Below are 71,667 nucleotides of genomic sequence, written 5' to 3'. Positions count from 1 at the left end.
GCTGCATTTTGAGGAGTCAAGAATTGTTGGATAATGGTGTTAGTTTTTTTCACAGAGTTTACATAGCTAGTTTGCTGTGTTAGGCCATTTGTGGTTGTTGAAATAATGGAGAGTACTAAAAGAGGGACCAAAAGATAGTAAGGCCTCATTTTGGAAATTTTTTGGCTATGTTCTAAAAATTTGTGGCATATGATATTTATATGAAAGAAAGGGAGTTGTTGGATTAAAGTGTCAACTTATTTGGTGGCACCCATGTTCGATAATGATTACCACACTTTATTTTGTAGATTTGAAAAGAAAAAGAATTTAGCTTAAACAAATCTAATCCTCTTTGACTATTAGAATATATTTTGTTTTTGTGTGATAATAATAATAATAAAAATAATAAAAATAAAAATGTATAGAATTGTTGGAATGGTTCATTATGTAAGAGTTTTTGTGCCATTCTTGTAATGTATAATTTATTTAACTTTGTTGGAGTTAATAAAATCATTTGCGGAATATATAGCGTAGAATTTGTTTGTTGGTAGATTATACTTAGTGGCTTTTAATTGTTTCAAGGAATACTTTCTATAACATGGTGTTCACTATCTGAAATTCAAAAAGTAAAGAAGAAATGCGAGATTAGAAAATATATTTCACGTAAATTGCACACTAAGCTTTTGGTATAAGTAGAGGCGGACCTATGTTGTAGAGATAGGATTATCGGCACACGAAAAGTTCGGCAAAAATTATATGTATACATATAAATATGTGTCGTTAAAAATAATGATATAGACATATAGTAGTAAATGCACCCTATTTATAGAGTAGATTTAATTTTGGCTGAATGCAAAAATACATCCGTAACTTATAACCTTCAAATCCTAGTTTGATCTCTGAGTATAAATATCATGGAGCTAATAATCTAAGAAGGAAGTAGGGAGATTCGGGTTGTTTCCCAACTTGTCTAGACCAAATTTTTCCTGTTAAAAGTATACATACAAAAGATAGCATATTCGATAAATTATTGAGTTTAGTCAAATTTTAAACATTTATAATCTGCAGTTTCAATTTGATGAAATCAAACCTGTTTATACATAAAAGAAAAACACAATTATGTACATGTGCAAATAAATATTTGATAGTAGGATGAAGTATCAATGACAAAAGAAAATAACCCATAATTAGTTTTTCTATGATCATTAATATTTTTGAATTTGACCTTGATTGGTTAAAAAGAAAACTTCTTGACATTTTACCCACTATGATATAGTGGAGATGATGAGTAAGTTTTCTCATTATAGTAGGTAAAGTTTAGTATTTTTGCGTAAATAATGGTAAACTCATAATTTTTAGTCGTGAATACTCAACTATTTTAACTAGACTTTCTACTTTCTAAGATTGGATGCTCACTCGGTACATTTGTAACAGCCCGCTCCACTAGTGATATTGTTCGCTTTGGGCATAGGCTCGCAAAAACTTTAAAACGCGTCACTAAGGTCTAAGACATGTCTATTTATATACCGAACATCTCTCCCGTGTTTTGTCGATGTGGGATTCGTCTAGGGCGTCACAATATTATTACTAATTTCCAGCATAAAAGTATAATAAAAGGGTATTCTGGTGCACAAAGCATCCTTCACGCAAGGTCCGGAGAAGGACCGCACTCGTAGGATTATGATGTAGACAACATATCCTTATGCAAACATTAGTGACTGCTTTCATAGCTCGAACCCTCCTTATGCAAACATTAGTGACTGCTTTCACAGCTCGAACCCGTGACCTATAGGTCACACAAAGACAATTTTACCATTGCTCTAAGGCTCATCTTCCGACATAAAAGTATAATATTTGCGTAAAATATAATAGGTATAATATTTTTGGCCGAGGAGCCAAATGTATAACTTTCCATAACTCAAATCCTTCAATCAACCTCAGCAAAAGATATTGCCAAAATTAACGCAGGTGATTGCTACCTGAATTAACGGAAACCGATTTCAGCTGAGACTTTTGTATGCTTTTCTCTCTATCCATTTTTGACTTCTTTGGGGATAAACTTCAACCCATACTCAAAAATACTTAAAAAGTAAGATAACTAATCATTAGTTTCAATTTATGTGGTTATGTTTGACAAAACATAGAGTCTAAGAAAGAAAGAAATTTTTTTTAAAAATATTGAGTTTTCGCATAATAAATTATTGAGCATTTCAAAATTAAAACATTTATAATCTGCAGAATTTTACACCCAAAGACATAGCATAGTAATAAATGAACTAAGTTGAAATTATAAGATTTCCGGTTCAAATCTCCGTCGGGAGCAAACCTAGTTGGTTCAGTATAGGCTGAAATTACCTTCATATAGATTCAATATTCAAAACCAAGGCTCAAGGATATAAATAATATTGTTTCCTAGACTTCTTCCAATATTCGAGAGAGAAACAAATTAGTTACTCCTAACTGTCAATATCGGGCGCCCCTACTTTTTTTTTTTTTTAAAAAAAATATACAATTATCCGATATTTAAAATTTACTGGCCTGACAAAATCAAATTTAAGATCTATTCAAGAAAAATCGCTCTCCGTCGAGTTTCTCCATTCAAAGGAGTCCATTAGCATCTCTACTCGCATTGCTTATCTAATAAGTTTATAACTACTTTCCATTTTCTCCCGTTATAGTGGGGGATGTGCATTGAATTGGGGTTATTAGATACATAAATTATAGTAATAACTGTTTGAAAAAAAAGTTTGACTTTCGGTTAAACCATTATATTTATGTAATAATGGGTTAAATCTAGTTAAACATAATAACTCTAGATGCAAATCTTAAAAACGTGCGTGTGATGAGACAAATCTAGTGAAACGTTAACAATGATAAGCACAAAACGTTCATAAAGAATGAGCAATAATGGAGGTGTAACTAGCAATAAATGAACTATGATTCAGACTTAATATTCAGACCTCGTGTCCGGGCTCCAAAAAATTTTCAAACAAAGAATTCTAATTTCTAAATCGAAAGATTCTTTTCTTTCAACCCCTATTTAGATTTTGACCAAAAGCAAAACCTTTTTTTGAATTTTTAGTTATTCTATTTACGGTGTGAGGGGGCATAAGCACCGCCAAAGAGGTAGGATCAGTTGCCATACCAGAAACAGAGGACACGTTAGTCATGTTGGTTGAGGAAAAATGTTCGAACAAGGAAATGATAAAAGCAGTAAGAATCACTAAAATTAGTAAGAAATTTCAAACAATGGAAGAAGAGGAGGATGTAGAATTTTCGGATATAAAAGGTTTCGTAAAGATTGGAACATTGCCCACACACCGCTATTTATAAAAATTCAGGCATCAAACCCTAGGAATTAATCCATCATCACATGGCGCTATAATCGAAGTGGCAAACCCAATCAGAAGGCACGCGCGAAACGAAGCAACGTATCGGGAAATCACGTCATAATGACGCATGTCGCCGCGGCGTCATCCTGATTCGTGTGACATACAGCTAGAATATGTGTCTCACAATGGGACACGCTGCCAACTCGCCCCAATCATCATGACTCGTTCATTTTGTCTAAATACTTCGATCACGTTACACAATATCCGCTCATCGAGCCCGCCTGAGACCGGTCTCAATAAGCGGATGGACTAACTGTATAGGCCAAAATCTGCCCTAAAATATTTAGGGTAATGCATCATTAAGGAAAGATTTAGTCGAGGTCGTCCAGGGGATAACGAGGTTCGTGGTAAAGAAGGCAGTAATGATCGAGGTCGAGCATCGTTGACGAGACAACAACGACTAGTTTTTGAAATAGAATATCAAAGAGAATATTCTAGTGAATATTCTCTGTACTTATACTATTAGTGTTTGTTAGAGATATGTGTCAAATAAATAGGAAAAAGAAGGGAGGAAAAAGGGCATGTAATGTTCATTTGATAAGAATACTTTTTAGAAGAAGATTCTCTCTCTTGTAAAGATACAAAGATTGCATTTTTATCAAAATTCTTGCCCATATTATTCCATACATTTTCGCCAGGTCCGAGGATTGTTCAAACAAATCTTGAATTTATCTTTCATTCATCATTGTCACGAGGAACATTCGTCCAATCCATCCTTTATTGGGTGAATCATTCCTCTTATTTATATAAATAACATTTATTGTTAGATAGGATCTTTGTCGTTGTTGAGGAAGGTCCGATTTCTCGAAGGCGCCCGAAGTTGAGCCCGAAATCTCGGAGTCAGCGATGGGAGAGGTCGATCTGGCTGAACTTAGGGCAAAATTCAATATCCCTTCCCATATCGATTTGATCCCGGCAAGGTGCGACGTGGTGCAAATCCACTGCCCTGGATATTGCGCGCTTTACGCGTATCCTTTCCAGGTTAGCTATACTCCCCCCTTCTCCCATTGGCAGAGGAATTTTGCCGCTATTACGATGTCTTCCCGTCCCAACTCTCTCCATACATTTACAAGCTTTTCAGGATGCTCTCAAAATTTTTCGAGTTGGCCGGAGTCGAGGTCACACTCTGCCACATGTTGTATCTCTTCGCCCCTAGCTTTTATAGGGGGACGATGTTGCATCTTCGCCATCGTGAGGGTAAATGCTAGGTGGTGAAGATGGACGATAAAGCGAGCCGTCAGTTCTGGCTCAACTAGTTCTTCGTCAGAACCGAGGACGTGGTAGCCAACACGGACGGCTTTCCAGAGACCTGGAATCGCGCTCGTAAGTACCCGTATTTTGCGAAAGGTATTTGATTTGTCTATTTCTAGTCGTAAATTCTAAACATATTTTCTTCCTTGTATAACCAAGTCGCGCGTCCTCCTTTGGTCGGGAATATTTCTGACCGGATTGGCCAGATCTACCCCACACGGTGGGGATTCGTGAGTGGCCGACTTTCTCAAGAGGTTCGGGCTTGCTTCTTCCTTGGCCGGTGAGTTCTTCTATTATTTTTATTTCTCCTTGGACCACATGGTTGCTCGCCTGCTATAGTTCATTATTGGTGATGATAAAACTTAATTTCTTTTTCAGTTCGAGGGTCCTCGAGGAGACCGAAGGCTCTTCCTCCTACGTTTCGCAAGAGGAAGGTCGCTTCTTCTTTGGAGTCTATTCCTGTTGTGACCATGGCTAGACCTGCTTGGTCATCTGCCTCTGTTTTTTCTTCTGCCGCGGCCAAGCCTACTCATTCACCAACTACACCTACTGCTGCTTCCATACCGTCTTCTTCTGCGCCCGCGGACATATCATCAGCGGGGTTTCCAACTTCTCATTTGCTTCATCTGGTGTACGAGGACGATGAAGAGGAATCATCACCGAGTGGTGGTAATTTTCTTCCTGGCAAGAGGAAATCGGTGGACGTTGGCGAAGGAGTTGTTCGGGCTGTGAATTCGGTGATAGGCGATTTCGTCATCCGAGAAACGACGACCATAGAACTTAAAGATAACGCCGAATTACCGCCCATGATTCCGCCATCGACCGAAGTCGCAGAGGGTACGTCTCTCTTTTAGACCATGATGGAAGTTGAAACGACCATCGACGAGAGTCCCTGACGACTTGCGGCCGGATGAGCCATCGGCCTCGCGACCGGTCGAGGGTCCTTCTTCGATGGCCGACATAAAAGGAAGGTGCGTATCCGAGGAAGGTTACAAGACGTGCTCTGATGTGGATGCCGAGGAGGTGAGGATGATGGGGGAGGGATTTACCCGACACGAGGTAAGGTTGGAGGGGACCACAAGGACTATTGCAATCCCCATGGATCGAGATTTGCTGGTTAACACGGAGGACGTGGTCCATACTCTTGGTCCCCTCCGTTCTGATGTGGAGGGTAAAACCCTTAAAAAGTTGAAGGATGCCACTTTATCCAGGAGCATAGCCGGTCTCGCTCCTAGGGTAAGTTTTTCAATCCCTCTTCGTTTTTGTATGTCAAGTTCAAGGTTTCATTCTTACTCTTCGTTTTATTTTTCTCTTTCTTTCACACTGTGATTTTGGAGATTGAAAGAGCTCGTAGAGAGGAGAGGCGTAAGGCTAATTTTTTAAAGATGGAGAGAAAATACCATGAGTACCGCGGTAAGTATCGCGAGATCTGTAGGTGGTTTGTCAAAGGTGGCAACTTACGAGCTCTCCGAGATGAGATGAAGGAAAAGATGGCGAGCTGGTGAAGGTTATCGAAAAATACAATGTTCTCGAGAGGGCGTTAAGGGACAAAGAGAAGGCATTGGAGGTTAGTAGAGGGGTTGAATCCCAGTGCGGTGATCTTCAAGCCCAGGTGATCTCGTTGCGCGCCGAGCTCGAGGAGTGGGAGTTCAAAGCGGAAGCTTTAAATGGTGAGGTCACCGAGAAAGCAGCGGATCTCGAGAAGGCGGAGTCAGCCTGGTCAGGGGCTATGAGGAAGGCGGAGGCCTTGGAGATCATAATGTGTGTTCTCCATTCCGAGTGAGAGAATGCCTTGGAGACGACCAGACTCAAAGAAGAGCGGTTTGATGAACGGAATGGAGAACTAGAGAAAGAGGTTTCTGGCCTTTGTGATCGAGTTGCTGCTCTGGAGGCCGAGAAGGCACAATTGTTGACTCGACCATCCTCTTCCATGTTTCTAACTTCCTTGATGTCCCTTGAGATTTGTACTAGGAGTGGATTCATGTCGAGGCCCAGCTGGATATATTCAGAGATTTGATGAATGCGGGAACTATTTCGGAAGCCGTCCTCGAGGATGCTTGCGTTAAGGCACGTGGAGCTCGAGTCACGTGTGGCTACGATCCTGCTACACCAGAGACAGGCGACGACGAGGATGATGCGGGCGTGGACCGGATTGAAGAAGATGCCTGGTGAAGGGGGGATGACAATGGTCTAGGCAACCAGGTCGATGGTGCGGCTGCGCCAGGCGACGATTAGTAGCTTTTCTTTTCCTTCTTTTGTGTTGCCACAGACTTGTGCACTTTTTGGTGAGCTTCTTCTCGAGCCTTTGTAAAATATATTCTAAGTATGAAATACCAGCTTCGTTATTTGTACCTGATCCATTTTCTTTTGTTTGGGTTGTATGCTTTTTGATTTTGTTACTTGGTTGCCTTTATTTTCTTGGTCGTAATAATTTAGAGCGAGCGAGGTCGAACGAGGTTGAAACAAGCTTAGGTTTGATCGTGGTCGGGGGCCAGTAGATGTTAGATCGAACGAGGTCGAACATATCGTATGTTTATTTATGGCCGATGGGCGATTAGGTATTGAATTGAACGAGGTCAAATGTAACCTATACTTTGTTATGGCCGAGGGCTGATTAGGTATTAATTCGGACGAGGTTGAATGTGACCTATGTTTGGTTATGGCCGAGGGCCGATTAGGTTTTACATTCAAACGAGGTCGAATGTAACATATGCTTAGTTATGACCGAGGGCCGATTAGGTGTTAATTCGAACCAGGTCGAATGTAACCTATGCTTAGTCATGACCGAGGGTCGATTAGATTTTGAATCGAACGAGGTCGAATATAACCTATGCTTAGTCATGGTTGAGGGCCGATTAGGTGTTAATTTGAACGAGGTCGAATGTAACCTATGCTTAGAGAAAATAGAAATAAACTTCATGTGTTTGTGCTTTGTTCGTACACTTGGAGAGATTTACATATTTTTCGGGCGTTGGCTGGCATTTCAGTCCCAGTCCCAGTGTATCTAGTCCCTTCATTGTTCGACCTGGAAAAGTATTGAGATGTCGAACAATGAACTAGCCGTCCAGTGCCTTCATCCGTGCGCACTTCAATCCTGAAGTATCCCTGTCATCGCCTCGTTATAAACCTCCTTGAGAAAACCCAATTAGGACAAAACTCGAGTGAGGGAAAAAGAGTACGACTTTGGGGACACCATCTTTTAAAAGTTGAAGTACTTGAGGTGTGTAATATTCTAGTTGTTTGGTAGTCTCTTTCCTTCCATTGTTTGTAGTTGGAATGACCCTTTGTTTGTTGTTGCCGTGATTTTGTAGGGGCCGTCCTAGTTTGTTCCTAGTTTGCCTTCTCATGGGTCTTTGCTTGCTTGTGTTCTAGCTTTAAGCACGTAGTCCCCGACTTTGAGTGGCCCGATTTTTACCCTTTTGTTATAATAGCATTTTGCTTGTTGCTTTTGGGTGACCATTTTAACGTAGGCCATATCTCTTCATTCATCGACTTCGTCGAGTTCCTGTATTCTGCTGTCATCGTTCTACGGTCCACTTTCGCGGGAGTATCTTAGGCTGGTCTCCCCGACCTCGACCGGTATTACTGCATCAGTCCCATAGACTAACGAGTATGGCATTTCTCCTGTGCTCGTCTTTGGCATTGTTCGGTAGGCCCAAAGTACTTCTGATAATATTTCCGGCCACAGTCCCTTGGAGTCTTCGAGTTTCTTCGTCATGATGTTCAGTATTGACTTGTTGGAGGATTTTGCTTGCGCGTTGCCCACGAGGTGGTAAGGCGTTGAGAGTATTATTTTGATGCGCCATTTTCTAAAAAAGTCGGCGACCTTATTTTTCCTTCAAACTGGGGTCTGTTGTCGTAGCTAATCTCTTTGGGGAGACCGGAACGAGATATGATATTTTTCCATATGAAGGCGATCACTTCTTGTTCGCGTATTTGGGCAAATGCTCATACTTCTACCCATTTAGAGAACTAGTCAGTTAAAAGCCAAGAGAAATCGTACGTTACCCCGTCCTGCCGGGAGGGGGACCATGATGTCCATTCCACATTTGATGAACGACCAAGGGTAAGTTACTGAGTGTAGGTGTTCGCCTGCTTGGTGGATCATTGGGGCATACTTCTGGCATTGCTCGTATTTTTTCACGAAATCCGCGGCCTCTTTTTTCATGGTGGGTCAGTAATACCCTGCCCGTATGAGGCATCTGACCAAAGCTCGATTGCCGGAGTGAGCTCCACAGTGGTCTTCGTGTACTTCTTCAAGGACGCGCCATGTCTGATTTGGTCCTAAGCATTTCGCCAGAGGGCCGCCGTATGTTCTCTTGTACAAGTCATTGTGAATGATGTTGTATCTGGCTGCTTGCATTCGCTGTTTCTTGGCCTCTTTTTTATCGTTGGGGAGTAGGCCATCCTGAAAAGATGTAACAATGCGGTTGCGCTAGTCCCACGTCAGATTTATGGCTCTTACCTCGATTTGATCTATTGATGAGTTGAGGAGGTGAACCACATTTATTTCTCCGGTTGTAATGTTTTTGGTGGCTGCGACTAATTTGGCGAGGCCATCTGTCTCGGTGTTCTGTGCTCGGGGGATCTGGTCGAGTTGACATTGTCGAACTCGGGTAGTAGCTTGCAAATTTCGGTCTGGTATTTTTGTAACCTTTGCTCCTTGATTTGGAAAGTCCCTGTGACTTGGTTGACTACGAGTTGAGAATCGTAGCATAGTTTTAACCGTTTTTCCTCGTATTTGAGTGCTAGTCTTAGTCCTTCAATTACGGTCTCATACTTGATCTCGTTGTTAATCATGTCTGGACATCTTATGGCCTGGCAAATCACTTCGCACGTTGGGACTTCGAGTACGAGTCCTAGCCCAGATCCTGACACGTTATACAAGCCATCAGTGTACAGAACCCAGAGATCTTGTGTTTGGGGAGAAGCGCAGACGACTTCTTTTTCGACTTCGGGCATTATTTTTGCACTGAAGTCGGTGTCGAAGTCTGCGAGGACCTGTGACTTTATCGCCATTGCGGCCGACATGTAATATCGTGCTCGCTCAGTTCGATGGCCCATTTGGTCAGCCTGCCCGATAGCTCGGGTTTATGCTAAATGCTTCTTAAGGGGAAAGTCGTGACGACTGAGATGGGATGACATTGGAAATATGGTCTAAGATTTCGTGAAGCTACGACTAAGGCCATAGCTAGGTTTTCCAGATGGGGTATCTTTTCTCGACGTCGACTAGTGTTTTGCTAATGTAATAGATGGGGGATTGCGTACCTTTATTTTCTTGGACCAGGACCGCGCTCACAACTACTTCGGACACGGCGAGATAGATGAGGAGGGGCTGTCCCGGTTCTAGTTTTGAAAGCAACAGTGGCGATGACAAGTACACCTTTAACTCCTTCAGGTCTTGGACTCAATTAGGGGTCCATTGGAGGTCGTTCTCCCTTTTTAGTACGCCGAAGAACTTATGACACCTGTCGGAGGATCGTGAAATGAACCTCGAAAGGGCGGAGATACGGCCAGTCAACCTCTGGACCTATTCTTTGGTGGTCAAGTGCTGTGGTATCCCTTTGATGGCCTTGATTTGGTCGAGATTGAGCTCGATACCTGACTGCGACACTAGAAAACCCAAGAATTTTCTTGAGGCCATGCCGAATGCTCATTTTTCGGGGTTCAGTTTCATTCCGTATTGCCTGACTATGACCAAGGCTTCTCTCAAGTGGTCGATGTGATCTTCTTTCCTTTTGGATTTGACCAGCATGTCATCGATGTAGACTTCCATCATTTTACCGAGTTGGTCTTTGAACATCTTCGTCACCAATCTTTGGTAAGTTGCCCCCGTATTTTTCAGTTTGAAGGGCATGACCCTGTAAGAGTACGCCCCATGGTGGGTGATGAAGATGGTATTTTCCTGGTCCTCTTCCTCCATGAGTATTTGATTATAGCCTGAGTAGGCATCCAAGAAACTTAGTAGCTCGTGCCCGGCTGTTGCGTCAATGAGTTGGTCGATATGGGGTAATGGAAATGAATCCTTAGGGCAAGCTTTGTTCAGGTCAGTGAAATCTACGCACATCCACAACTTGTCATTCTTGTTTTTCACCATGACTACGTTGGCGACCCATTGGGGGTACTTTGACTCCGTGACGGAGCAATTTTCCAACAATATTTTCACTTCTTTGCATATTGCGTCATTAATTGCAGAGTTGAACTTACACCTAACGTGCCTCACTGGGGGTAGAGTAGATCGACATTCAATTTGTGCGTGGCGATCTCCTTTGGGATACCTGGCATATCTGCATGGCTAAAAGCAAACAAGTCCGCGTTAGCAGTTAAAAATTCACGAAACTTACTTGGTTTCTGAAGTTTATAGCCGATGTAAGCTTTCTTGCTGTGGTCATTGCTGTCTAATTGAACGGGGTCGAGGTCCTATATGGTCGATCTTGCGGCCTCAACCATATCGGGGTCTCTGATAATATCCTTACTGCCATCACATTCCGACCTCGACCATGTTGATTGATATGCCTATTTTTCTTTTTCCTTTATTTGTTGGGTGGCCGTATAGTTTAGGGCTATGCGGTAGCATTCCTAGGACGTGCGTTGCTCCCCTCGTATGCTGAATATTCCCTGTAGAGTTGGGAATTTGATGACTTGGTACAAGCTGGAGGGGATAACTCTCATGGTGTATCCATAATCACCCTATTATGGCGTTGTATGCCATGTCATGGTCCATGATGTGGAATGCGGTCTCCAGAGTGAAGCTACCCTCTAGGGCAGGGAGTGTGATCTCGCCGGATGTTCGCTCAACTGCATTGTTAAATCCTGTTAGTGTGATGCATCGTGGCACTATCTTGTCCTCGAGTTTCATTTGTGCGAGTACTCGAGGATGGATAATACGCGTCGTTCCCATCGTCTAGCATAATCCATTTTATATCGGTATCTAAAATTTGTAAAGTGATAACGAGAGCATCATAGTGAAGGAAAGCCAAACCGTTGGTATCTGACTTATTGAAGATGATACTTTCTTCGAGTTCATCATACCGTTCATGGGTGATCGACCGTTTGAGCTTTTGGGTTGTAGTGAACTTTACACTATTGATGGAAGTATCGTACCCACCACCGATGATCATGTGGATGGTGTGGGCTGTCGAGGGCTGTTTCGATGGCCCCTGATGTTGTTCACGGCCCCTAGCAAAGTTGGTCTTTCCCCCGACCGCTCAGTAATTCTTTGAGGTCTCCTTGTCGCAATATGTTTACGACCTCCTGTCTCAATGCGATGCAATCTTCGGTTTAGTGTCCTCGCTCTTGATGGAACTCGCAGAGGGCATATGATTTTCTGGTATTCGGGTCTGACCTCATCTTATGTAGCCACTTCACCTTTGGTCTGAGTTTCTCCAAGGCATAGACTATCTCTGTAGGTGACACGCAAAACTTGTGAGTGGATAGTAAAGCGGGCATACCTCTCTCATTCCGGTGAGTCCCATTCTTGATCGTAGTGGGCCTTCCTCGTGGCAGGATGAAGACGCATCGGTGGTTCTGACAAGATGTCGTTCCCAGTTTGGTCGTGAGGTCGCGATATCTCTTCTGATATATCTCTTCGATTTTTTCTGGATTCTGCTTGCACCGAGGTCAGTCGATGGGTCGGCCCATTGAGGTCGTCTTCGTCTGCTCGGACTTCGGCACAATATGCATTATGTATTTCATGTCGTTGGGGATACTTCATAAGACGACTTAATAATTTTCTTGTCGCTCTTGAACCATTTCTGTTCAACCCGTTTTGAAAAGATGCTGCGGCCATTCCTTCCGATACATTTGGCAAGGTCATTCTAACTCGGTTGAAACGGGCGAGGAAGTCCTTCAACCCTTCTCCCGGAGACGGTTTAATAGCAAAGATGTCGTTTACTCTTGCCTCGGCTTTCTTGGTCCCGACATGGGCCGTTACGAACTTATCGGTCATTTCCTTGAAGGTTTCAATGGAACGTGCAGGCAATTGTGAATGCCAGGTTAACGCGCCTCCCATGAGGGTTTCGCCGAATTTCTTTAGCATAATATAAGATACTTGTTCCTTGGCGAGGTCATTTCCTTTCACGGCGGTGACGTAGTGGGTTACACGATCTTTGGGGTCAGTTGTACCATCGTATATTTCAGATATGGCGGCATTTCAAAGATCTTTGGTATGGCATGTGGGGCAGCACTATCAGTGTACGACTGCTCGATGAACCGACCGACATCTCTCTTCGGCAATAGCTTAGGAGCGCCCGGTATTTTATCGACCCTTTCTTGGTGTTATCTTATTTGGTCCCGAAGTGCCTTGTTCTCATTTTCAATTTCTTCCATCCTTTTCAGAATGGTCGTGAAAGCGTTGTCACCTGCATTGTTAACAACATTGTGAGTAATACATGTCGTCGTGGGAGGAGGAGGAAGTTGATTATGTTGCTCGTCTACTGGTGGCATAATACAGGTTCTCACGTTTTATGTGGCCGCAACCCGAACGGGCTTTTGGAGAACACTGATCAGTGTATCAGTTAGCCATGCATCAAGGAACTTCTTTATCGTCGGTGGTGCCTCCTCTCCCACGGATGTGGAGGCTATCTTACCAAGAGATTTTGTGATGCTGCAGTGGGGAGAGGGTGATCCACCTTGCCTAGGAGAGGCATTGGGCGTCGTGTACTCGTCCACTATTTTAGAGCTTTCGTGGATAATGTTTATGAGGTTGGTTAGGAGGTCACTCATTATTCTTGTTCTTTCTTCTCTGTTACCTGCCATATTAGATCTATGCATGCAGAGAGAAAAAGGATCTTGTTTTTGTATATTTATTGTTTTTACGTTAGTAACCAGTGTCGATTGTAGATCTAGAAGAAACTAAAAGACTTAACTAGAAAATCCCCACATACGGCGCCAAATTGTTTGACCAAAAAGTTTGACTTTTCGGTTAAACCATTATATTTATGTAATAATGAGTTAAATTTAGTTAAAGATAATAACTCTAGATGCAAATCTTAAAAACGTGCGTGTGATGGGACTGATCTGGTGAAACATTGACAATGATAAGCACAAAACTTTCATAAAGAATGAACAACAATAGTGGTGTAACTAGCAGTAAATAATAATAAATGACATTTATGTAAATAATAGGAATGATTCACCCAATAAATTATGGATTGGACGAATGTTCCTCTTGACAATGATGAATGACAAATAAATCCAAGGTTTGCTTGAATAATCCTCGAATCTGGTGGAAAGATGTGGAATAATATGGGCAAGAATCTTGATAAAAAGGTAATCTTTGTATCTTTACAAGAGAGAGAGAATATTCTTCTAAAAAGTGTTCTCATCAAATGAACATTACATGCCCTTTTTCCTCCATTTCTTTTCCTATTTATTTGAGACATATCTCTAACAAACTCTAATAGTACAAGTATAGAGAATATTCACTAGAATATTCTCTTTGATATCCTATTTCAAAAACTAGCCGTTGTTGTCCCGTCAAGGATGCTCGACCTCGGCCATTACTGCCTTCTTTACCATGAACCTCGCTATCCCCTAGCCGACCTCGACTGATTCTATCCTTAATGATGTATTACCCTAAATATTTTAGGGCGGAATTTGGCCTATACAATAACCAAGTGCAATATTTCATCAAGTTTTTCGCATTTATTTTCACCTTGTCAATTATAGGAGTACTACATTTCTAATATTTTGTTTTGTCCTTTCATTTGCAACATTGATGCTAACTTCCCTTGTTTATGATGCAAAGAAAATGGTATTTTTGCGAGTGAAAAAGGGATCGGGCCGGGTATAGCTAGCTCAACTCCTAAGAGGTGGCCCACCTATCGGATAAAATTAGAGGTGACAGTTTGAGTCCAAACTTATTTGATCCGTCCAAGCTTATTTGTAGTGAAATGCATTCCATTTTCTCTGGTTATAGTAGGGGATGTGCATTGAATTGGGGTTATTCGACGCAAGTCCAATATTCCATCAAGTTTTTCGCATTCTTTTTTACCTTGTCAATTATAGAGTATTTTGTTAGTTTGTCCTTTCATTTGCGGTGCTAACTTCCCTTGTGTATGATGCGAAGAAAATGGTATTTTTGTGAGTGAAAAAAGGGTCAGGTCGGTACAGCTCAGTTCCCATGGGTGGTCACCTAGCGGATAAAATTCACAAATAGCCATTTTGAATTTCAAATTTTCTATAATTGAAAAATAGCTATAGTCATGAAGTTTCAAATTTTGCAGTTAAAACTCTAGAATATTGTCATGAAATTTCACTTGTGAAATTTAGACTTGGAACTCCACTTATAGTTGTTATTTTTCAATTAGACTAAAATATGGCTAGCTCGCGCTATTAGTACACCTAGTCTGCCTCCTTCAGGCGGGCGGGTTATGGGTTGGTCTTTTATGAAAAAAATTGAACCTAACTAGCCTAACCCCTTGCCTCTTGAGGAGGATGAAGTATACAAACAATTCTCAAAGTGGGCGATCTTGAATTTTGTTCTCGCTTGCTCCATGGGCAGAACTTTAAGTTTAAAAAGTGTTGGCCCTTGCTTGGCCCATGGACAACACGTTTAACTTTTAACCTTGAAATTCTGACCATCAAGCAAACGGGGATCAAATGTTAAAGACGCCCCAAAAAGTATCATATTACTGCAATTTTTTGTTGAGGATGTGGGTTGGGGACTGGTCAAAGTGGGCTTGAAAGGGAGTGAAAAGAACAAAAGCTAATAAAGAGACTGAACATAGGCCAGCCCAAATAATACCCATTAACCCGTCAACAAATATAACCCAACCATAGCTGCCCGATCCAATCTGATTAACTCGGCTCGATTTCACGCGGGGTATTATCACTTTTAGTCCGCATCAAAAATTATTTATATTCGATAGCCGAAAAAGTGTTTAAAATTTATATAATTTTTGTATAACATACATAATGTAAATATATATTTTTTCCAACTATTATTTTGAGAGCGGCTATACAATGTCATTTTCGTATTTCACTCCTGCATCAAAGTGAACAACGAAAATAGGAAGGGGGAATAGTTACCTATGATATATGCAAACTTAGTAGATGAGGTAATTGTTTTTTGGTTAAGCTAAATAATGTTCCCCTTTCATTTTATATGAATCAATTTAATTGCACACGGAGTTTAACTAAAAAAAAAGACACTTATAACTTGTTGTCTTAAATATGCCATGACATTTGTGTTGCTACAAAATCATGTCATTAAGTATAAAATAAAAAGTTTAAAAATATATTTTTAAATAAAAAACATGTCATTCTTTTTTATACACACTAAAAGAAGGTTGTTACATAAATTAGGTGTTTGTTCATCATCCGGGAAAAAATAATAATATCCTTTTATTAATTAGCTCACAACAGTCCGTTTTCGATAACAAAAATTATCTTTCATTAATTAGCTCATAAATTAACTTAGATAAATCCATAAACCCCATTAGATTATTCCTTTGTCACCGATGAATATGAATAGAAGATTCTTCATCTGTCTAAACTTGAAAGGGTAAGAATAATGTGATTAAAAAATCGGCAAACGGCTAAATATACTTCTCTACTTTCGAAAATGGTCTAATAATACCCCTCGTTATACTATTGGGTTATCTATACGCCTGCAGTCATACTTTGGGTTCAAATATACTCCTCATTTAAACGGAGGGACACGTGTCACCGTCTTGTTGGTCAATTATAAATATCTCATAATTAATTAAAAAGACCCATTACCCATACCCGAAAAATATATATATTTTTTTGTAAAAACTGAAAAAAACTAAAAAAACTTTTTACTAAAAACTGAAAAAACGAAAATATTATTTTTTCCAGTTTTTTGTGTAAAAACTAAAAAGCAATTTTCTAAAGCAATTAAAAACTGAAATATTTTTAACTAAAAACTGTAAAAAAAGAAAATATTTGTTTTTTCAGTTTTTACAAAAACATTGCTTTAGAAAATTACTTTTTAGTTTTTTTTTCAGTTTTTACAAAAATATTATTTTAGAAAATATTTTTCAGTTTTTTTTCAAGAAGTTTTTTTTGTAAAGACTGGAAAAAAAAATATTTTAGTTTTTTTCAGTTTTTAGTAAAAAATATTTCAGTTTTTTCCAGTTTTTACAAAAAATATTACTTTAGAAAATTGATTTTCAGCTTTTGTTTTTCCAGTTTTTTCAAAAACATTGTTTTAGAGAATAGTTTTCAGTTTTTTCTAAGGCAGTTTTTTTGTAAAAACTGAAAATTTTTTATTTTTTATTTTTTTCAATTTTTAGTAAAAATAATTTCAGTTTTTTTCAGTTTTTACAAAAAAAAAAATTATGTTTCGTGTATGGGTAATGAATCTTTTTAATTAATTAGAAGATATTTATAATTGACCAACAAGACGATGACACATGTCCCTCCGTTTAAATGAGAGGTATATTTGAACCCAAATTATGACGGCAGGGGTGTAGATAACCCAATAGTATAACGAATGGTATTCTTAGACCATTTTCGAAAGTAGAGGGGTATATTTGGCCCTTTACCGTTAAAAAATAGCTTAAGATTTTTTTTTATTAAAAATAAGTTCTCAAATCGAGCAATTGAAATCATCAATTAGTTAATATCGGATTGTGACGAACTTGAAAGGCAAAATCATATTTTTGAAGTTTGAATTTCTAGGCTATCAAGATTGTCTAAAATTGCTCGACAAATTAGATTTTGTATACCACTGGTCAAATTTATAGCCTGTTTGGCCAAGTTTTCTTTTTGGCCAAAATTACTTTTTTTGTTATTGCCGACAATTTTTTTTATTTTATTTTTAAAAGTTAATGTGTTTGACCAAGTTTTTAGAAGAAAAAAAAAGTGTTTTTGAGTAGAGGCAAAAATATTTTTTTAAAAGCAGAAAAAATAGTTTATTCCTAAAAGTATTTTTTTTAAAAGCATTTTTGATAAAAATATATTTAAACTCACTTTTAAATGTTTGACCAAATACTAATTACTGCTCTAAAATACTTTTCAAATTAAGTTTGTGTTTGACTAATTAAATTAAAAAGTATTTTTAAGTATCAATTAGTGTTTGGCCTTAAAAAGTGTTTTCAAAAAAGTACTTTTGTAAAGAAGCTATTTTTTTCTCCTTAAAAACTGTTTCTGCTTCTACTCAAAAGCACTTTTTTCCTTCTAAAAACTTGGTCAAATATCATATAATTAGTCAAGCACAAACTGCTTTTCAATAAATGTACTTTTCTAAAAAGTACTTTTCAAAATAAGCTGATTTTAAAAGTTTGGTCAAACATGGTAGTAGTTTAATGGGAAAATGTTCATGTATATATGTTGTCCTATTTTTCTGTGTAGTAGTAAATATTTGGTAGGTGTTTGTGAAAAATTATGGTAGTTGGCTGACAAAGATGCATATTGAATGCTGTTATCTTTATTTTATGTTTTGGTTTGTTTTGGGGTATCCTGTGACAAAGAGTTAACTAAAAGTTGGAAGTTATGGGCGTGAAATTCTAAATTTTCTAAATTATTGAATTTTAAATAAATAATTTATAAATATTAAATAATTTTAAAAAATAAATAAATATAGAATTTGAACAATGTCTTTATTGCCTTAAGAGAAAGAAGCTTGGTGTAGTTGTACCCATATTTTTAATCCATAATGATGAGTTATGGCTCATCTCTCGTTACCATCTAATCCATTAGCTGTTCTATTTAATTTTGTTTGATTGTATATTTTAGTTTATGGAGCTCAGAATTAAGTTAAGTGGTGTGGGGTTGCAGAATTTGTTACGAAAAAGATGATTTACTCAGCCATGATGATTAGTGGAGATGATATACCACATGTAAAAATATTTTTTTCTTAAATATACATAATTTATATATGTCTTTTATATTTTTAGAATATATATAATGTACAAATAAATATATAAGTGGTATAATTTATCCTACATATATACATAAATATACTTGAAGCAGAAAATAAGTCAATATATAGAGTATTACAAATAACATACCTAATTTATTCTAAAATTATACGTTATTGTTAATTATACATATGATATCCCTAAGATTTTTTATTATACCATAAGTGGTTTATGGTAGATTTTACCATATATAAGTGAATAAGCATGCATGATTTATAATGTCCATATACCACATATATAACCTTACATTTCCTGTGTGTATATACATGATGTATAAGGGAAACAAATAAATAAATAGTTTGTATAATATAGACAAAGTTGTAGATTTTATACCGAAAAGTATTATTTTTGCTAGGTTTTAAATTGGAATAAATCATTTGGGCCAAAAGAGGAGAATAATTTTTATTAGCTATAAAATAGGAAAGGATTGGTACAAGCGTGATTCATGGTCTATAATTCCGTTATGGATTGGAATGTAAATCTTTTGCTGCTACTTTTGTTAATTCATTAATGCTATTAAGATTTTGTAATATTTTATTAAATACTGGACAGTTATGAAACTTCCTCATTCTTTTTCTCTCTTAACAAGATAGTTAAGAGAGAAAAAGACTCAGAGAGAGTTCTGAAATATTTTTCCTATATCGTTGTTATTATACGACGTGCCATTTGTTTCCATTTTCATATTATCTTTTTGTTACTATTATTTTCTTATTGTTTCTTTTTCACTTTTTTTGAACCGAGGGTTTATCAGAAATAATTTCTCTATCTTTATAAGATAGAAGTAAGATCTGCGTACATATTATCCTCTTAAGACCTCACTTGTGAGCTTTTACTAAGTTTGTTGTTGTTATTCTTTTTAACGTGTTGAACTCGTGAAAAATAGGGGAGAGAAAGATAGAAAAGGAGAAACTTTTTTCAATAGAATGAAAATATAAATCTAAATATTACTATAGTAAGACAAAATTGCAACCACTAAAATAAACGATAAAGGCTCCGGTTTGAAAGCATCTTTTATATCATCAATTATAGAAGTCACTAGGCTATGATTATTCCACATGTTACCTATATAACTAAACAAACTTCTTTTACAACAAAAATGAACTTACATTCAAATCTTCACTCAATCCATATTTTCATTCTTTCTCCAAAAAAATGTCCAATTATCATGTTGCTGTTCTAGCATTCCCTTTTGCAACACATGCTGGCCTTTTACTTGGACTTGTCCAAAGGCTAGCAAATGCATTACCTAATGTGACATTCACATTTTTCAACACATCTAAATCAAATTCTTCAATTTTCTCCGACCAAACCAATCCACATTGTACCAACCTTAAGCCCTTTGATATTTCCGATGGCGTACCCGAGGGGTACACGATCGGAGGAGGGGGAATTGAGGAGCTTATAGGGCTGTTTTTTAAATCCGCGAAAAATAATTTTCAGAATGCTATAACAGCTGCTGAGGATGAAACGGGGAAAAAAATTACGTGCGTTATCGCGGATGCGTTTATATGGTTTTCCGGTGAGGTTGCGGAGGAATTAGGCGTTGATTGGATTCCTGTTTGGACTTCTGCGGCAGGATCACTGTCCGTTCATATTTACACTGATTTTATTAGAGAAAATGTTGGGGTTCAAGGTATATTTTCTTTTGTTGTTGTTGTTGTTGTTGTAGTAAATATACGAATATATAAATAAAAAGTAATTAATAATCAATAATGGAGAAAATATAGAAACATGAAGTTATCTTCTTGTGATTTATGGGTTCGAGCCATGGCATCAATTACTGATGTAGGTTGCTTACATCATATCCTTGGAATGCGGCCCTTTCTCGAATCCTGCATAAATGTGAGATGTTTCGTACAGCATTTTTTTGAGTCTTTTCATGTTGACGACTAAACTTGGGGTAAGAGAAAAACAAATTTAGGTGAAGAAAATACTTAACTAGGATAGATTTACTTTCTCCGTTCTTTATAGTATGACTTTTCCTATAGATTTTAATAGTGAGTAGTTTCATTATTTTAAGAATTTTGATATAGTTACACTATATTTGCTTGAAGAATGGTGAACATCTGATCAGAGACGGAATCAAGATTTAAACTTTATGAGTTCCGAATTTTAGAAAGACTATTTCAAGTATATATATTTATTGAATTTTTTTAACACAAACACACTGTTTAAGCAAAAGTTACTGGGTTCGCCGAACCCGTAGCTCAACTTTCTTCTCTGCCTTTGCATTCATAGGCGGAGCCAGGATTTAAAACTTATGGGTTCAGGATTCTAATTATTTTTAAGTTACTGATTTTAAATTAATAATTTATACATGTTTAATAAATTTTATTAAACAAATATAGTGTTGGAACTAAAATTACTGAGTTCGGCCGAACCCGTAACTCGCTCTCTAGCTCCGCCCCTGCTTGCATCTAATGTATGGATTAGATCGGGGCAAAAATTATTACATGATGATTATTGCATGAGAAACTTATTTGAAATTGAAACGTAGTTATTGTTGTTATATTCTGTTTATTTATTATGAAGTATTATATTTACGTATAACCAAAAGATTAATTTCTTCACAGGAATTGCTGGACGTGAAGATGAAATTCTGAAATTCATTCCTGGATTTTCTGAATTAAGGCTTGGTGATTTGCCTAGTGGAGTTATATTTGGAGATTTAGAATCATCATTTTCTCAAATGCTTCACAAAATGGGCAAAACCATAACAAAAGCCAATGCCTTACCAATAAATTCCTTTGAAGAATTAGACCCTCCAATTGTTGAAAATCTCAAGTCCAAATTCAAGAATTTTCTCAATGTTGGTCCTTTTAACTTAACCTCCCCACCACCCTCAGCAAATATTATAGACAAAAATGGTTGTATTAAATGGCTAGATAATCAAGAACCAAATTCTGTGGCTTATATTGGATTTGGCACAGTTGCAACACCACCACCTATTGAGTTAAAATCTATGGCTGAAGCACTTGAAGAAAGCAAAACACCTTTTCTTTGGTCAATTAAAGATGATTTTATAACACATTTTCCAAAAGGGTTTTTGGAAAATACAAGTGAATATGGTAAAATTGTACCATGGGCCCCACAAGTACAAGTTCTTGAACATAGTTCAATTGGGGTTTTTATAAATCATAGTGGTTGGAATTCTGTTTTGGAAAGTATAGCTTCTGGTGTGCCAATAATTTGTAGGCCATTTTTTGGAGATCATCACTTGAATTCTTGGATGGTTGAGAAAGTGTGGAAAATTGGAGTGAAAATTGAAGGTGGGTTTTTTACTAAAAGCGGTACAATGGTTGCACTTGACTTGGTTTTATCAAAAAATAGAGAAGAATTGAAGCAACAAATTGGTATGTATAAAGATCTTGCTCTTAAGGCTGTTGGACCAAGTGGGAGTTCAACTGAAAATTTCAAGAAATTGGTTGAGATTATCACCTCTAGCAATTGAAATTATCCCCTTGAAAGGAAATTCAATGATTTATTACTATGTGTTTGTAATAAATTAATCCCATTTTAATTTATCATTATTTCTCTTGATTCATCAATGCTTATCGATCTTAATTGATCAGGCATTATATTGAAAAGCGTGATACAACAACTCACTCATATGTCCATTTCATTCTAGACATAGAGCATGCCCCCTCCTCCCCCCCCCCACAAACGTCCTCCTAGCCGGGAACTATCAATAGCGATTGTTGCACACCTACCATTTCTTCTCACAAAAGACTTTTCATCCCGTCTCTGCAATGTTTTGCAGTACACACGGCAGAGAAAGCTGTTTGGGTGCACTCAAGTGCCGGCAATCGGAATCAAATGAAAGTTGAAGGACCATTCGATTCAGGCTTCTAGCCTTGAAAATGAGTTCTTAAAATCCCTTACCTGCATTTGCGGTCTTAGCACTTTACCGCTGTATCAAGACTCTCCTTCATTGCCTTGCCTCATTGCTTCAAATACTTGTGTACAAAGCTATGCTTGATTTCCATGAATTTTCTTACTTTTGTTTGTAAACAACATATATAGACTAACTATTGCCAAGATTTTTTTTCCTTTTTCTTTACAAATGTAGGTCTTGAAAAGGAGTCTTTAATCAATAGGAGGTTGAACTTGCATATGAGTGATGAGGCCTTTAACTCGTTTGGTCAGTGGACTTAGTTGCTAATATAATTAAAAGCTACTTACAAAGAAGAAGATAATACCCTTGGAAAGTAAATTAACAATATTTATGGGATGGGTCGTAAGAGGAATTTGGGGAGAAAATAATGAGATAAAGCGGAGAAGGTGGCCTAGCCACTGCCTAAACCTTTTTGGTTAAAATAAATTAATATAAAGTATACATTTATGATATTTTGGGCCAACCATATTTGATTCCAAAACTTTAAATTATGCTCTTATTTGAGCCACACTCACAAGGTTCAAGTTGATATAAGATATGTCTCCAAATCTTTGCATAGATTATACAAATTTTCCTCTCCAGTTGTGGAATCCATAAGGAATACAATGCACTTAAAAGTTCCCCAAGCTATTTTAATATTTATGTTGAAAAGAAGAATATGTTAGTAATAAGTGACCCGACTTATTTTTGTGTTACTAACCATAGTTATTATAGGCGGTTATATGTATTTATCTTGTAGTGTATCTGATAAGTTTGTAGACGATAAATTTGCGTCGAGAAAATAAAATCAAGATCGAAAAATATTGTAACAATCGTAGTATTTTATTTTAAATATTTGAGTGCTACAATCTCTATGAATCTTCTGATTCTTCTTTCCAATAGTAAATAAATTCAAGGGCCTTTGAGCTTGATCTTGAATCTATATTTGTTGCCACGAACGATGATCTTGGATTCAACTAGCACAGACTTTGATTTGAACTCGTACTCCTTAAATCTTGATTTGTTCTTCGTTCTTGAGCTTGAACTTGATTTTTTGAACTTGAACTTGATTGTTTGAAGCTTGAAACTTGTGGAAAAATTTGTGGCGTTTGATCCGCGAGCTCTCTCTTGCTTCTTGTTATAACTTCTGGTGTCTTTTATGGGTTATGAAGACCCCTATTTATAGTTGTGGAAAGGAAGAGTTACGATAAGAATAAACTCTTTCCGACCAATCAAATTGAAGTGTGACAATGACGCATTTGATTAGTCAGAACATGTCACTTGCACACGTGGCGCAATTTCATTGCCTTTTTTAATTTGGCTTGGCATGCCTTGTCATTTTGACACGTGGCACGATCCTATTAGCTCTTTCGTTTGACTTGGCGTGCCACACTATTTGACACGTGGCACCAAACTGGGACCTCTAGAAAAATGACATTTTGGGCTTAATGAATTGGAATCATCACTTTAACCCAATTAAATGAGCTAGCCCAATAAATTTAGACCTATTTATTTAATCCATATGTATTGGACTTATAATTAATCCAATTATATTAGCCCAATAAATTTATTTGAACTAATATATCTTGAATTTAAGATATAGTCCCAATTATTTTACGGATTTAATTCCAATAAAATTTATATGCCTACAAAATTAAACTAGGATATGAACTGCCAATTAAAAAGATTTTAACATTTATATATACTAACGGTGTAGAAGGATGTTTTACTATCAGGTCACCCAAAAACGGCTACACCTATTGTCTATAATACGTGGAAATAGTACGTGAAAAATAAGGCATACAACTTATCACAACAAGTTAAATTACAAGATAATGTAGCACTCCTATACAGCCACACAAATGTCTATGCCTTCTTTACATAAATTTCAGAAGTTTTAAAATTTATTTTTTTGTAATCAATCAAATAAGTTGCGAGAGAGAGTATTCTTCTCATTGTTAGAGGTCATTTGGTACAATGGGGATCCCATGATATGCCATGTCCCATATGATCCGTTATCCCAACTTTTATGTTATAGCTAATCCCACAATTTTAGCGTAAAAATTATTCCGGGATTAACTAATATACCAAAACAAACAAATCGGATAAAGTTAATCCCTTATTCTTATTCAATGTGCCAAACGACCCCTTAGTGTATAAAGTTAACTGATCCAATAAAAAGTGTGTAAATTAAGGCTAACCCTTGGGTTGTTTCATTTAATATCTTTTTAAAATCTTCATGTTCCAAGACATGCACAGTGGACAAGATGATTCTTTGCTTTTTGATACCCCTTTCCATTTTGTATATTTTTAGCCAATATTTGCTTTGTGGAGGGAAATTTTGAGAGAGGAAAATGGATACACAAAATCTTGAGTGGCCATTGATTGTAGAAACTGAAAAAGAAGAGTGTAAGAAAAGGAGAAGAAGTGATGAGATTTTTGCAGAAGTGAAGAAGCTGTTGGTATTAGCAGGGCCACTTATGTCAGTCAATTTTTCACTATTTGCCTTACAAGTTATATCTGTAATGTTTGTGGGACATCTTGGAGAATTAGCTCTTTCTGGTGCTTCTATGGCTACTTCCTTTGCCTCTGTTACTGGTCTCAGCTTGTTGGTTAGTCTTGATTTTTCAAGTTTATAGTGTTTCTTACTTTCATTTTCCATAAATTTCTTGGATACTATGGCAGTGTAAATGAATTTTTATCTTATTAGTATAATTTAACTTGTTGTAAAAGGTTACTAGCCTAACTTTACATTTAATTACCTTTACCATGACATGATATTGTAAATATCTTTTTCACTGTTAGCGATGGTGGAACCAAGAATTTATATAAGGGAATTAAAAAAAAAAATACTAGAATGTCATAGCCGGCAAGGGCGGATGCAGCACAGGGTCCAACTGAAACTGGAACTTTCGACGTAGAGCACAAATTTATGTGTAAATAATTACTAAAATTGCAAAAAATAGTAGATATGAACCCATAACTTTAAATGCTGAACCCATAGAACTAAAATCCTACGTCCGCCTCTGATAGCCGACATTTGAACTTGTGTTCTAAGTAACTTTTGAACCCCCTTTACTTCTATACTAAAAATTTTCCTTATATTAACAAGATTCGGCAGTTTATATATAACCAAAGAATTCTATCTTTTACTCTATTTGCATCGTATCATTTTTGATGAAGGGGATTCAATTGAACCCCCTTCCCTCTTACTAGCTTCGCCCCTATTTGCTAGTGTGTAGAAGTTAAACCCTTTTGTGTACTCAAATAAACTTCTGCAATAGTTCCTGAGTTTTGATTCTATAGCATGAGACAAGTAGATAACTAGGAAAAACACAAAGGTCAAGAAATACCTGTTTCACTAGTTTAAGCTCATGATTAAATGGTTGTTTGATAAATGCTACATGAACTGTTCATTTACCTTAATGCGCTGTGTCGAAGAGCGTTAGTAAGAGCACTATGTAGATCCTTCAAAATACACTAAGAAAATTGAACGTGCTTGTACTAGATGCCTTCTTTTCCTTAATAACAGTTGTGTCTAGGCCAATTTGCACGCACCTCGACTAATAAACAGAGCAGCCTTCTACAGTCCACAAACACGTGTTATGTAATCCTGAGCCATCCCCTTGGAGACATGTAGGGAGGTTTTGGTTTGTTACTGGAGTTCATAAAACTTACCTCTTTAGTTATTTGATACCAACTTAAAGGGTGGTTTTATCATTTGTACATTTTGAACTGTGTCTTGCTGGCAGATGGGAATGGCAAATGCATTGGACACTTTATGTGGGCAATCATATGGTGCAAAGCAGTATTATATACTTGGTATCCATATGCAAAGGGCAATGTTTGTTCTTCTACTGGTCAGTGTTCCACTTACCTTCATTTGGGCTAATGCAGAACACATTCTTGTATTATTGGGACAAGATCCGGAAATAGCAGCCGAAGCAGGATCTTATGCGCGCTTTATGATTCCAACTATCTTCGCGTACGGGCTTCTCCAGTGTCAAATTAGATTTCTACAAGCCCAAAACATTGTGCTACCTATGATGCTCAGTACCGGAATAACTACTTTGCTGCATTTATTCAGTTGTTGGATTCTGGTATTTAAATCTGGCCTAGGCAACAAAGGTGCTGCTTTGGCTAACGCGATATCCTACTGGATTAATTTCTTGTTGTTAGCTGTATATGTCAGAATATCGCCTTCCTGCAAAAGCACTTGGACCGGATTTTCAAACGAGGCATTTCAAGATACTTGGAAATATATAAGACTTGCCATTCCTTCAGCTGCTATGTTCTGGTAGTGTTCTTAGTCTATATATACACATATTCAATAGACGTGGATGTAATATATAACCAACGGGTTCAACTGAAAGCAGTATTTTTGCAAGAATAGATATATATGAAAAAAATCACAAAAATTTCAACATGAAGGTTAAATTCATCAAATTTATATCTTCGATTCGTCTTTACATAATGATCAAATGAATCATACCATTTTACTTTTAATGACAGCTTAGAGATTTGGTCTTACGAAATAATGGTTCTGTTGTCTGGACTTCTTCCAAATCCAAAGCTAGAGACCTCAGTTCTTTCTATCAGGTTGGACTTCTCAAACATGCTAATATCAACCTGAATATGTTATTTCATCAATAAGTTAATAATGTTTGAAATATTTCAGTCTTAATACATGTTGGATGGTGTATATGATACCTCTAGGACTAAGTGGTGCCACGAGGTGAGTCGCTAACATCTTTAAACCTCATTCAGTTACATTTTCCTTTATATATTCTTCTTCACTAGTTTGTATACGCTGTGTTTTTCCTCAGCGTAAGAGTTTCGAATGAACTAGGCGCTGGACGACCTCAAGCAGCTCGTTTAGCAGCTTGCACAGCAGTATTCTTGGTGGCTACAGAAGGCACTATTGCAGCAATAATTTTGATTTCGGTTCGTAAACTGTGGGGCTATTGTTATAGCACTGAGGAAGAAGTAGTGGGATATGTAGCAAAAATGCTAGTCTTGATAGCAGGATCCCATTTTTTAGATGGTATTCAATCTGTACTTTCAGGTTTGTCCAAACTTATAATACACAAAATTCCCATTGCTATGTTTCAAGAATCTGAACTATGTTTCTTGGTTTGTTAAAGCAAGGCTTTAGACTATATCAGAATATTAGCCAAATCGAAATTGAGAAGCAATTTTGCAATTATTCCGCTTAGACATAAGAGGCGGATCCATGATTTAAATTTGATGGATTCAACGTTTAGGTTCTTATGGTCGAACCTATTATACTTTTGAGGTTATGGTTAATTATCTTTTGAAATTTTAGTGATTTTTCACATGTGGATCTATTATGTGTTGAAAATGCTGAGTTCAGTTGAACCCGTCAACTATATGCTATATCCGCCTCTGTTAGACATTTAAACAATGTTTCTTCAATATATTCCTAAGATGCTAGTATCTTTTTGAAGGACAAAATTCAGTAAAATGACCAGATGACCTTATCGCGTACCAAAATTCAGGTATTGCAAGAGGTTGTGGCTGGCAAAATATAGGGGCAGTTGTTAACTTGGGAGCTTATTACCTTTTCGGAATACCTGCTGGTGTTATATTAGCTTTTGTCTACCATTTTGGTGGAAAGGTATTCCCTCAAGCTTCTCATTTCTTGGCATTTCTGGCTTTGGAACTAGTCGAAAAACTTATGATATGGTTTTTTCAGGGACTTTGGTCGGGAATCACTCTTGCCGTCTTTGCACAAGCTCTACTTCTTTTAATAGTTACTCTGCTGACAAATTGGGAAAAAGAGGTAAATTTGTGTTTTCATATGACCCTTGGGTAACTCGGTTAAGATTCTTTGAATCCTGTTACCAGCTCAGGTTAAAGATTACGCCGTATATCATATTTGTAATTATATTATGTCTCAAAATAGATCAGAAATTTTTGATTTCCTTGAGTTGTATGAAATATAGTAATAATGCAAGTCTTCTATGAGTTTGTAGGCAAAGAAGGCAGTTGATAGGGTGACTTCAGAGCTAGCATAGAAGAAAATACAGAATGATATTTGACATGCAGAGAAAGAGTTAATATCCAAACAATATGGCAAGATGCTCACAAGTTCATCTAACTTTTCTTGGTAGAATCCATCACACTAGACACAAATCTAAAAGAGTTCTCTTTTCCTTTTGATATTTGAAGCTTATGTAATTTTCTTGAATTCATTGTTCAATAATATAATCAACCATACTTGTGTTCAATGATTTATGTGTTAAGAACATGAACATGGTATTAACTCAATTTCAAAAATAACTTATGATGTGAGGATTTGCCAAGAGTACAGAAAATTGTGCAGAAAACAACTTCGACCAGTTTTGAACAAACTATGATTTTCGCTTTGTTCATCATTTGATCATGCTGAATTTTATTGCACGTCCTCCGCCCATAGTTCTTTGATCTAACGACAATGATTTGGTTCTCTCCCTCAAATATAGTTTATATACTATGGCCTAGAGAGTGATACCCAAAATGACTATTATGTTTCCCAATTTATGCTCAATAGTTTCATCTTTCTTTTTTATTATTGAAAATCCAGATTTTCTCCTTCGAAATACTATATAATTAATAAAATATAATAAACTTAAATATCTATTAGGAAAATTTGAGCCCCCCAAAATTATAGGGCCTAAAGCACCTGCTTCAGTTGCTTCACCCTTTGACCGGTCCTTATATTTGCTCATATTTAAGTTGTTTGGATGCCATTTGTGTTAGAATTTGCTTGCTCGCCGTGGTTTAAATAGAGCGGGAAAGTTTAGATTGAGTATTTGTTATTTTACTATCTTGTAATGCATTTATAGTGCCTTGTTCTTTTGAACCTAATGGTATCAGAGCCTATAGTTTTATTTATTGGTAAATTATCTATTTGAATGATTGAGACAAATATGAACAAAATAACATCTTTAAATAAAGTAATTATCAACCCATATGAAATAGAATATGCATCAATCAAGCAGCAAGTTAAAGAACTGATCGAGCGTGATTACTATTTCTACTCGAATATTTTTATATTTAATTAAACAAGAGACAACAAATTTATGTAAGTGAAAAACATCATATCAATATATTTTAGTATTAAATCTAAGACCATTGAATAGATTATGACAAATGACATTATATAACTCACGAATGAGGGAAAAAAAGAAGAGAAGAGATACAATTCAAATCTAAGCCACCAACAAATTGTAATCAATGGTTAATCCTAATATCCACTTTAATTTTTACTAATTATTACGTTCTCTAAATACTTGATGAATTTAGAGAAAGAGGTTCCACCTCTATACATATAATAAAAAGAAAGTCGTATCTGTCACATATCAATAGTTGCGTTAAGTTGTTAAAGAAGAATTAACCCAAATAGTCGTCCTCCTAATCTCTTAAACTAATAATAGCCGACAGAGGTATAATATATATATATATATATATATATATATATATATATATATATATATATATATATATATATATATATATATATATATATATATATATTAAATCTGACTAGCTATTTGTGTAATAATCCCGCCACAATTAGTCCACAGACAATAATTGTCCATGCCTTTAAATTAGGTCTAGCCACTATCTTTTCTGGTTAAAACTTATGTAAAACAAATCAATATAAAGTCATATATATATATATATATATATATATATATATATATATATATATATATATATATTAAATCTGACTAGCTATTTGTGTAATAATCCCGCCACAATTAGTCCACAGACAATAATTGTCCATGCCTTTAAATTAGGTCTAGCCACTATCTTTTCTGGTTAAAACTTATGTAAAACAAATCAATATAAAGTCTAAATTTATGGCATTTTTGGCCAAGCATATTTGACTCCACTTTAAGCTATGTTTTTATTGATTCATATTAACGTTCAAGTTGAAATAAGAATATGTCTCAAAAGTAAAACAAATTCTTCATTGGTTTACTTTTTCGCTCATACTTTCTATTATGTCGATACCATGTATTAGTAATTGAGTTCTAAATTTAATTTTTTAGAATATATTTAGTAAATTCTTAATTTTATATACTAAAACTACTGAATTATTTCCGAATTCATATATGAGCTTCTAGCTCCGCCCCTGCCGTCTATATGGTGTCATATCGTAGAAGTATAAAAAAGGGCAGCCCAGTGCACTAAACTCTCACTATGTGCGGGGTCCGGGGAAGGGACAGGACCACACGGGTCTATTGTACGCAGTCTTACCCTACATTTCTGCGAGAGGCTATTTTCATGGCTCGAACCCGCGATCTCTTGATCACATGACAACAACTTTACCAATTACGTCATGGCTCCCTTCGTACCGTAGAAGTATAATGACTGAATTTGATATTCCTGACCAAAAAGACGAAAAGAAAATTAAATTATAATACAAGTCAATCTTGGAAAGTGGTAAAATCAGCAAGTTGTTCGGACATGATCTCCTGTCTTATTGTCGTTTTTAAATAAATCCTACCACATTACTAATCCGGATTTAACTTGTCAATATAAGAAAAGTACATTAATAATGTATTTTATTCTGTTATATTAGATTACTTGTCTTATTTTTAGCTTATTAATTATGAGTTACACGTGATTTGAAAGTGTAAAAATTCTCAATTTACAAGATAGTTTAACTTCTATACATGTTTTCAAGATCAGGTCTAATGAAACTAGTAAGCTAAAAAATAAGACTGGATAAGCTTTTTAAGGCTGCAGCTTGGGTTGTTTCAAACTTCATTTTCCGACATTGATATTATACTGGTCTTTTGGTTGGAAAGTTATCCCGGGATTAATTATATCGATATTACTTATACCGCGATTTTATTCCAACCAGACTTGGGATAAACTTATTTCAAATTTAATCCCGGGATTAATTATCCCTTATCCCTCGTATCAAACGAGACTGAGTACCATTACGCAGTGCATAGGCAAGGTTGAGACTTGAGAGAGGAAAATGGATATACAAGAGAGGGAACAAGATCTTGACTGTCCATTGATTACAGAAACTGCAAAGGAAGAGTCTAAGAACAGAAGAAATGAGATTTTGGTAGAAGTTAAGAAGCTGTTGGTATTAGCAGGGCCTCTTATGTCAGTGAACTTTCTATTATATTGTTTACAGGTTATATCCAGTGGCGGACCCAGAATTTTGTGCAAGCGGGTTCAATCTTAGAAGTACATAACTTTAGTCGTAAAATAGTAGTTGTCAAGTGGGTTTAAATAAAATATTTATAGAAAATTTACGCAGCTTTAATAGTAATTTATACAAATACACAATATTATTTTTTGACGAAGCGGGTTCAATTAACCCGCTTGCCTCCGTGTGCGTCCGTCACTGGTTATATCTGTAATGTTTGTTGGTCATCTTGGAGAATTAGCTCTTTCTGGTGCTTCTATGGCTACTTCCTTTGCTTTTTTCCTTTATGGTGACCTTATAGTGTAAAAACCTTTAGACTATTATTCTTTAGTAATGATTCTACAGCATAAGACAAGTAAAAATACGACAGTCGGCCCGTGCATGAAGCATCCCGCATTTACGCAGGGTCCGGAGAAGGGCCGTACCCATGTAGGAAACTAACCTGATGCAAGCATCAGTGGTTGATTCCACGGCTTGAACCTGTGACCTATAGGTCACGCGGATACAACTTTACTGTTGCTCCAAGGCTTCCCTTCCCATAAGACAAGTAAAGAAAGTGCTCCTGGTGCTCGAGGAAACACATGTTGCATTAGTTAAAGCTCATGTTTCTAGATGATCTGTTATTAAATGGTTGTTTCGAAAAATAATATATGGACTGTTCATTCACCTTAACGCCTCATGTCAAAACAAGTTCACAAAGAACTTCATTTAGATCCTTAAAAATATACTAAAAGTTTTGGATGAGGCTTGTACTAGATGCCCCTTTTTACTAACGATTATGCCCGGGTCAACTTGCACGTACCTCGACTAATCACCCGAGCAGCCTGCTATAGTCCACAAGCACATGTGTCAGGTAATCCTGCCCACCAAGGTTTGATGAAATGGACTAACAATGAGTGTCGCAGCTAGGATTCAGACCTGAAATCTCAAGTTGTTACTCATATGCTTCAACCACCAAACTATCCCTTTGGGAACATATAGGATAGCTTTTGATTAATATGGCTTTAATTATAGTGCATAGGTATTTACCTCTTTAATTATTTGATACCAAGTTAAAAGGTGCTATATCATCTCTACATTTCAGTCTTTATCTTGCTTGAGCAGATGGGAATGGGAAGTGCATTGGACACTTTATGTGGGCAATCATATGGCGCAAAGCAGTATCATATGCTTGGTATCCATATGCAACGGGCAATGCTTGTTCTTCTACTAGCCAGTGTTCCATTTGCCTGTATTTGGGCTAATGCAGGGTATACTCTTGTATTTTTGGGACAAGATCCAGAAATAGCAGCTGAAGCAGGAAGTTACGCGCGCTATATGATTCCATCTATCTTCGCCTATGCGCTTCTCCAGTGTCATATTAGATTTCTACAAGCCCAAAACAATGTGCTACCCATGATGTTCAGTGCCGGAATCACTACTTTACTGCATTTACTCAGTTGTTGGATTCTGATATTTAAATCTGGCCTAGGCAACAAGGGTGCTGCTTTGGCTAACGCTATATCCTACTAGATTAATTTTTTGTTGCTAGCTTTATATGTCAGAATATCGCCTTCTTGTAAAAGCACTTGTACTGGATTTTCAAAAGAAGCATTTCAAGATACTTGGAAATATCTAAGACTTGCGATTCCTTCAGCTGCTATGCTTTGGTAGTGTTCTTAATCTTATGTAAATCATATATTCGTCCTTTCAAAATGATCAAATGAATCAAACCATGTTGCTTCTCTTTGACACAACTTAGAGATTTGGTCGTTTGAAATGATGGTTCTGTTGGCTGGACTTCTTCCAAATCCAAAGCTAGAGACATCAGTTCTTTCTATCAGGTTGGACTACCTAAGCTCAGACATGCTAATATCAAGCTGAACATCTTGTTTCATCAAAAAGTTGCTACTTCTTAAATATTTCAGCCTTAATACATGCGCGATGGTGTATATGATACCTCTAGGACTAAGTGGTGCTACGAGGTGAATTTTTCTAACACTTTTAGATCCCTTCGGTTACATTTTCACTAGTTTGTATACTTAATTGCCTTAATTTCTCCTCATCATAAGAGTTTCAAATGAACTAGGTGCAGGACGACCTCAAGCAGCTCGTTTAGCAGCTTGCACTGCGGTATTCTTGGTGGCTACAGAAGGCGTCGTTGCAGCAATAGTTCTGATTTTGGTTCGTAAACTTTGGGGCTATTGTTATAGCACCGAGGAAGAAGTGGTGGCATATGTAGCAGAAATGCTAGTCTTGCTAGCAGGATCCCACTTCTTAGATGGTATTCAATCTGTCACCAACTAGGTGAAAGTTGAAATAGCTAACCAACTGAGCTACTAAGATTCCCCTTTCTTGATTTGTCAAAACAAGGCTTGAGGGTATAACAGATGATTAGCCAAATTGAAATTGAGAAGAGCTAATGCAGCAGTTCAAGTTGTTTCATTTGCTCTGCTAGGACAATCAATTTTTCTTCATTGTTTATCCAAAATACCAGCATCTTTAATCTTAAAGGAGAGTTAAACAGTAGCGGATCCAGAATTTAGACGTCCTAGGTCCTGTGTCAAGAAAGTATGTTTTGAATTGTATATCTAACTCTTTCTACACTTGTTTCGCACATACACACTCTCTCTCTCTCTCTCTCACACACACACACACACACACACATATATATATATATATATATATATATATATATATATTTGATTCAACCCTGAAACACTGAGTTATGCCGAACCTATAAACCCATGTTGGATCCGTCACTGGAGTTAAATGACTATATGACCTTATCGCGTACCATAATTCAGGTACTGCAAGAGGATGTGGCTGGCAAAAGATAGGGGCAATTGTCAACTTGGGAGCTTATTACCTTTTCGGGATACCTGCTGGTGTTATATTAGCTTTTGTCTACCATTTTGGTGGAAAGGTATTCCCTTGAGCTTCTCATTTCTTGGCATTTCTGGCTTTGGAACTAGTCGAAAAACTTATGATATGGTTTTTCAGGGACTTTGGTTAGGAATCACTCTTGCTCTTTTTGCACAAGCACTGCTTCTTTTAATAGTTACTCTGCAGACAAATTGGGAAAAACAGGTAAAACTCTTTGGTAACTCAGCTAGATTGTTGAATTGTGTTATCAACTCATGTAAAAGTTTAAACTGTTAGGGAGAACACAGTTTTGTTTACTTAATTATATTATGTCTCAACACAGATCACAAGTCAAGCTAGTGGTTGATTTGTTCTTTTAAAAGTTGAGTTGTATGAAAAATAGTAATAATGCAAGTCTAATTCTATGTTTTGTAGGCAAAGAAGGCAGCTGATAGGGTGACTTCAGAGCTACCTAACATAGAAGAAAATACAGAATGACATAATATGGCAAGATACTTACAAGTTCATGTAATTCTTCTTGGCATCAAGTTGGCTAATTGACTAACTTACATCAATTCTGAAGATCTCTTAGCTTTGAGATGGCACTCTTGAGCTTGTGACATGGAATTTGACTGGTTATGAATTGATACAACAATTTTTCAGGATTTGCCTTTGTATCTTGGGAATAGAATCTTGAAGGTCCTTGCCTCGCACTATTTTTTTAGTTTTTATGGCGTTGGTGTCTAGGCCACTATTCCACCGGGTACCTGTTATCTTCCACCAACACACGTATCGAGTAACTCTATCATCAAAGTTTAGGCAGCTACCAAGGCTTAAACAAATGGGAAGAAATCGCCAAGCGTTTTTTGCCTTGTACTATGTTAACCACAAGATAATGTTATATATTTAACATTTTGAGGCAACTATAAATCCTGAAAAGCAGTTCTGATTGTTCAAAGAAATTGATCATTGTTTTTTATAACTTATAATTACCATAGCAGTCTCAGGGCAACATTTTCTGTTTTGGAAATTAGCCCTTCTGTATCTAATCCAGGTTTCCATTATTCCTAGTACTGAAAGTTCTCTATTAAGATAGGGCATCATAAGTTAATTTACAACAAATATCTACTATCTTCCGCTACCGAATAACTCTACCCATCAAGACTTAGCAAATGAGGAAAAAACACCTAGAGGTCTTTCCTTTATTATAGTGGCACAGATAGCTCCAATCAACTAGCGTCATTGCGAAAAATATATATGTATATATGTAAGAATATTTTTAAAAGGAGTAATACGTGGATATATAATAGCCTGACACTATTTAAATATAATGCAAGATAAATACCAAATATGCATAAGTAACTAAATCATTAGAACCTACTGTTACCATTCTTGATTTTGCAAGTTAATACCATAGTATAATACTAGCTTTCCTTGTAAAGCTTCAATTTTTGACATCATTTGAACAGCTATGATTCTTTCCTTTTGAGTTTAAAGAGGGCTATATGACAAAATTTGCTATATCTATTGCCATGTCCCCCCGGCCCAAAATATAGCTCAACTAAATATTTTTTGAATAGTAACGCGGTTAAAATTTTTCTATTTCTATAGACGATGTGGCAATGCACGTTTATTGAGACGTGTGATGGATAAGATCTCTCAATAAATGGTGCGAATTCTCCTTCCTTGGTTATCTAATAACCCATAATCATAATATTTCTCTTTGAGTACTTTGTTAGGGGTTACTAGTAATACTGTGACTGTTGAATTGTAGAGTTAAACGGTATGTCTATTATGTCTCTTTCATAAAGTATCAACTAAGTGTATGATTAGATACAATTTTATTATTTATACGAAGATGTTATATTTTATCCATTAGGACAACGCTGTCAGCTTTGTTACAAAGAATTCTATTTCTATCTTATGTCTGCCCCTACATAAGAAAGATTTTTTTTATAAATTTGTCTTTACTTATGATTCCAAACGTTTTATCATAGAGATGACAAAAAGTGCAAAAAGATCTTTACTTAAATATATCCTGTTTCATTTCTTTTTTACTAGTTGCTTATTATAAAACGAAAAATGCCAACATTCTGCCAAAAGGAATCAATCTTGAAAATGTTTGATTTTTCAACCTTTCAGTTTTAGCCATTTTTTGCGTTTTGTGAAGGGAAGGTTTGAGGAAGGAAAATGGATATTCAAGAAAGGGAAATAGACATCGAGTGTGCACTGATATCAAAGTCAAGAAATGAGGAATCAAAAAACAAGAGAAAATGTGATGAGTTTTTTGAAGAAGTGAAGAAGTTGTTGGGATTAGCAGGGCCTTTAATGTCAGTAAATCTTCTGTTATATTGTTTACAGGTTATTTCTGTAATGTTTATTGGTCATCTTGGAGAATTAGCACTTTCTGGTGCTTCAATGGCTACTTCTTTTGCCACTGTTACTGGTTTCAGCTTGTTGGTAAGTCTTTTTTTAGTCATATATTTCACATCTTTTTATATCCACGGCTTTTGGCTTATCTTACTTTGGTGTTTATTATATGCGCAAATCAGTACCGGAGGCACGATTTCTACTGAGGGGTTCAAAGAAAAAAGTTAAAAAATTAAAAGAGACTGTGGCCAGTGAAAATAGAACAAGCAACTTTACCCCTTGATCCCTGAGCTATGCTTTTGGACTGTGTCAAGGAGATTTAAAATATAATTTATAGAGATACAAAACAGATTTTGCCATGTAAATTTCCGGCTACCTTTCGCCCCCCTAAATCCGTCCCTGGCGCAAATAATCCAAAATTTGCTGCTTATAAGCTAGTTCGACCAACTTATAACCATACCTAAACGCCCTCTATGTATTGTGTATTAACACGAGACTTCAAATATTCCAAAGGGGGTTCATGAATTGTTCTTTATAATTATGTTTTCTACTAAAATTAGCTAAAGCTTTTGTATATATTTGGTAAGAAAAAATATGGTTAAAAAGTGGACACAAGAGGATGAAAGTAATAAGCATGAAGAAATGCCTAACCTTCTCAGTAAGATGATATCAGATTTTCTTTAATGCAGTTTATATAAGTTTATTTCATTAACAGTTAGTCATTCTTTTAAAAAGAATTTATCTTTTGATATCTGCATTTTGGATTCTATTTTGCTTGATCAGATGGGAATGGGAAGTGCATTGGATACAATTTGTGGTCAATCATATGGAGCAAAACAATATCATATGCTTGGTATTTATATGCAAAGGGCAATGATTGTTCTTCTTTTAGTCAGCATTCCTTTAGCCTACATTTGGGCAAATGCAGGACATATTCTTGTAATCTTGGGACAAACTCCGGAAATAGCAGCCGAAGCAGGAAATTATGCACGTTTCATGATACCGAGTCTCTTTGCCTATGGACTACTACAATGTCAGATTAGGTTTCTACAAGCTCAAAACAATGTCCTCCCTATGATGTTAACTGCAGGAGTCACTACTTTGCTGCATTTTTTCAGTTGTTGGATTCTCGTGCTTAAAACCGGCCTTGGCAACAAAGGCGCGGCTCTAGCTAATGCTACATCTTACTGGATAAATGTGTTCTTGTTAGCTGCATATATTATGATATCGCCTTCTTGCAAAAATAATTGGACTGGATTTTCAGCCAAAGCATTTTCTGATATCCCGAGATATCTCAGGCTAGCTATTCCTTCAGCCGTTATGCTTTGGTAATACTCATTTACTTCTATAAAATAATAATGCATGGATATATAATTCCATTGAATAAATGAATTCACCTTTTTTAGTTTTTTGGCATGGATTTAGCTTGGAGAGTTGGTCATTTGAAATGATGGTTCTGTTATCTGGTCTTCTTCCTAATCCAAAACTAGAAACCTCAGTTCTTTCCATCTGGTTAGTTATTTAACACATTATTATCACATGCAACTTCTTGTTTTTATCATATTTCGCCCGGCCTAATGTTATTGTTGTTTGCTATTTACAGCCTTAATACATCTACTATGATATATATGTTGCCTTTTGGACTAAGTGGTGCTACAAGGTAAATTTCATACTTACACATTTTCCTTCTCAATATTCTTTCACAGTTGACACTACCTTACTATTTTTCATACTTTGGTTTTCTTCCTCAGCATAAGAGTATCGAATGAATTAGGTGCTGGACGACCAAAAGCAGCTCGTGTAGCAGCATATACTGCACTACTTTTAGCTACTGCAGAAGGAATTATAATAGCAATATTCATCATTTCGGTTCGTAAATTATGGGGCCATTGTTATAGCAATGAGGAAGAAGTTGTAACATATGTAGCGGAAATGTTAATGTTTGTAGCAGGATCACACTTCATAGATGCAAATCAATCTGTACTTTCAGGTTTGTTCAAATCCTCAGAATAAAGTTTCTTTTAGCCATTTTTCAACAATATAATCTCATATTGCTAATAATGCAAATTTTATATGCAAAATTCAGGTATTGCTAGAGGGTGTGGTTGGCAAAAGATAGGTGCAATTGTTAATTTGGGAGCTTATTACCTATGGGGAATTCCTGCTGGTATTTTATTAGCTTTTGTATACCATGTTGGAGGAAAGGTACTCATTTTATGCATTTCATTTTATTTGCATTTTTTTAGTCTTTTTAACAAATCTAATGATATTCATATTTTTCTGATGTTGTCTAAAGGGACTCTGGTTGGGACTCACTCTATCCCTTTTGGCTCAAGCACTGATTTATTTAGTAATTACTCTGAGAACAAATTGGGACAAAGAGGTAAATCTATTTTTCTCCTACTTCTAAAGCTCAGTTTAATTTCTGTTGTTCGTTACGATTTCTCTATTTGCTAGTCTTTGCGAGCTCTACAATATAGAATTTGAGTTAAAATTTAATATGATAGTAGGTTAGTTACCATTTTTATTAGGTTTCCAATATATAGTAGTACTTATAAAGATTTACTTGAATAACCTTAAAAGTGATATGATTGTGAAAATATTTTTTACTTCACCAAACTCGAACTCTTTTCAATGATGCAACTTTCTTCTATCCTTTTTGTAGGCAAAGAAAGCAACTGATAGGGTGACTCCAGAGCTAGCATAGAAGAAAATGGTAAAAGAAAATGGCCAAAGAAGAATGTAATTTGCCCGGAGAGTGATGCCGACCCCAACTTGTTTGGAATTGAGGCATAACAATTATTGTTGTAGTGAATATCGGTTTTGCTCAATACCATCCATGGATAAATACATGGATAAACATTCAAACTTGCCAATTATCAAGTAGATATTTTAACTATCCCACCGGAGGTGGAGTAGTGCTTTATTTACAAGTTTATATATAACTCATTAACTTTAGCTCTGATTATTTTGTGTTAAAAAAATTCACTAAACAAGTACAAATAACAGATTATAAACCCAATAAATCAAACGAGTTGTAGTAGAATTCGGAACTCAAAATCCGTAATGTTCAAATCTTGATCAATGCACATCTGTAGACCAGTGACCATATAGATACCTCTCGGAAGTGTGTCTCGTGTAAAAATCTGACTTGGCAATGCCCTTGTAATCAGGGGCGGAGGTAGAGAACTACTTACGGGTTCTGACGAACCCAGTAACTTTTGTTTAGACATTGTATTTGTATTAAAAAATCTATTAAATATGTATAACTATTTAATTGCGAACCCAATAACTAAGGCGTGCTATGGGTTCGATGATAAATAAAACTCATAAACTTCAACTACTGGCTCCGCCTCTGCTCGTGGTACGCCGACTTAACAGTTAATAATTGACGCCCTCTCAATCTCCTAAACTGAAGATAAACTCGGGTGCAGAGGATGTCTGAGCCAGAAACAACTCATTGTCTGAGAAGTTGTTGGAGCAACTCCTCAATTTGTGTCCTTATTTATAAGCTTTGCATAAACCCTTTTACTATATCAGCAGTAGCTCATTATTTGCTTTTGACTTTTTTTGGTTTGATAATTGTTTTGTTTTTGTCTGAGGATAGTTCATTTCTATTTCAACAAGTAAAAAAAAACTTATATTAATATTAGGAACACAAGACATGGAAGGAATTTTGTTTTGGCAAACACAAAATCAGACCTTCCTAAACAAACACAAAGCCCATTGAACTAAAATCTAAATCATCACATTCAACTATTCTAAGCAATGATACATGAGAGATTCTATGTTGATTCTTGAGTCACCCTTTCTGTTGCTTTTTTTTTTTTTTTTTGCTGGGTGTTCATATATTATCTCCCAAAAAACAGTGTGGCATCTGCCAACACTCCCAAAGTAGGCCAAGGTACATTTCACCTTAACCTATAGTAACTATAACAAAAACCTTAGCTTACAAAAAAATTTGCCTTGTCATACCATAGCCTAATGCTAGGTAGCTGCATTATATCTAGCTGGTAAGATCCTACTACACTTCTAGGCAAACCACGCTAGTCAAAATACATACAAGGATCAACTAATCCAGCTGCAAACTTCGCCAAGCTATCAACATTCTGGTTCGCTTCTCTAAAATAATGAGATACTGTGCAATTTAGCTGGAGAATAGTCTGCCTTAATGCATCAATTGAATCCTTCAGTTTCAAGTTAGTTGAGTGACTGTTTTTCAGCATATCTACTATTACTAGTGAGTCCATTTCCAAGTCGCAATTTACATAACCATGTTGCAGACACTTTGGACACCAAAGAGGGCTGTTTGTGCTTCTGTCGGGTTGTTACTAGAGCATACAACTGGGATTGAGTATGCCATAATCATACCACATGTATGGTCTCTAACAACCCCCCTATTCCTGCTTTTCCTTCTGAGAAGCTGCTATCACTGTTGATCTTGACTCTGTTTTCAAGGGGTCTCAACCACTTAACAATCTTCCATTTAGGAGTTGGTTTAAATCTTTCAACTATTCCACATAGTTCCATCCATGAATTCCCAAAGTCACAATTTTTAAAAGTTCTTCCCATCGTCATCTTAATTATCTACCAAATCTGGTGTTCCATGGTTCTCTGCCACATTTTCTTCTGTTCCCCATATCTACAGGTGCATCCGTGTTTCCAAATTTCCCATACAATCACAATTGGAGTGATGTGTAACACCATTTTATGTACCCCATTCTTCGGTTTAATTTTCCACCATTTCCTTAGCATGTTGTTAATAGATATAGCATTAACATCAATGCCCAAAGGTCCACCAAATTTCTTCCACATTCTGTTACCAGCATCACCTTCCAGAAATACATGTTGAAAAGTCTCCCTCTTTGTATCATTGCAACAGACACACTCGGATACAACATTACCTCCAAAAATTCTCATGGTATCATCAAATGGCAGCTTCCTTTGTATCAATCTCCAAGCCAAGAATGATATTTTAAAAGGAAGATTTGGGTGCCAAAACTTATACCTGAATTGATCCTTCTGCCTTGGAGTTCTAGTAAGGTGATGAGTCGACTTGGTTGAAAATTGTCCATCTGCTGCAGGGTCCCAAATAGCATAGTCTTGTGTATTTTTATCTCCAATCATTAATTTGGTAATTTGGCTAATAATGTGTACAGGTATGATCTTTGCTAACTTCATAACATTCCATGTACCTCCTTGAATATAATCTTCCACCTTGTCTTTAGCAAACTTTGCTTGACATGGAATTAGTTCAGCCAATGCTCCTTTTCCTGTCCAGTTATCCCACCTTAAATTGTTGTTGCCCATTTGTATTTTCCAAGTGAGGTTCTGTTCTGCTTTCCTCTTGATCTGCATCAACTTTCCCCATGAATGGGATTGTTTTGAGCTACTGGCTTTAGCTACAGGATGTACTCTTGAGCAGTACTTTGCTCTCAAGAGTGATGCCCATAGAGAATCTTCAGTTCTGAATTTCCACCACCTTTGATAAGCAAATGAGTCACTAATTGCTTCCATTCTCTTTATTCCAATTCCTCCTTCCTCTTTAGAATAGCATAGATTTTCCCAAGCAGACCAATGATATCTTTGCTTATCATTGCTTGTACCCCAAAAGAATCTCGCCAAATGCCTTTGCATTAATTTTAGAGTGCCCTTAGGAGGGATCATTGCTGCTAAGGTATGTGCTTGAAGTACATGCTTGATCAATATCGCTTTTCCTCCACTGGACAGTAGCTTGCATTTCCAACCAGAGATTCTTTTAATAATCTTGGTAAGGAGCTCGTCAAAGTAACTCAGCTTTTTTCTTCTATATATAAGAGGCAGCCCAAATAATTGAAAGGAAACTGTTTATGCTTATAACCAGTCTTATCTATCATCATGTTATCCCTGGAAATAGATACTTTTGGAGACGTACAAAAGAAGCTCTTGTCTTCGTTCACTTTCTGTCCAGAGCTCTTTTCATAGAGCCTAATCTGCTTCATCACCAGCTTTATCGACTTACTCTTCCCTCCGCAAAATATAACCATGTCATCTGCGTACGCCAGATGGTTGATTTTAGGCCCTCTATTGTTCATAGAAAATGGAATAAACCTCTGATCATCATATAGTCTATTCAATAATCTAGAGAAGACCTCAGCTCCTAAGATAAATAAAGATGGGGATAAACGATCCCCTTGTTTCAAGCCTTGAGATGAGGTGAAGAAACCCCTCCTTGTGCCATTAACAATGATCGAGTACCATACTTCTGAGATCAGCCTACCAATTATCTCAGTCCACCAGCTAGAGAAATCAAAGTTCCTTATGACAGATAATAGGAACTCCCAAGATACTCTGTCATACGCTTTAGCCATATCCAGTTTTATCACCATATTTCCCCCTGTATTAGGATCCGATATCCCATGAATTATTTCTTGAGTAAGCAGCACATTATAAGTGATGAGTCGTCCCTTCACAAATCCACTTTGATTCTCTGAAATCAGCTTAGGCAACAATGGATTCAGTCTTCTGGCCAATATTTTAGAAATGATCTTAGCAGAAAAGTTGCTCAAACCTATTGGCCTGAATTCAGCAAGTGTTGATGGGGATTCCACTTTTGGTATTAAAACCAAACATGTATGAGAATAGAATCTTGTAAGATTGTTGCCATTGAAGAAACTCTTTACAAATTCTATGACATCCGTAGCAATAATTGACCAGCACTTATGATAAAAAGTGCTATTGAATCCATCTGGACCTGCTAAACTTGCTGGACTCATATCAAAAATCGCCTCTCTGACCTCATATCCACTAACCATTTTTGATAGGAGATCATTGTCTTCCATGGTAATGCATTCAATAATACAACTGATAACATCACTATCTACAATAGTAGGATTCAGATTAAACATGGACTGAAAATATCGAGCTGCAGCCTTGGATATCTTTTCATCCCATGTATCCATCTTCCTCTATGATTCTTCACTCTGTGGAGTTGCAATCTTCTCCTTCTATCCTTGATAGCATTGTGGAAGTATCTACTATTGCAGTCTCTTTCCTCAAACCATTTTATTTGGGATTTTTGTTTAAGCATAGATTCTTGCATTGCCATCCATCGTACATACTGTGCTTGAGCTTTATTCAGTTCTGTTCTGGACTGTTCTGAATTGTTTCTTAGATCCAATTCTTCCATTCTTTGTACTACCCTCTCCCATTCATCAACATTTTTATACACATCCCCGATGTCTTCTCTGGACCATTTACTAAGTCTCCTGCCCAATGCTTTTAGTTTCTGCTGAAGTCTCCACATAGGATTCCCATCCACCTGCATATCCCAAACCTCTCGTAGTAATTCATAGAATCCTGGTTGATCAACCCAGAAGTCTAAGAATTTGAAGTATTTGATATGGTCTGCTTGATCCTCTTTATGTTTTACTAGCAAAGGTCTATGATCTGATCCTGATCTACTGAGATGCCTTACTACTGTATTCTGAAATGTGTGGATCCATGAATCATTAGTTAGGATTCGATCGAGCCTTTTCCAGACCCTCGTTTTGGGACACCAATTATTACACAAGGTATAAATTGATCCAACATACCCTACATCTGATACCCCACAAAGATTAAGACATTCTGCAAAATCATAGCTTTTTGAGGCTCTATGTGGTCTGCCTCCCAATTTTTCGCAAGGTTCCACCTATACACCATGCACCATCAATCTGTGATTCTGTATTCACCAAAATTTCCCAAAGATCTTTTCTTTCCCCAGCAGTACACTTAGCATAAACCGCAGTTATGAAGATCCTAGCATCATCATTATTTGATTCAAACTGTAGAGTCATTTGTTGGTCATCCATACTTATCATAGTAGCATTCACATACTCTGACCAAAAATACCATATTTGTCCAATATCATTAGATATACAATGTTCAAAGCCCTAGATTCTTTTGTATCCTTTTATTTTTTGTTTGTGAACAAATGGTTCAAAAATAGCAGCAAACTGAACCTTATTCTTCCTTACTAATTTTTTAAGCCTATGATTGGATTTCTGAGACCTCATTCCCCTTATATTCCAAAATATTTCACTGATCATCAAATCAGTTAGGATTGTTGGCTTTGTGTCCTCCCCTCTAAGTGAGGATTGGGTTTTAGTTTATCTTTTTTTCCACTTTTCTTGCTCCTACTTCTGCTTCTGCCTCTGCTTCTTCCTCTAGGTGACAACCCTTCATTATCCAACACATGTTTTAGATGTTGTTGATAACTATCTTCTTGATCATCAATTAATATGTCGACTTGTTCATCTTCCGAGTTATTAGAAAATTCCATCTCAAGCTGTTTCGAGCAATCCTTGTTTGTTGTTTGGAGAGTCATTTGATATTTTCCAAGATCCACCACCAACTGTATACCCGACTGGTTTTTAATTTCTGATCCTAAGTTTGACGACTCCATTATAGATTCCTCCACTCTCTGAATACTACTGCCTGATTTTTCAATAGAGACCTGCTTTAGTTTTCCTTGGACTTCTGAGCTGATTTGTGATATTTCGTTTATCTTCTTCTCCGCATTAACTATATTATTGGAAGTGTCCATTTTGTGACTTGTCCCTGCTATTTGATCCTCGTCTTGACTGGCTTGTTCCCCTTCCTTGATGAGGTTCTCTATGATCCTTTGCTTTGCCCTTTTTCTGTTCTCCATCATTATGTTTGCCCTTTGGTTTCTTTTTAGCAACTTTCTTTGCACTTCCATTTCTCTTTTTCTTCCTTCTTGTTCTCTTCCTCATAGTATTGTCTTCTTCTGTGCTCTCTATCTTTTCAGCATTGGTTAATGCTTCATTTCCTGCATTCTCTATTTTGGTACTTGCATCTCTTTCTGCATTCTCAGGCTGGCCTTCTTTTTTGTCATATTGTCTTTCCTTGGTTTCATTCACTTTCCCCATTCCCTGCTCTTTCCTCTTTTCTACTTCGACTGCTTCTCTGCTACTTGCCTCATCACTGGGGTTATTTATCTGTTGATTAACCTGCTGTATTTTATCCTTCTCTTTGATTTCATCAGTCATCTTGTCTACCGTTGTATTACCCTCTTGTGTCTTTTCTTCAATTCTTTCTAACTCCCTTTGTTCTGCCTGTTTCTTCTTCTTCTCCAATACCCTACATTCGATCAAAAAATGTCCGAGTTTTTTACAGTACTTGGGAACTCCTTCGTACTCCACCATCTGTGTAAATCCATTCAATGGAGATTCTTCATCTTCTGATCCTACCCAGACACTAGTTGGCAATGGTTTCAATAGATCGACCTCTACTCTAACCTTCGCCATACTAGGACGGGTTTTGCAAGCAGTCACAATATTCATCTCTAATGGAATCCCAACTTCACTGGCTACTTGCTTGACATAGTGCCAAGTGTGCATGTGAAATGGTAGTTGGGGTAATAAAATCCAAACTGGAACAATCGGGATGTCTTCTTCCGGCTTAAAATTTGACGGCCCTCAATCTCGATTACCCTCTTGAACTATATCGTATTGACATCCTCATGGCGGGTAAAATCCAGAAATACACTCTGATTATCATAAACTCCCTTTTGGCTCAAGCGCTGATTTATTTAGTAATTATTCTGAGAAAAAATTGGGACAAAGAGGTAAATCTACTTTTCTCCTACTTCTAGAGCTCAGTTCAATTTATGTTGTTCGTTACGATTTTGCGAGCTCTACAATATAGAATTTGAGTTAAAATTTAATACGATAGTAGGTTAGTTACAATTTTTATTAGGTTTCTAATATATAGTAGAACATATAAAGATTTACTTGAATAACCATAAAAGTGATATGATTGTGAAAATATTTTTACTTTACCAAACTGGAACTCTTTTCAACTATGCAACTTTTTTCTATCCTTTTTGTAGGCAAAGAAAGCAACTGATAGGGTGACTCCAGGGCTAGCATAAAAGAAAATGGTAAAAGAAAATGGCCAAAGAAGAATGTATTTTGCCCTGAGAGTGATGCCGACCCCAACTTGTTTGGAATTGAGACATAATAATTATTGTTGTAATGAATATCGGTTTTGCTCAATACCATCCATGTTCACCCCAGAAGTTTGGAGAAATACATGGATAAAGATTTAAACTTGCCAATTATCAAGTAGATATTTTAACTATCCCACCGGAGGTGGAGTAGTGCTTTAGTTACAAGTTTATATATAACTCATTAACTTTTGCTCGAATTTTTATGTGTTAAAAAAATTTACTAAACAAGTACAAATAACAGATTGTGAACCCAATAAATCAAACGAGTTGTAGTAAAATTCTGAACTCAAAATCCGTAATGTTCAAATCTTGATCAATGCACATCTGTAGACCAGTGACCATATAGACACCTCTCGGAAGTCTATCTCGTGTAAAAATCTGACTTGGCAACACCCTTGTAATCAGAGGCAGAGGTAGAGAACTACTTATATATGCCAGTAACTTTTGTTTAAACTTTATATTTGTATTAAAAAATTTATTAAATATGTATAACTATTTAATTAAGAACCCAGCAACTAAGGTGTGCTATGAGTTTGATGATAAGTAAAACCCATAAACTTCAAAATACTAGCTCCGCCTCTGCTCGTAATACGTTCACTTAACAGTTAATAATTGACGCCCTCTCAATCTCCTAAACTGAAGAATAAACTCGGGTGCAAAGGATGTCTGTGCCAGAAACAACTCATTGTCTGAGAAGTCGTTGGAGCAACTCCTCAATTTGTGTCCTTATTTATAAGCTTTGCATAAACCCTTTTACTATATCAGCAGTAGCCCATTATTTGCTTTTGCCTTTTTTTTGGTTTGATAATTGTTTTGTTTTTGTCGTCTGAGGATAGTTCATTTCTATTTCAACAAGTAAAAAAAATTAAATTAATATTAGGAACCATAAATAATTTACACAAATTAAGGAAAATAACTTCTCAAGAGTATTCATAAATAATTTAGATACAGCAAACATGAAGCCATTAACTTTCGAACCAACAACCTTCCGAACCCACAAACTTCATAAACTTCTGAACTGCTAAACTTTCGAACATGTAAACTCTATAATTTCTAAACCCGCAATCTTCCAAACATATAAACCTCCGAACTCATGACTTTGGAACTCGTAAAATTTCAAACTTGTAAACTGAAAAATGAAAAAGCCAGAACTGAAAATTAAAAAAAAAAAAAAAATTGCAGGGCGGGGCGCGGGGTGGGGTGAGGGTGGTTGGTGCAAAAAAGCAAAAAAACAGAAAACAGAAAATTGAAAATACAAAAAAAAAAAAAAAAAAAAAAAATAAAATTGTTGGGGTGGAGTAGATGGGTGGTGCAGAAAAACAAAAAACAGTAATTGAAAATACAAAAAAAAACAGTAAAAATATAAAAAATTGTGGGGGAGGGAGGGTGGCGCAAAAAAAACGATAAAAACAAAAAATTGAAGTTGGAAGCATTTGGAGTTAGATGTGAGGGTAGGTGTAGTTTTTAGAAAATGTTTTTCTAACTTTTTCTAGGGAAGTCATTTTTCTCCGATTTCAAGAAAATGTAATATCTAGAAAAATATTTTCCAAACTATTTTGTGCAACCAAACAGTGAAAAATGGGAAAACATTTTCCGTCATACCAAACACACCCTTAAATCATCACATTCAACTATTCTAAACAATGATACATGAGAGATTCTATGTAGATTCTTGAGTCACCCTTTCTGCTGCTTTCATTGCCTACAAAACACATAGCAGACTTGCATTATTAACAATAATTCCTTGATCTTAAGCTTTCAAAGAAAAACAATGAAATGAGAAAAACTAAAATAGCTAATTTTAGATTAATTCTTGCAAGTTGGTTGTGTCATCTTAGAGGTAACTCAATGAAAGTAGCTGCATAAATTGGTGATTGAGACAAGCCTCAGAATGAGCAAAACATTTACCTGTTTGTCCCAATATGTTCGCAAAATAACAACTAAATAAATCAGTGCTTGTGCAGAATGGGCCAGAATGATTCCCAACCAAAGTCCCTTTAATACAATTTAAAAAGTATGAGTATCATCAGTTTTGCCATAATTCTAAGTAACGAGTAAAATGCAATGAAAATAAAATGCGCGATAGAATAATACCTTTCCTCCAGATGGTAGACAAAAGCTAACACAACACAAGCAGGTATTCCTCACAGGTAATAGGCTCCCAAATTGACAAATGCACCTTTCTTTTGCCACCCGCACCCTCTAGCAATACCTGAATAAGGTCCGGGAGTTAGTAGGGTTGCCTTTTAAAGCAGTGGCAACGCCAAGACTGCTCAAGATTTACTTGGCCTATACGCTATAATTTTCCAGCGATGGGTGTTCAACTAACCACCCTTCGCTGGCTATAGCTCTGCCCTTGTTTCAGAGTTAAAGATATTAAGATATAAGAGTTGCATTATTGGAAATATAGATCCTTGGAAGTGATTTTGGACAAACCTGAAAATACCGATTTATGTGCATCGAGGAAGTGGGACACTCTTGTAGCCCCACCTAGTCCTTCGGCCAACATATGTAACATCGCAGATGTATTAAGGCTGGAAATTAAGTACAGTCGTAACGTTAAGCCCAACGAAATATGATAGAAACATGATGTTGCATGTGATAGTAATTTGTGACAAAACTAACCTGATTGAAAGAACTGAAGTTTCTAGTTTTGGATTACGAAGAAGACCAGAAAAAAGCACTATCAGTTCAAATGACCATATCTCAAGTTGTGTTTCAAAAGATAGAAAGAGTCAGATTGGCTTTATTATATGTCACTAATTGGAATAATGAATATATTCATTACTTTTTTTTTTGTTAAGGTAAATTGTATTAATCAAAAGGGAGAGAATTCCCGTGTACACGAAGTATACCAAAGACGTAGAGAATTTACATCAGAACATGATTCTCTACAAAAGACGCCCAATCTTCTATATAAGTAAGGGCTAAATGAGTGCACCAAAAAGCGATCAAAGATAAAAGACTATTCTTAAGATGTGAAAAAGGAGACTCAATCTCCTCTCTCCTATTTCTCTCCCCCCATACTACCCACATGAGAGCTAATGGGGCGAATTTCCACGCCTTTTGCTTTCTTCTTCTACGAAAACCGCCCCAGCTATATAACATTTCCTTTACAATGCTTGGCATCACCCATTGAACACCAAAAAGATTCAAGATTGACCTCCACAATGCAGAGGACACAGAGCAATGCAACATAAGGTGATCAACTTCTTCCCCAGAGCTTTTACACATGTAGCACCAACTAACAAGTGTAATTCCCCTCTTTCGAAAATTTTCAGCAGTCAAGATCACTCCCCTTGCCGCTAGCCATGCAAAAAAGCACACATTCGTGGGCGCCCTAGGAATCCAGATCGAGGAGTATGGAAAAGTGGTCTCCTCTCTCACCAACATACTCTGGTAAAAGGACTTTACGATGAACAAACCATCGCCACGCAAGCCCCATCTCCAATAGTCGCAGGATGGCTGGAGTATGTCTTGCCCGTATAGCAGTGCCAACAAGACTTGAAGCTCCGCAATCTCCCAATCTTGCATGTTCCTCCTGAATGAGAGGTCCCATACTTCCCCCCTTCATGCTCCTTGCGAATCTGTTGGACCATCAGTTCCTTCTGGTTTGAAACTCTGAAGACGTGGGGGAAGGAGACCCTCAGAGTATCCTCTCCACACCACCTATGATTCCAAAAGCTGATTCTCCATCCATCTCCTACCATGTAAGTGATGTTGCCACTGAATGCTTCCCAATTCTTCATGATACTCCTCCACATGCCACACCCGAAATGTGTTGTGATCGCCTTGGTCCTCCAACCCCCTCCCGTTGAATCGTACTTTTCTACTATGACCTCCCTCCATAGAGCATGCTCTTCTACCCCGAATCTCCATAACCATTTTCCCATTAAAGCTCTGTTAAATACCCTAAGATCTTTCACTCCAAGTCCACCCCACTTCTTTGGGGAAGTGACTGTCTGCCAATTCACTAGATGAAACTTTCTAGTTCCATCCGCCGTATCCCACAGAAAGTTCCTTTGAAGTCGCTCCAGTTTTTCAGTGATGCTCACCGGTGCTTGCAATAGGGATAAGTAATAGGTGGGCATATTCGATAAAGTGCTTTTGATAAGCACTTCCTTACCTCCTTTTGACAAATACCGTTTCTGTCACCCTGCTAATCTTTTTTCAACCCGCTCGATCACTGGATTCCAAACCGTAGTATCCTTATATGAAGCGCCCAAAGGGAGGCCCATGTAAGTAGTGGGAAGGGAGCCCACCTTGCATCTGAAAACACCGGACAAGGCATCAATATTAGTAACCTCACCTACCGGGAAAATTTCACACTTGCCGATGTTGATTTTGAGTCCTGATACTAACTGAAACCACTGCAGGACCTGCTTCAGGTAGGTCAACTGATCCATATCGGCATCACAGAAAACCAGTGTGTTATCCGCAAAAAGCAAATGTGAGACTCTTCGGGCACTGAGCACCCCAATCGGAGCTGAGAATCCTCTCAAGAAACCTCCGCCCGCCGCACGATCCATCATTTTGCTCAGAGCATCCATCACTAGAATGAATAACATGGGGAATAGGGGGTCACCTTGCCTGAGACCCTTGGAGCTGCCAAAGAAACCACACGGGCTACCATTAACCAGGACAGAGAATCTGACTGAGGAAATGCAGAACTTTATCCATCCCCTCCATCTTTCCCCAAACCCCATCCGCATCATAATGAAGTCTAGGAACTTCCAAGTGACATGGTCGAAAGCCTTCTCAAGATCTAACTTGCATAGTAAGCCGGGTTCTCTATTTTTCTTTCTGGAGTCTACAAGTTCATTTGCCACCAAAGCAGCATCCAGGATCTGCCTACCTTCCACAAACGCATTCTGGGAGGACGAAACAGTCATGTCAAGAACCTTCTTAAATCTGTTGGAAAGCATTTTAGAAATAATCTTGTAAATGCTCCCCACTAGACTAATAGGCATGTAGTCTCTGATACAAGATGCACCTTCTTTCTTAGGCACAATAGTAATAAAGGAAGCATTGATACTTCTCTCGAAAACACCATTCGCATGGAAGTATTCAATGGCTTCCATCAACTCCCCCTGATGGTGTCCCAAAAGAGCTGAAAGAAAGCCAAGGAGAAACCATCAGGCCCGGGGGCCTTATCACCAGCACAACACGACACAGCCTCGTGCACCTCCTCCTCATCGAAAACCCTTTCTAGCCACTCGATGTCTCCCTCCCCTATATGGTTGAACTCTATTCCCCCCAAAGTCGGCCTCCAACTAACTTCCTCTTTATATAAGTTCTCATAAAATCCCGCTATCGCCCCTTTTACCTCCTCCTCTCCCTCAATCTTCACCCCATCCACAACTAAGGACTCTATGAAGTTTCTCCTTCGATTTGCGACCGCCACCCTATGGAAATACTTGGTATTCGAATCCCCCTCCTTTAGCCAGAGCGCCCTCGATTTTTGCCGCCAACTAGTCTCCTGAGCTATTGCTAACTCGACTATTTCCCTCTTAACCTCCCCCAATCTCTCTTTCTCAGATTCGTCTAACTCCCCGCCCCTTCCCCTCTTTCTAAATCCCCCAATTCATGCATAAGCTCCCTTATTTTAACCTCTACCCTCCCAAAAACCTCCTTATTCTACCTAATAATATCTCCCTTGAGCAATTTGAGTTTCTTCGAAAGACGGTATGAAGGTGTCCCTGATACCCCATAGCTTGTCCACCATTCTTTTACCTTGTCACAGAATCCTGGCACTTTCAACCACATGTTTTCGAATCGGAAGGGAGCACGCACCCCCCTCCCTCTGCATCCATCTAGCAAAATAGGCAAATGATCTAAAGTCAGCCTAGGTAAAGGAATTTGCAGCACATTCGGCACCAGCTCATCCCATGAGGGAGATGTCAGGAATCTATCAATTCTAGACCTTGAGTTGGAATCCTCCGCCCTGGCCCAAGTAAACCTTTCCCCTGACAGAGAAAGGTCAATGAGAAAGTGATCATTGATGAAGTCAGAAAACTCCTCCATGGCCCTCGAAATCACACTACCCCCTAATCTCCCCTCCGGGAATCTAATAGTGTTAAAGTCTCCCCCTATAACCCATGGAATGTCCCATTCTCCCATAATATTGGTCAGTTCCTCCCAGAAAGACACCTTGGACCCTTCCCCTACCGGCCCATACACTCTCCCAAATCCCCACTCCACCCCACTCCACCCCACTCACTCTATCTTTGACGAGAGCTGCCAAAGAGAAAACTCCCTTTCTAATCTCCTTTACCTCCAAGCTTCTATCATCCCACATAAGTAAGATGCCCCCAGCACTTCCCACTGCTGGGACCCAGTCATATTTCACCCAGCTACCTCCCCAGACACTTCTCACGATCGCATCCGACAAAACTTCCATTTTGGTCTCCTGAAAACAAACTAGGTTGGCACCCCACTCTCTAACTCTCACTTTGATGATGGCCCTTTTGTTTGGGTCATTCACCCCCCTCACATTCCATGAAAGGATCTTAACTTCCATAAGCAACAATAACTCCCATTTCCCCCACCCCCCCCAGCCGAGGTCCCTTTCTCTTTCTCACACACTCGCCCCCTTCTCTGATACACCACTACATCCCCTAAGTTATTTTTCTTAACACCTTTACCCAACTCCATCCCTGCACCATCGTAAAGAGATTGTTGCTCAATCTCCCTCAACAATTCTAACACCCTATCTTCCTTCCCTTCAACAGAAACACCTAGAAACTTCCCAAAGTTTAATAGTTTATCCTTCATCCAAAAAGACATATCCCCTCCTCCGATCCTTGACGAAATTGGGCAGGCTTCTTCTATATGTGCCCTTTCTTTGCTACTACCAGAGGAATACAAGACCATAGCATTGCTAGCACTAGGAGTTTTAACCTCCGAAAGGGTCTCACCGTTTCCTTGGGGGTCAGGAACCTCTGAAATTAACACCCCGCTGCTATAGGAATGTCCAGAACCATTAGTAGGGTAGCATGGCGGAAGAGAGCACGGAACCCTTGGCGGCATATTAACTGAAAATACTGGTCCGACACTAACATCAATTGGGGCATGCTCAACAATCTCCCTAGAATAAGAAGAAGCTTTAAGTGTGGCCTCAGCACAACTAAACCCAGGAGCAGGTGAGGGGTTGATGGAACCGGGTCCATCAGAGGCGGGGGGTCGTGGATTAACAGCACCATCCTTAGCCGGTTCTGCCCCTGCAGCAGTGTCCATCGTAGAGGGGAACATGTCACTAGAGCTCGGTGAAGGAGTGCCACTGTGTGAAGCACCTTGGCCAGAGGAAGGAGGAACGATTGTTCCCATATGCTTAGGAGTCTTATCATGCGCAGCTTGAAATAAACTGGGCCCCTTAAGATCAATTCTAATGGAATTGGGGAAAGTTGCTGGGCCCATGTGAGGAGGCCGAGGCCTATACTTTATTGAAAGCAACTGAGGAATACCAAATCATAAGAGCCGGAGGAATGGCTAGTCTAAAATATCTTGGGATATCAATAAATGCTTCAGTTGAGAATCCAGTCCAAGTACTTTTGCAGAAAGGCGATATCCAAATATAAGCTTGTGCTAAACATCATGGACCGGACATTGTTTTGACTTTTGAGCTTGTAAGAACCTAATCTAGCATTCTAATAGTCCATAGGCAAAGATGCTCGGTATCATGAAGCGTGCATAATTTTCTGCTTCGGCTGCTATTTCACGAAATGCATAGAAGTGCGGATCTTGTCTCAAGATAACAAGAATATGTCCTGCATTAGCCCAAATACAGGCAATAGGTATGCTGACTAAAAGACTAACAAACATTGCTCTTTGCATATGAATGCCAAGAATGTGAATTGACCACAAAGTGTCTCCACTGCACTTCCCATTCCCAACTGATCAAGCAAAATAGATTCAAAATGAGTTTCACATAGCTAAAGAATCGTAAAATAGGATACATGAACTAAAAGAAAGACTACATTGATGTAATACTTATAAAGTTAATTTTTTTTTTTTGTAAAATAAACTACAAAAAAGAAAAAAAGAATAGAACTATTTTTAATACTTCCATGAGATTTGGGAAAAGAGTTCAAGTATTCTAACAAGACTTATGAAACTAGTTTAGCAAATTGTCATTATAATTTATTAACAAAAATAGGCCCCTGAATAAAATTCAACATACGACATCTCAACTTAAAAAAATCTCATACAAAACTCCTTAAAAGTGCATGATACAACTAAAAAAATGACAACACCTATTTAAATTAAATCAATGCTTTGGAATTTATCAAATACTTAGTAGATGAATATTTTTCATACAACACCCTTTGAAAACTCATACTAAGCATAAAACTCAACTCCAAAATTAAGATACAACTATTAAGTCTCCAATTATTTTTTTCAAGTTCAATTCAAATACCAAATTTAATATATTACAAGACTTGGGCATAAACACTTCCAAAATAATCAAAATGATTCACCAAAATTAAGTTACCAAAATAATAGTGCCATGATCCAATAATCATTCAAAAGTGCATATCTAAGTGTATCATATAGATTTTGTACAAGTCCCCAAAAGTCTACAAAAAGAATACATATGCTTATGCAAGTCTAATCTTCATCTAAGCTTTCAAAGAGTCTACTTCAAATGATATCCTCAAGCATCTCCCGGCACATCACTTACGATAGTAACAAACTATCGCTAAGCATAAAGCTTAGTGGCACATAAACTTAACTAATATTTCATAATAAAAGAAAGGTAAACTATGTAATGAATACAAGGAACAAATTCTATATACGAGCAATCAACATCAAGTACTTAATGAAGGTACAATCATTTTATGAGGGCTAAATATCAAATCATAAAATAGTTCAAGATACCATTATTCAAAAGCTCAAATGTCAACAAGATTTCCAACTCTAATCCGAGAAAGTCCACCGAATAGTTAATTTCACCCAACACATACGTCATGCAATTACATCAAAGCATAATCTAACAAGAAGGACCGGAGTCCTAGATCAAGTAGAGTCGTCACCCAATTATCAAGAGAATCAAGAGCCATATTGAAAGTGGCTTTCCCATCCATACTCAAAATGGACAAAGTCCATGATTAAGATGGAATGTGAATCCAAAGTCAAGATGGGTCAAGATCCAAACAAAAGGCACGCTAATATAAATGACAAAGTCACTATCACAAGAGGGACAAAATTCCAACAAAAATGCAATGATGCTCAAGCAATCCGTATATGTGGGCGAGTTAAATTGTTTTTCAAAAATATTTTGACATGATACACATATGATTTTAACATATTCATAATTCAATTACAAAATTATACCTCAATGACAACTCATATATCAAAGTGTCTCAAGATATTCTTTATCAAGCAACAAAGCAAGTAAACTAGTAAAGTAGCCACAAAGTCAATATGACAACAATTTAAAGTAAGATGAAATTTCACCAAACCTTAATCACTCATAAAATCTCAAGAAATTAAATTGAAAGGAACACTACCTTGGAGCTTTAGTGTTTCTAAAGCTCAAACGACATCAAGGGATTTAAAATCTTCTAAGCCAAGAAAAGAGCGATTTTTCTAAGGTGTGCTACTTAGCTTGAACGAATGTCTCTTGTACCTTAAACACATAATCAATACTCACTTAAAGTCTGAAATTTAAAGATGGTTAAATCAAATCACGATGATTATCAAAAGGGAACTAAATGGGTCACAACTATTCTAATAAAAAAATCTGGCAGCAACTCTGTCCTGCATTTCAGCCCCCTTTCGGCATAGTAGACCGCAGAACTGGATATTTTGGTATTAATAACAATTGTAGGTCTATGTCTTATCTTTCTACAGAATTTTGAAGCACTACAATTTGAGTTCTAGATAAAAAGTTATGCTCAAAATACTAACTACTGTCCAGTTCAAAAACGAGATTAAATTCTTGATTTCAATGATAGATTCATCATCCAAAAGCTAAAGTAATGTACATGTAGATAGGGTAAGAAGCTTACCACAACAACAACAAGAACAAAATTTTCTCCAACTAAAACTTAGGGTTTCAAGCAAATTCTTAACCCCTTTTTGATTCTTGAAAATAAAATTTCACATCTTTCTTCAAGGTGTAGAAGAATAAGTTTTTTCTTCTTCTTTTTTGTAATAAGACTTAGGTTTAATGAGGGAAGAAAAGTAGTACATATTAGTATGGGTGTTAGCTTCTTAAATCAATAGTTAGAACTTACAAGAAAGAAGAAATAAGAGGTAAGCTTTGGAAAAATGGTAGGACATAACAATATTGTACAATAGTCCTACAGGATATTTTTTAATCTTCCTTTTTGGCTATTAGAAATTCTCTACATGTCACTAAATCAAAGTGTCTAACGAACGAACTACAAATATACATATGAATTAAACAAAGATGAATTATTATTATTTTTTAAAAATCATCAAATAATGTATATAATATTTTATAAAAGTTGAGGTGTTACACTAACCAACAAGTTATAGACAGTCACGAAAGCACAGGAAGTAGCCAAGGAAGCACCAGAAAGAGCTAGCTTTCCGCAATGTCCGACAAACGTAAGAGAGATCACTTGTAAGAAATATAACAGAAGAATTACTAACATTAATAACCCTGCCAATGCCAACAACTTCTTCACTTCTTCAAAAACACTCACCAACTGACTTTGTCTCACAGAACACAAGATGGCTTAAATTGATGTCATGGTAAGAAGATATGATAAAAGTTTTAAGAGGTTTAGTTAGCTTAAAGAATATTCGGTTGTTAATATAATATTCAAGGGTTATTACTACAAAGGGTTTTAATAGTATTCCAATTGAATTTTATTTTGTTCTTATGTAAGAAGAGGAAGAAAAGATGATTGCAAATAATTAGGAACGACAAACCTTATATAATATTAGGTTAAATAAGTTTTAATTATGGGTCAATCAATCATATAAAATTGACGTTCTTTCAACACATGAAATGGTTATACTTTTTTTGACTAAGTAATATCTTAGTATGTCAATTTATATTTACCCTTAATAGGTAACATAATAATAATTTGCTCTTTTATCTAATTATTAGGTACAATAACTTATATAATAATTGGCTATTTTACCTAATTATTAGATAATTGCTATAAATTACATTGGTGGATGTCCATTCAAACTTATATATATAACTTTGCTCTGATACCATAAAATTGACGGGCTTTCAACACATAAAATGGTTATACTTTTTATTTGACTAAATGATATCTCAGTATGTCAATTTATCTTTACCCTTAATAGGTAACATAATTGGCTATTTTGCCTAATTATTAGATACAATAACTAATATAATAATTGATCATTTTACCTAATTATTAGGTAACTATTATAAATTACATTGGTGGATGTCCATTCAAACTTATATATGTAACTTTGCTCTGATACCATAAAATTGACGGGCTTTCAACCATAAAATGGTTATTATTATTTTTTTGACTAAGTGATATCTCAGTATGTCAACTTTATCTTCAACCTTAATAGGTAAAATAATAATAATTGGCTCTTTTACCTAATTATTAAGTACAATAACTTATATAATAATTGACTCTTTTACCTAATTATTAGGTAACTGTTATACATTACATAGGTAGATGTCCATTCAAACTTATATATATGTAACTTTGCTCTAATACCAAAAACTTTTGGAGTTTCAAACTATATTGTTCATATTTTTAGTCTTACATCTGTACAATTACATACAACTCATATATAATATATGTAATGACTCGATCGGTCGTTTTGCTTTCTAGATCCCCGTTCCCCTAAATAAGACTCTCCGTATGTGCTTTTACTGTTTTATGATTTACGGGGATGGTTAGTTCGGGTTTGGAAGGGTTCAGTTTGAAATCGAAACACTTAGTTCCTTGTTATTGACTTTAAATGGGTCAAGTTTGACTTGGATCAATATTTCTAGTAAACGACCTCAAAACCGAGATTTGACGGTCCCAACAGGTTTGTGATTTTAGACTTGGGCATGTGTTCGGATCGGGTTTTGGGTGACCCGGGAGCGTTTCGGCACCTAAAGTTGAAAGTTGGTTTATTGAAGATTTTAAAGTTCTTTAAATTTGGTTTTGAATAGTTTTTGGTGTTATCGATATTCATTTGGAATTCCGAGTGCGAAAATAGTTCTGTATAGTAATTTAAGACTTGCACGCAAAATTTGGTGTCATTCTGAGTAGTTTAAGTATGATTCGACGCGTTCGGAGCAAATTGAAAGAACTTGAAGTTCATAAGTTGATTCGATTTGGTTTGGAGTGTGATTCTTAGTTTTGGTGTTATTTTTCGTGTTTCGTGAGGTCGGCCAGGTCCATTTTATGATTTCGAACTTGTTGGTATGTTTAGGCGGGGCCACGGGGGCCCTGTATGCCAATCGGACGAGGCACGAAACTCGTTTGGACTTGGAAAGAATAGCTGAAGCAGGAGAGCTTCTGGTGCAATCGCACCTGTGAGAAACTAGCCGCAGGTGCGAGCTCGCAGAAGCGAGTCAACGACCGAAAAAGCGAGGCGGTATGGACTGCCCAGTGATCGCAGAAGCAAGGAAAGGGGCCGCATCTGCGAAGGCGTAGATGCGAGGAAGGGATTGCAGAAGCGAACTGGTGCGCAGGTGCGGCGCTCGTGCCGCAGAAGCGGGCTCGCATGAGCGAGACTTTGCCGCAGAAGCGAGAAGGGCAGACCTGGGCATGGTCCGCATCTGCGAGGCTTTTTCCACAGAAGCGGAGCCGCAGATGCGGCCATTGCTCCACATAAGCAGAAGTCGTTGGGTAGTGAGGTCCATTTATTACGGGACTTAGGCCATTTTTGGTTCATTTATTTCACTTCTTGATCGATTTTGGAGCTTCTTAGAGGGAGATTTTCACCTAGCTATTGAAGGTAAGTAATTCCTACCCAATGTAAGTTAAATACATAGATTATAGGTAGATTTTAACATGTAAGATTGTAAAAATTTTGGGTTTAGATAAAAAACTTAGGCTTTGATAAAAATGGGATTTAACCACGAAAATGGTTATGGAATTGGGTGAAAATTATATATTTGAGTTCGTGAGGTTATAGGTAACAATAATCTTCGAAATGGCCCCGGGGATGAATTTTAGAAATCTTTCAATTGAGGTTGGGTAATCACTCTAATAGTTAGATTATGAACTTTTGAACATGTATTGATTAATTTATACAATATTTGACTAGTTTTGAATTGTTCGGTACCGAGTTGAGGCTTTAGATTGAATTCGAGGACGGAAATCGAGCTTTGAGACAAGATAAGTCTCTTGCCTAACTCTGTAAGAGGGAGTTTACCCCATAAATGATTTAAATTACTATTTGCTTCTAATTGTGGGGGCTACGTACGCACAAGGTGACGAGAGTCTGTACGTAGCTACTAATTATGCTTATGTCCGGGGTAGTTTAGGATCCAAATCATGAAATACTTATAATGTTGGCACCCTATTTGTTAATTAAAGTGCCTAAATTATATGAGAACTTAATAGAGGAATTTTAAAAAACCGACTTCCATTTACTGGAGTTTTGACTGGTTACTTGACCGTTAATAGAAATTGTGCTTCTTTGTGAGTTAGCCTTGTAATAGCTTTTAAATCGGATGTTTATAAAGTATTCTTTCTTATTGTGGAACGGGTCGAACGCCTCAGCAGTAGAATAGATGCATCTATGGTTCGTGTCGCTCGACCCTCGACAGTGTACACATTATTCTGGATCGGACCGTACGACCTCTGTATAAATCATGCATGATAATACTCGGAGCCTAATTATACTTGATATTGTCTTATGGCTTGAAAGGTTAAAATTATTAAATGACGGAATTTAACTTGGGATTTACTATTAGTGAAAGAATTATTTGTTCACTGCTTGTTATTGAGTTTTATTATTACTTACATGACCCATACGTATTTAGAATTTCTGTATTTTATCGTCAGCCCATAGTAAGTGTCTAAGTCGACCCCTCGTCACTACTTCTTTGAGGTTAGACTAGATACTTACTGAGTACATATTGTTTATATAATTACGCTACACTTCTGCATTAATCGTGCAGGATCTGAGGCAGGTGCATCTGGTAGTCATACCGACGCGCACTCGAGTTGTTTCCTGAGTTGTACTGCAGCACCTAGAGACTTTCTTTTGCACTTATTCTCTGTCTACTTTTTTTTTAAACAGTAGTTAGAGTTTTTTATATTCTACTAATTGCTCATACACTTATGACACCAGGTCTTGGCACACATACTAGTAGACTTTATGGTTTTGGAGTATCTATATCACTATGATTTCCCCCTCAGTTGCCTTCGTTTTATTTTATTAATTTTTCTACTCCCTAATTTCTTAATAAATGGAATTTAATTACTTGGGAACTTATTAAAAAGAGAAATATCATGGTCAGTTCACCGTTGGCTTGCCTAGCAGTGACGTTGGGCGCCATCACGGCCTATAGGAGAAATTTGGGTCGTGACAACATAGTATCAGAGCACTTGGTTCACGTAGGTCTGTCAAGTTATGAGCAGGCCTAATAGAGTCTTGCAGATCGGTGCGAAGATGTCCGTACTTATCTTCGAGAGGCTATAGGGTGTTAGGAAACTACTCTTTCTTCATCTCATATCGTGCAGTTGATGTTGTGCTAAGTATCTTTCTCTTATTCTCTCACAGATGGTGAGAACACGCGCGGCAGATGTACCCGATCATGGAGGAGTTGCTCCCCCTGTTGCTAGCCGAAGTAGAGGCCGAGGGAGGGCTCCATCTCGTGGTAGAGGATGAGGGCATCCTAGAGTTGTTCCAGTCATACCACTGGTGGATCCAGTAGAGGATCCAATCATCGAGGAGCAGGGAGGGGTACCTGCAGCAGAGCCGGACCCAGTGGAATTCATGTCTGCACTGGGATTCCAGGAGGTCATGGGCTGTATTCTGCGGTCCATGGATTCTATGACTTAGGTTGGTTTATTTCCAGCAGACCCGGCCACACCACAGGGGGAGGGGGAGCATAGACCCCCACCATTCAGGCTCCTGGGCATGAGGCTACCGTATATCAGATCTCGGGCGCACTACCCATAGGTGGGCCCCAACCAGTTATAGCAGCTATACCTGAGCCAAGACCAGCTGCAGCTGGTGAGCTGCAGAAGCTAATGGATAGATGGACCAAACTACACCCTCCTGTCTTTGGAGGTGAGCCACATGAGGACCTCCAGGACCTTATTGATCGGTGCAGGGATAGACTGCACAACATGAGGATATTGGAGTCCCACAGGGTGGACTTTACCACCTTTCAGCTGGAGGGCGAGGCTCGTAGATGGTGGAAGTTCTATCTTCTTGAAATACAAGCAGGTTCTCCTCCCATGACTTGGGATCAATTGACACGCTTCTTCCTGGACAGATATATTCCACACTCTCAAAGGGAAGAGTTGCGGTTTCAGTTCGAGCAGCTCCAACAGGGTCAGATATCGGTGACCGACTCTGAGGCGAGATTCTCTGAGTTGTCTTGCCATGCACTTATGATACTTCCTACCGATCCAGAGAGAGTGCATAGGTTTGTTGCAGGTTTGCACTCTGGTATTCAGGCCCCTATGGCCCGAGAGGTTGAGATGAGGACTTCTTACGAGCTAGTTGTGGAAATAGCTTAGAGGATCGAGGGTGTACATCAGCATAGCCGAGAGCAGGCGATGAGGGATAAGCGATTTTGATATTTTGGAGAGTTCAGAGGTGCCCCGGCTGGGGGCAGAGGTCAGTTTGTGATGGGTCAGTCTAGCAGGCCCACATATCCAACACCGCTGCCTCCTCGGGGGTGCTCCATTGCGACCTTATTTCAGCACTATGCCAGAGAGTTCCAACCAGCCACCATCTATTCAGGGTTCCTCTAGTGGGTATTCAGGCCATCAGGGTCAGACTTTAGGTCAGGAGTCCACTGTACCCAGAAGTTGTTTCGAGTGCGGGGATCTTAGTCATGTGCGGAGGTTCTGCCCCAGGCTTCGGGGCAAGGCAGTGCAGCACGGTCATCAGCCTATGATTTCAGCACCAGCTACCGCACCAACCGTCCAGAGGCGGAGGGCAGGTGGGTAGGGGCCATCCTAGAGGTGGAGGCCAGGTGGGTGGAGGCCAGTCAGGTTGCGCTCTAACTAGTATCTATGCTTTTCCGGCCAGACCAGATGTAGTGGCCTCAGATGCCGTGATCACAAGTATTATTTCTGTTTGCGGTAGGGATCTTTCAATACTATTTGATCCAGGGTCTACATATTTATATATTTCATCTCTGCTTGCTCATTTCTTGGGTGTTCCTCATGAGTCCTTAGGTACTCCTGTTTATGTGTCCACACGAGTGAGCGATTTTGTTGTTGTGGATTGGGACTATCGGTCCTGTATCGTGACCTTTTGTGGTTATGAGACTAGAGCAGATCTTCTGTTGCTTGATATGACCGACTTTGAGGTCATCCCGGGCATGGGCTGGTTGTCACCATATCACGCCATCCTTTATTTCCATGCCAAGACTGTTACCTTTGCAATGCCAGAGTTGCCTAGATTGGAGTGGAAGGGTTCGTCTGTTAGTGCATGTAGTCAGGTCATTTCTTTTCTAAAGGCTCGACACATGGTCGAGAAGGTTTGTTTGGCTTATTTAGCTTATGTTCGAGATACTACTACAGAGACTCCGGCTATTGATTCAGTTCCCGTAGTCCGGGAGTTCTCCAATGTGTTTCCTTCTGATCTTCCAGGCATGCCACCAGATCGTGATATCGATTTCTATATTGATTTGGCTCCAGGTACCCAGCCTATCTCTATTCCACCGTATAATATGGCTCCTAAAGAGTTGAATGAATTGAAGGAAAAGCTTGAGGAGTTGCTAGCAAAGGGGTTCATCAGATCGAGTGTGTCGCCTTGGGGTGCACCAGTATTATTTGTGAAGAAGAAAGATGGGACTATGCGAATGTGCATTGGTTACCGCCAGTTGAACAAAGTTACCATTAAGAACAAGTACACATTGTCGCGTATTGACGATTTATTTGACCAGTTGCAGGGTGCCAGGGTGTTCTCTAAGATCGACTTGAGATCGGGGTACCATCAGTTGAGGATTCGGGATTTGGATGTTCCAAAGACGGCTTTCCGGACTAGATATGTCCATTATGAGTTTCTAGTGATGTCCTTCGGTTTGACTAACGCCCCGACGGCATTTATGGATTTGATGAATTGGGTGTTCAGGCAATATATTGATTCGTTTGTCATTGTCTTCATTGATGACATTTTGATCTACTCGTATAGCATGGAGGAGCACGAGCAACATTTGAGTGTGGTGCTTCAGACCTTGCGGGAACAGAAGTTATATGCTAAGTTCTCCAAGTGTGAGTTATGATTAGATTCTGTAGCATTCTTGGGACATGTTGTATCAGGCGAGGGTATTAAGGTAGATCCCAAGAAGATCGAGACAGTTCGGAGTTGGCCTCATCCTTCCACGGCGACTGAGATCAGGAGGTTCTTGGGGGTTAGCAGGTTATTATCGTCGGTTTGTGGAGGGCTTCTCATTTATTACAACACTACTCATAAGGGTGCTCCGTTCTGATGGTCCGATGATTGTGAGGTGAGCTTTCAGAAACTTAAGACCGCATTGACTTCAACACCGGTGTTAGTGTTGCCTTTCGGTTCATGGATGTATACTGTGTATTGTGATGCTTCATACGTTGGTTTGGGTTGTGTATTGATGCAGGAGAGGCAAGTTATTGCATATGCTTCACGTCAGCTGAAGCCCCACGAGAAGAATTACCTTGTACACAATTTGTAGTTGGCCGCGACTATTCATGCTCTTAAGATCTGGAGGCATTATCTTTATGGGGTGTCCTGTGAGGTTTACACCGATCATCGCAACTTGCATCATTTGTTCAAGCAGATGGATTTCAATTTGAGGCAGCGCAGGTCGCTTGAGTTACTAAAGGATTATGACATTACAATCCTTTATCATCCGGGCAAGGCGAATGTAGTTGCGAATGCCTTGAGCAGAAAGGCAGAGAGTATGGGTAGTTTGACATTCATTTCAGTAGAGGAGAGGCCACTAGCATTGGACATTCAGTCCTTGGCTAACAAACTTATGAGGTTGGATATTTCAGAGCCCAGCCGAGTTCTTGCATGCGTTGTCGCCCAGTCTTCACTATTCGAGCAGATTAAGGCTCATCAGTTTGATGATCCACACTTGTTGGTTCTTAGAGAGACGGTACTACATAGTAGTGCCAAGGAGGTTACTGTCGGTGAGGATGGTGTTCTACCACTCCAGGGCCGTCTGTGTGTCCCTAATGTTAATGGATTGAGGGAAAAGATTCTAGAGGAGGCACACAGTTCTCGGTATTCTATTCATCCAGGTGCTACGAAGATGTATCGCGACTTGAGGCAGCATTATGGGCGGCCGCGGATAAAGAAGGACATAGTTGAGTATGTAGCGAGGTGCCTTAATTGCCAACAAGTTAAGTACGAGCATCAGAGGCCAGGTGTCCTACTCCAGCAGATGGTTATACCTGAGTGGAAATGGGAGCACATTACTATGGATTTCCTAGTTGGGTTGCCGCGGACCTTGCGGAAGTTTGATACAGTTTGGGTCATTGTGGACAAGTTGACCAAGTCGGCACACTTCATTCTGGTGGTGACCACGTACTCTTCAGAGAGATTGGCCCAGATTTACATTCAGGAGATTGTTCGGTTGTATGGTGTGCCTGTCTCCATTATATCATATGGAGGCCCTCAGTTTACTTCGCATTTCTGGAGGGCGGTACAGAGTGAGTTGGGGACCGGGTAGAGCTCAGCACAACCTTTCATCCGCAGACCGACGGGCAGTTAGAGCGGACGGTTCAGATCCTGGAGGATATGCTCCAAGCATGTGTGATTGACTTCGGAGGGTAGTGGGATAGATTCTTTCCTTTGGCCGAGTTTTCTTACAACAACAGTTATAAGTCCAGCATCGAGATGGCTCCATTTGAGGCTTTATATGGTCGGCGATGTCGTTCGCCCATCGGATGGTTTGAGCCCGGCGAGGCTAAGCTATATGGTACTGATTTAGTGAAGGATACCTTGGAAAAGGTAAAGTTGATTCAGGAGCGATTTCGCACAACACAGTCCAGACAGAAGAGTTACGCGGATCAGAAGACACGTGATTTATCATTTATGGTGGGCGAGAAGGTTCTCTTGAAAGTATCACCGATGAAGGGAATCATGAGGTTTTGGAAGAAGGGAAAGTTTAGCCCAAGGTTCATAGGTCCATTTGAGGTGTTGAGACGAGTTGGGGAGGTTTCTTATGAGCTTGATTTGCCTCCTAGTCTATCTGGAGTTGATCCGGGTTTCCACTTGTCTATGCTCCAGAGGTATCATGCTGACAGGTCGCATGTGTTATACTTTAGCACGGTTCAGCTAGATGAGAGATTGGATTATGAGGAGGAGCCAGTTGTCATTGTTGATAGATAGGTTCGCCAGTTGAGGTCCAAGAAGATTTCTACGATAAAAGTTTAGTGGAGGGTCCAACCAGTCGAGGAGGCAACTTGGGAGGCTGAGGAGGATATGCGGAGCAGATATCCACAATTATTCAGCACTTCAGGTATGATCCTAGACCTGTTTGAGAACAAATGTTTGTTTTAAGAGGTGGAGAATGTAACGAACTGATTGATTATTTTGCTTTCTAGATCCCTTTTCCCTTAAATAAGACTTCCCGTATGTGCTTTTACCATTTTATGATTTACGGTAATGGTTAGTTCGGGTTGAAATCGGAATACTTAGTTCCTTGTTAATGGCTTTAAAAGGGTCAAGTTTGACTTGGGTCAATATTTCTAATAAACGACCTCAAAATCGGGATTTGACGGCTCTACAAGTTTGTATGATGATTTTGGACTTGGGTGTGTGTTCGGATAGGGTTTTGGGTGACCCGGGAGCGTTTCGGCGCCTAAAGTTGAAAGTTGGTTTATTGAAGGTTTTAAAGTTCTTTAAATTTGGTTTGGAGTTGGTTTTGGTATTATCGAGGTCTGTTGGGATTCCTACCCCATGAATAGTTACTTATGGTGATTTAAGACTTGCACGCAAAATTTGGTGTCATTTCGAGTAGTTTAAGTATGATTCGACGCGTTCAGAGCAAATTCGAAGAACTTGAGTTCATAAGTTGATTTGATTTGGTTTGGAGTGTGATTCTTAGTTTTGGTGTTATTTTTCGTGTTTCGTGAGGTCAAGCAGGTTCGTTTTATGATTTTGAACTTATTGGTATGTTTGGACAGGGACACGGGGGCCCTGATGCCAATCAGACGAGGCACTAAACTTGTTTGGACTTGGAAAGAATAGCTAAAGCAGTAGAGCTTCTAGTGCAATCGCACCTGCGAGAAACTAGCCGCAGGTGCGAGCTCGCATAAGCGAGACAACGACCGCAGAAGCGAGCCAGAGTGGACTGCCCAGTGATCGTAGAAGCGAGGAAAGGGGTCGCATCTGTGGAGGCGCAGATACGAGGAAGGGATTGCAGAAGCGAACTGGTGCGCAGGTGCGACGCTCGTGCCGCAGAAGCGGGCTCGCAGGAGTGAGACTTTTTCGCAGAAGCAGGAAGGGCATACCTGGGCATGATCCGCATCTGCGAGGCTTTGTCCGCATAAGCGGAGCCACATATGCGGCCATTGCTCCGTAGAAGCGAAAGTCGTTGGGCAATGAGGTCCATTTATTACGGGACTTAGGCCATTTTTGGTTCATTTATTTCACTTCTTGGGCAATTTTGGATCTTCTTAGAGAGAGATTTCCACCTAGCTATTGAAGAGAAATAATTCCTATCCAATGTAAGTTAAATACATAGATTATGGGTAGATTTTAACATGTAAAATTGTGAGAATTTGGGTTTAGATGAAAATTTTAGTTTTGATAAAAATGGGATTTAACCACGAAAATAGTTATGAAATTGGGTGAAAATTATATATTTGAGTTCGTGAGGTTATGGGTAACAATTATCTTCAAAAATTTTCGAAATTTGGGCACGTGGGCCCGGGGATGAATTTTAGAAATCTTCCAATTGGGGTTGGGTAATCAATCTAATAGTTAGATTATGAACTTATGAATATGCATTGATTAATTTATACAATATTTGACTAGTTTCGGGTTGTTCGGCACCGAGTTGAGGCTTTAGAGTGAATTTGAGGACGGAAAGCGAGCTTTGAGACAAGGTAAGTCTCTTGCCTAACCTTGTAAGACGGAATTTACCCCATAGATGATTTTAATTACTATTTGCTTCTAATTGTGGGAGCTATGTACACACGAAGTGATGAGATTCCGTGCGTAACTACTAATTGTGCTTATGTCCGAGTAGTTTAGGACCCAAATCATGAAATACTTGTAATGTTTGCACCTTATTTGTTAATTAAAGTGCCTAAATTGTATGTGAGCTTGATAGATGAATTGTAAAAGATCGACTTCCACTTACTTGAGTTTTGACGGTTTACTTGACCGTTAATAGAATTTGTGCTTCTTTGTGCGTTAGCTTTGTAGTAGCTTTTAAAACGGATATGTATAAAGTATCCTCTCTTCTTGTGGAGCGGGCCGAACACCTCGGCAGTAGCATAAAGGCATCTATGGTTCGTGCCGCTCGACCCTCGGCAGTGTACACCTTATTTTGGATCGAGCTGTACGACCTCGACATAAATCATGCGTGATAATACTCGGAGCCTAATTATACTTAATATTATCTTATGGCATGAAAGGTTAAAATTATTAAATGACGAAAATTAACTTGGAATTTACTATTAGTGAAAAAATTATTTGTTCACTGCTTGTTATTGAGTTTTATTAATACTTACATGACCCATACATATTTAGAATTTCTGTATTTTATCGTTAGCCCATAGTAAGTGTCGAAGTCGACCCTTAGTCACTACATTTTCGAGGTTAGACTAGATACTTACTGGGTACATGTTATTTATGTACTCACGCTATACTTCTGCACTAATCATGCAGGATCTGAGGCAAGTGCATCTGGCAGTCATATCGGCGCGCACCCCCGATACCCCGAAGCCTAGTGATGAGCTATTTCCTGAGCCGTTCTGCAGCACCTAGAGTCTCTCTTTTGCACTTATTCTCTGTCTACTTTTATTTCAGACAATAGTTAGAGTTTTGTATATTCTACTAGTTGCTCATACACTTGTGATATCAGGTCTTGGCACAGATATTAGTAGACTTTATGGTTTTGGAGTATTTATATCACTATGATTGCCCACTCAGTTGCCTTCGTTTTATTTTATTAATTTTTCTACTCCCTAATTTCTTAATAAATGGAATTTAATTACTTGAAAACTTATTAAAAAGAAAAATCTTATGTTCAGTTCACCGTTGGCTTGCCTAGCGGCGATGTTGGGCGCCATCACGACGTATAGGAGAAATTTGGGTCGTGACAATATATATAAGGAAATCGAGATACAATATACTAAAAGATCCTTTAGATACGATTTACACAATTTCTTGAATTTAAGGGCATAACAGAATCCCCCATTTTAGTTATTTGATTTCCAAAATAATTTGAATTTTCTTTGTCTTTCCAACTTATAATTTTAGGATAAATAACTCTTGGTTATGTGCCAATCAATCATATAAAATTGACGGACATAAAATAGTTATACCTTTTCTAACTAAATGATATTTCAATTGCCAATTTGTCGTTAACCTTACTAGGTAATATAATTATTGGCTCTTTATTAGGTAAAAGAGCCAAATAGAAGTTACCAGCTAGTTTAAGAGTAGATATTATTCATGTATCTGAATATCTTGTTAGGAGTTTTACGAACCCATCTATAATTTATCTATGCATTGTATCTGTGACTTCAAAAATTATTTTCTACCATCTTAATAAGTGGTCTCAAGTAAGTTATAAAACTAGCTTTTGTGTGCGTCGCACGTGCATCCCAAGTATTTCATGCGTTACACGTGCATCTCGTACATTTCGTGCATCACACGTGCATCCCGCGCATCCCGTGCATCCCGTGCATTTCATGCGTCACATATGCTATCCTGTGTCAATTAATAAATACTACTTTTTAAAAATTACATATATTGTGAAAACTTGTGTGTGAGGTCTAAAACAAAATAAAAAGGAAAACATTACAAGTTCAAAATGATGAAAGGTGATATATATAATAATTACTTTTGGGGCCTAAAAAACTAGTAAGTGCTTCACTTGCTTGGGGATTGAGCCGGCTCTACGTGCTATATTTAAAAAAAATTTAATTTTTAAATTGTTGCGATATTTTACCATTAATGACATATTTTTATAACTATAGACATGTCACGTTTAAAACCACAATTTTTAAGAGTCCCTTTGGTATGTGACAAAAGTTTTTTTTACTTTCTTGAGCTCCATGCCCAATGAAACACCACCATATATGATGAATGGAAGGAATTTTGTATTGATAAAGAACAAGCCCAAAATCAATCCTTCTTAAACAAACACAAAAACCTTTCAACTAAATCTATCATCATAGCCAATCATTTTAAATATATATATATATATATATATTAAAGCCAATTCTTCCAAAAACTGAACTTGTGAACTTGTTGCACTAGTTTTGATAGAGCATGGAAGTATTGGTTTTGTACTTGATATCAATCTAATCTGTCATTCTATTCTATGTTGACTCTTGAGTCACCCTATCTGCTGCTTTCATTGCCTACAAAACACATAGTAGACTTGCATTATCTACAATAATTCCTTGACCTTGAGCTTTCAAAGGACGAAAATAAAGAAACCTACTTCTTTGTCCCAATTTGTTCGCTGAATAACAACTAAATAAATCATCACTTGTGCTGAAAGGGCCAGAATGATTCCCAACCAAAGTCCCTTTAGCACGTTTTGAAAGGTACGAATATCATCAGTTTTGCCATAATTCAAGTAACAAACAATAAAATGCAATAATGTAACGCGTGAAGGAATAATATCTTTCCTCGATAGACAAAAGTTAACACAATACCAGTAGGTACTCCCCACATGTAATAGACTCCCAAATTGACAAATGCACACCCTCTCGCAATTCCTGAATTGTGCTTCGTAAAAAGGTAAAGAGTTACTAGATTGCATTTCAAGATTAAAGATATTATGATAAAAAGGTTGCATTATTGGCAATATGACTTTCTGTGGGTGTGTTCAAACCTGAAAATACAGATTGATGTGAATCTAAAAAGTGGAACCCTGCTATAAAGAATAACATTTTCCCTACATATGTCACTGCTTCTTCTTCATTGCTGTAGCAATGGCCCCAGACTGTACGAACTGAAATCATGACAATAGCTAGTAGAATGCCTTTTGTGGTAGCTAAGACTGTTGCAATACGCGCTGCAAGACGAGCTGCTTTTGGTCGTCCAGCTCCCAATTCATTAGAAACTCTTACACTTGTAGCCCCACCTCAACATATGTACCATAGCAAATGTATTAAGGCTAAAAATTAAGTATTAGTAACATTAGGCCGTGCAAGATATTATAGAAGCATGATGTTGCATGTGATGGTTATGTGTGACAGAGCTAACCTGATGGAAAAACTGAGGTTTCTAATTTTTGATTAGGAAGAAGACCAGACAAGAGAACCATCATTTCAAATGACCATAATATTGTATCTTGTAATGGTTGAGAACTAAAATAAAAGTACAAAACTCATGAGGTGGGGATTGCCAAGGTGTAAGGAGACTAAGGACCTCAAATCTCACAAATATGGGACAACTCAATAGCCCCCCGACCAGACCTGCAAACTGGAGCGTGGACAATATAAAATGTGGGCCCAATATTTGGTGAATAAAAAAATGGGATGGGCTTGAATCTAATATTGTGTTAAATGGACTTTAAGCCTAACTCAATCCCAAAAGGTAGCTCATAGATAAGGATTTCCCAAGGT

General features: G+C 37.8%; 6 protein-coding genes, 1 long non-coding RNA gene and 1 pseudogene across 7 annotated transcripts in view; 4 read left to right on the top strand and 4 right to left on the bottom strand.

The window, feature by feature from the left end:
• LOC104111089 (pathogenesis-related protein PR-1-like) overlaps positions 1-177 on the bottom strand; it is an 893-nt gene extending 716 nt beyond the window's left edge. Inside the window, exon 1 of the mRNA XM_009620692.3 lies at positions 1-177. This exon is cut by the window's left edge and continues 716 nt beyond it. Within this exon, the coding sequence (XP_009618987.1) occupies positions 1-149 (149 nt within the window). The 5' untranslated portion in view covers positions 150-177.
• Positions 178-19,125: 18,948 nt separating this feature from the next.
• On the top strand, positions 19,126-22,055 carry LOC104111088 (kaempferol 3-O-beta-D-galactosyltransferase-like). The gene is made up of 2 exons (XM_009620690.4): positions 19,126-20,144; positions 21,085-22,055. The coding sequence occupies exons 1-2, from the start codon at positions 19,664-19,666 to the stop codon at positions 21,960-21,962; spliced, it is 1,359 nt and encodes a 452-aa protein (XP_009618985.1). The 5' UTR covers positions 19,126-19,663; the 3' UTR covers positions 21,963-22,055.
• Positions 22,056-24,299: 2,244 nt separating this feature from the next.
• On the top strand, positions 24,300-28,636 carry LOC104111087 (protein DETOXIFICATION 16-like). The gene is made up of 8 exons (XM_009620689.4): positions 24,300-24,997; positions 26,138-26,682; positions 26,898-26,984; positions 27,064-27,120; positions 27,212-27,450; positions 27,905-28,023; positions 28,102-28,188; positions 28,382-28,636. The coding sequence occupies exons 1-8, from the start codon at positions 24,740-24,742 to the stop codon at positions 28,421-28,423; spliced, it is 1,434 nt and encodes a 477-aa protein (XP_009618984.1). The 5' UTR covers positions 24,300-24,739; the 3' UTR covers positions 28,424-28,636.
• A 3,323-nt stretch (positions 28,637-31,959) lies between these two features.
• On the top strand, positions 31,960-35,346 carry LOC104111092 (protein DETOXIFICATION 16-like; annotated as a pseudogene).
• A 1,113-nt stretch (positions 35,347-36,459) lies between these two features.
• LOC104111086 (protein DETOXIFICATION 16-like) lies at positions 36,460-39,742 on the top strand. The gene is made up of 8 exons (XM_009620688.4): positions 36,460-36,867; positions 37,561-38,105; positions 38,203-38,289; positions 38,381-38,437; positions 38,529-38,767; positions 38,864-38,982; positions 39,074-39,160; positions 39,443-39,742. The coding sequence occupies exons 1-8, from the start codon at positions 36,598-36,600 to the stop codon at positions 39,482-39,484; spliced, it is 1,446 nt and encodes a 481-aa protein (XP_009618983.1). The 5' UTR covers positions 36,460-36,597; the 3' UTR covers positions 39,485-39,742.
• A 1,614-nt stretch (positions 39,743-41,356) lies between these two features.
• LOC104111091 (uncharacterized) lies at positions 41,357-43,598 on the bottom strand. The gene is made up of 3 exons (XM_070188471.1): positions 42,622-43,598; positions 41,494-42,499; positions 41,357-41,419 (listed from the first exon to the last, which is right to left on the bottom strand). The coding sequence occupies exons 1-3, from the start codon at positions 43,596-43,598 to the stop codon at positions 41,357-41,359; spliced, it is 2,046 nt and encodes a 681-aa protein (XP_070044572.1).
• A 1,728-nt stretch (positions 43,599-45,326) lies between these two features.
• Positions 45,327-46,160, bottom strand: LOC117280266 (uncharacterized). The gene has a single exon (XM_033659956.2). The coding sequence runs from the start codon at positions 46,158-46,160 to the stop codon at positions 45,327-45,329; it is 834 nt and encodes a 277-aa protein (XP_033515847.2).
• A 1,524-nt stretch (positions 46,161-47,684) lies between these two features.
• On the bottom strand, positions 47,685-57,592 carry LOC104111085 (uncharacterized). The gene is made up of 5 exons (XR_011412150.1): positions 56,782-57,592; positions 49,208-49,305; positions 48,866-48,983; positions 48,680-48,766; positions 47,685-48,473 (listed from the first exon to the last, which is right to left on the bottom strand). It is a non-coding gene; the product is annotated as an uncharacterized lncRNA (long non-coding RNA).
• Between the last annotated feature and the right edge of the window lie 14,075 nt (positions 57,593-71,667).

Source organism: Nicotiana tomentosiformis, chromosome 11 (genome assembly GCF_000390325.3).
Source record: "Nicotiana tomentosiformis chromosome 11, ASM39032v3, whole genome shotgun sequence".
NCBI classification, from domain to species: Eukaryota; Viridiplantae; Streptophyta; class Magnoliopsida; order Solanales; family Solanaceae; genus Nicotiana; species Nicotiana tomentosiformis.
This window is presented reverse-complemented; position numbering and strand designations above follow the sequence as displayed.

Coding starts and splice junctions, on each gene's coding strand:
- LOC104111088 (XM_009620690.4), top strand. CDS start 19,664: ATGTCCAATTATCATGTTGCTGTTCTAGCATTCCCTTTTGCAACACAT. Junction 20,145..21,084: donor AGAAAATGTTGGGGTTCAAG/GTATATTTTCTT, acceptor ATTTCTTCACAG/GAATTGCTGGACGTGAAGAT.
- LOC104111087 (XM_009620689.4), top strand. CDS start 24,740: ATGGATACACAAAATCTTGAGTGGCCATTGATTGTAGAAACTGAAAAA. Junction 27,451..27,904: donor TATTCAATCTGTACTTTCAG/GTTTGTCCAAAC, acceptor ACCAAAATTCAG/GTATTGCAAGAGGTTGTGGC. Junction 28,189..28,381: donor TGACAAATTGGGAAAAAGAG/GTAAATTTGTGT, acceptor ATGAGTTTGTAG/GCAAAGAAGGCAGTTGATAG.
- LOC104111086 (XM_009620688.4), top strand. CDS start 36,598: ATGGATATTCAAGAAAGGGAAATAGACATCGAGTGTGCACTGATATCA. Junction 38,438..38,528: donor GGACTAAGTGGTGCTACAAG/GTAAATTTCATA, acceptor TTTCTTCCTCAG/CATAAGAGTATCGAATGAAT. Junction 38,983..39,073: donor TATACCATGTTGGAGGAAAG/GTACTCATTTTA, acceptor TGTTGTCTAAAG/GGACTCTGGTTGGGACTCAC.
- LOC104111091 (XM_070188471.1), bottom strand. CDS start 43,598: ATGGAAGACAATGATCTCCTATCAAAAATGGTTAGTGGATATGAGGTC. Junction 42,500..42,621: donor ACTGGTTATAAGCATAAACA/GTTTCCTTTCAA, acceptor GCTACTGTCCAG/TGGAGGAAAAGCGATATTGA. Junction 41,420..41,493: donor AAATTAAACCGAAGAATGGG/GTACATAAAATG, acceptor ATGCACCTGTAG/ATATGGGGAACAGAAGAAAA.
- LOC117280266 (XM_033659956.2), bottom strand. CDS start 46,160: ATGCACACTTGGCACTATGTCAAGCAAGTAGCCAGTGAAGTTGGGATT.